General features: G+C 36.3%; 5 protein-coding genes and 3 long non-coding RNA genes across 9 annotated transcripts; 4 read left to right on the plus strand and 4 right to left on the minus strand.

The window, feature by feature from the left end:
* Positions 1-646: 646 nt before the first annotated feature.
* On the plus strand, positions 647-1,967 carry LOC135947014 (uncharacterized). The gene is made up of 4 exons (XM_065495571.1): positions 647-669; positions 748-880; positions 925-1,037; positions 1,200-1,967. The coding sequence occupies exons 1-4, from the start codon at positions 654-656 to the stop codon at positions 1,613-1,615; spliced, it is 678 nt and encodes a 225-aa protein (XP_065351643.1). The 5' UTR covers positions 647-653; the 3' UTR covers positions 1,616-1,967.
* A 9,944-nt stretch (positions 1,968-11,911) lies between these two features.
* LOC135944879 (uncharacterized) lies at positions 11,912-12,996 on the minus strand. Its single transcript, XR_010575378.1, has 4 exons — positions 12,785-12,996; positions 12,636-12,726; positions 12,182-12,306; positions 11,912-12,129 (listed from the first exon to the last, which is right to left on the minus strand). It is a non-coding gene; the product is annotated as an uncharacterized LOC135944879 (long non-coding RNA).
* A 994-nt stretch (positions 12,997-13,990) lies between these two features.
* On the plus strand, positions 13,991-14,587 carry LOC135945167 (uncharacterized). The gene is made up of 4 exons (XR_010575411.1): positions 13,991-14,068; positions 14,120-14,264; positions 14,313-14,403; positions 14,454-14,587. It is a non-coding gene; the product is annotated as an uncharacterized LOC135945167 (long non-coding RNA).
* A 34-nt stretch (positions 14,588-14,621) lies between these two features.
* LOC135947417 (uncharacterized) lies at positions 14,622-15,869 on the plus strand. 2 transcript variants are annotated; one of them, XR_010575627.1, is made up of 5 exons: positions 14,622-14,699; positions 15,160-15,299; positions 15,349-15,484; positions 15,534-15,646; positions 15,703-15,869. It is a non-coding gene; the product is annotated as an uncharacterized LOC135947417 (long non-coding RNA). The 2 variants fall into 2 exon arrangements; XR_010575626.1 differs by having other exon boundaries at positions 15,534-15,869.
* Positions 15,870-19,965: 4,096 nt separating this feature from the next.
* LOC135946735 (probable chitinase 10) lies at positions 19,966-22,453 on the plus strand. Its single transcript, XM_065495089.1, has 10 exons — positions 19,966-20,303; positions 20,352-20,442; positions 20,496-20,620; positions 20,666-20,735; positions 21,188-21,326; positions 21,378-21,513; positions 21,565-21,677; positions 21,736-21,906; positions 21,961-22,080; positions 22,140-22,453. Exons 1-10 carry the CDS (start codon positions 20,189-20,191, stop codon positions 22,299-22,301), a joined length of 1,242 nt encoding a protein of 413 aa, XP_065351161.1. The 5' UTR covers positions 19,966-20,188; the 3' UTR covers positions 22,302-22,453.
* A 2,682-nt stretch (positions 22,454-25,135) lies between these two features.
* LOC135946396 (probable chitinase 10) lies at positions 25,136-26,940 on the minus strand. Its single transcript, XM_065494606.1, has 9 exons — positions 26,842-26,940; positions 26,646-26,787; positions 26,380-26,580; positions 26,110-26,333; positions 25,922-26,057; positions 25,750-25,865; positions 25,524-25,691; positions 25,356-25,475; positions 25,136-25,297 (listed from the first exon to the last, which is right to left on the minus strand). The coding sequence occupies exons 1-9, from the start codon at positions 26,938-26,940 to the stop codon at positions 25,136-25,138; spliced, it is 1,368 nt and encodes a 455-aa protein (XP_065350678.1).
* Positions 26,941-27,857: 917 nt separating this feature from the next.
* On the minus strand, positions 27,858-29,930 carry LOC135946397 (probable chitinase 10). Its single transcript, XM_065494607.1, has 9 exons — positions 29,907-29,930; positions 29,724-29,853; positions 29,443-29,643; positions 29,172-29,395; positions 28,972-29,107; positions 28,503-28,615; positions 28,275-28,445; positions 28,102-28,221; positions 27,858-28,051 (listed from the first exon to the last, which is right to left on the minus strand). The coding sequence occupies exons 1-9, from the start codon at positions 29,928-29,930 to the stop codon at positions 27,890-27,892; spliced, it is 1,281 nt and encodes a 426-aa protein (XP_065350679.1). The 3' UTR covers positions 27,858-27,889.
* A 3,210-nt stretch (positions 29,931-33,140) lies between these two features.
* LOC135946923 (probable chitinase 10) lies at positions 33,141-35,225 on the minus strand. Its single transcript, XM_065495411.1, has 10 exons — positions 35,126-35,225; positions 34,935-35,070; positions 34,793-34,883; positions 34,614-34,738; positions 34,336-34,559; positions 34,146-34,281; positions 33,988-34,100; positions 33,755-33,925; positions 33,584-33,703; positions 33,141-33,531 (listed from the first exon to the last, which is right to left on the minus strand). The coding sequence occupies exons 1-10, from the start codon at positions 35,162-35,164 to the stop codon at positions 33,370-33,372; spliced, it is 1,317 nt and encodes a 438-aa protein (XP_065351483.1). The 5' UTR covers positions 35,165-35,225; the 3' UTR covers positions 33,141-33,369.
* Between the last annotated feature and the right edge of the window lie 35,604 nt (positions 35,226-70,829).

Raw genomic sequence — 70,829 nt, forward strand, 5'->3', positions numbered from 1 at the left:
CGAAGTTGAGCGAGACCAGTTTGACGCCGGGCTTGCGGGACTGCGTTCACGACGTCAAGATTGAAACCTGAAACGTCCCTTTGTGGTGCCGGCTGCTGGTATGAGAGTCCAGTCGCCTGCAAACGCACCTACCAAAAACAAAGGTCAGTACTGATTTTTCTTTTCTATCTGCACTTAACCTTTAAATTACTGCTAGATATTTGTAATGCTGTTCTTTGTATGTAATTTAGGGTTTTTCTGATTCGGTGCACATTTAAAAAAGATTAAAATTAAATTTAAATGAGAAAGACAATGCCCTTCGCTTAATTATGTTTTATATTTGGGGACTGATCAATTTTCTCAGACACTTTCTTTACATTAGCATGAATTAGAACCTTCTATTTCTATCCAAATTGGTATTTCACCCGTCAATTTAATGACGAAATAAAATTGAATGCCTTGAATTCCTGAAATATTTCCAGAGCAGTGAATGCAGAACAAAATTGTTGGTTGTGTAATGCTTTAATTGTTGAAATTCTTCTCTGCTTCCAAATATTTCGTTTGGTGCACGAAAATCAATCGCGCTGTCTCATTTCTTTGTTTGTTGCAAGAAATTCTTTAAGTAGGCTAAAACCATTTTCATTAGTTCATTTTTTAGCCTCTGAATCGAAGAGATGTTTCATCAGTATCGTGAGTATTTTTTAATTTAAATTAAAACTACCTCTGGAATTGTCTGTAGCCTTATATAACTTTTTGAACGCCACACAGCCATAACTGAATGTTTCTTCTGTGGAAAGCCGGCGCTCGGCAAAGAATACGGAAAGATTGTTGAGAAGATAAATGCTGAGACCTCTACCAAAATCCGAGCTGCCTTATGCATATCCTGCTCACAGAAAAAGGAGTAAGACTTTCCTCTAGTTAAAATCTTATTTAGTATTTTCCTAGATTTAAATTTACGATGGCTGATTTATGCGAAGTGTCTGACGTCCCTTTTGAGGAATTGAAAAACTACGCTTGCATCGCTAATCCCTTGAGGGCCTTTCCTGAAAATATTCCTGGTATATATTCTCTAATATTATTATTTTAAACCTGCTTGAAATTTCTTAAAAAATTATTTAAGTGGATCAATGCTATTACCTATTACAATTATTTTTTTAATGAATCAACCGCAATTTAAATATTTAAGTTATATCTTTATTTAATACCGAAAATTTATTTAGATTCTCAGATAAAAGAAATCGTGATCGGAATCTCGGACAGATATCAGTGCCAGATCTGTTTGGATTTCATCGAATTGAGAAAAAGAGTGGAGGATCACCACACCGAAAGCCACCCCGAAATACCGATGTTCAGGTGCAATTCTGGATGCAACTTGTGCTACTGCCTAAGTAGCAGGAAAAGCCACAAAGCTCATTGCGGCATTGTGTGCCCAGTTTGCAAGCAAAAGTTCGCAGTAGACACTGGACACTTTTTAAGAGTGGACCCTTGCGTCAAATGTCCAGTCAGTGGATGCACCACCGCTTTCCAGATTAAGAAGAATGAACTTGGAGAGGATGAGAACGGAATCAATGAGTTTTTGATGCACATCATGACTACACACGTGTGGGAAATTCTAAAATTTGCTGAAACCGGTTGAAATCATTGTAATGAGGAGACGACGGATCAAAGTAAAAATCTTTTTTCCATTTATTTTCGAATTAAAATTCGAACGAAATTTTAGCAGCCTTTTTAATTTAATCAAGCAGAGTGTAGTTTAGATTTAGAATACAAATTCAGTAATCATTTTCTTGTATTCGCTTAACAGTTCTTCCGTAACTCTGCTGCAAATTTTACTCAAAAATTACTGTAATTTAAATTACCAAATAATTAGAAGAGCAAAAGTGCTCAGGACTAATTTAAATCCGTGTCAGGGTCCTGCTGTTTTGAATCCTTTTTGCAGATTTTGTATCGAAATAAGAAAAATGTATATTCAGAAATAAAGTTTTACAAACAAAACTAGATGGTTTTTATTAATTTTTGTTTAAAACTTTCGTCTTTTATTCATCAATCTTGTACTATTTTAATAGAAATATTATTTTAAATATTTTTTTAATGCGTCTGAATCAGGTACTTCCCTAAATTTTATTTGGCAACATATTTTTATAAATAGTTATTCCATTCCTCAACTGAACATATTGATTATATTCAAATTTTTAGTGCACAAATGTTTTTTGCTGTTTCGAGGTTTAGAAGTAGAGCCATATTTGCCTTCTTTCCCTGCTTTCGAATAAACTCCGTTCAGACAAACTGCTTTCTTTCCCTATTACAAATTTTTCCAAGAAAGCAATCGTTTATTGATTTAAAAATTTATTTCCAACAAACCGTTTAATTTAAAAAAATTTCCATGAGCCTCTTACGGTCTTAAACAATAAAAATTTAATAAAAATTAAAACAAATTGCTTATGTTTGATTTTCATTAGAATTTGGCGCCATTTCACTCATTTTTATATAATTTAAATGCTGGTAATAAATCAGCTTTTAGAACGAGCCTGCCGCCGTTTCAGTCAGATGGAGCTGCGATGTTGTTGCAGGGGTGAGCACCGCCGGCCGGCGAGGGGTAGTTCCACGCACCCTCCGCGCATCGCGCGTATGTGCATCTTTCTATCTGCGAGAGTGCATTTATATATTCATTTCTCTCGCGTTTCAGCATTCCAGACGAAAGGGAAACACCGGCCAGGGGGTGCGTGGGGGTGCGAGCAGCCAACTTTGCAAACAGCCGCTGGGTGAATTCCCGAATATACATATATGCATGAATTGGGAAGGCACACACGAGGCCGCCGCCGCCACCGCAGCAGCAGCTGATGGCATTTAACTCGGATATTTTACAATCTGCCGCCGCCGCGCGCGCGTGGGCGTTCGTGTCAATAACACCCGGCTGATTTCATCAAAAATTTGCACACGTGCTGCTTAAAAAGGGGTTCATCCCGGATGATGCTCCTATCTCTATCGGTATTTTAAACCAATTGTTTTTTTCTAATTTTAAATAGAATATATTCCCAAAAAAATAAATAATAAATTTGGTAAATTCACGAGTCAGATTTAGCCAAAAAAATAGCAAATTAACTAGTTTTTGCTATAAAATGTAAGTGGATCGAAACATTTGAAAATTGTTTCCGGGAAAATTAAAGCTCCGCCTTTCCAATTTTTAGATATATTTTTTAAATCGATGATTTTTCAGAAATTTAAGGCGCTGAATTATTCGGTAACGGGGGCATAAATCAGACTCAGACTTGAAAAGAACTTTTAGAGGATTTTAAAATATGTTTGGTAAAGAAATTAAAATAATTTAACAAATTTTCAACATTTATTCATTACTAAAAATTGCTAGAATTCAATTAAAGTGGATCGATTTAGGGCGACCATTGAAAAATATTTTAATTATTGGTTGCATTTAGCAGTTAATCGATTGTTAATTAACATAAATTATTTTTATCTAGTAGAAATCCAAAATTTTTCCAATTTTCTCCAAAATTTGCAGCGCTTGCCCACATTTTCTTGGCAAATTTCGATACCTCTGGTCGAAATCTGTCCAACAGCGCATGAAACCTTTTTATTGCGAAATAAAATAGGATTTCAAATAAGAGACACTTTTCTCAAAAATTTACGCTGTGACTTAGCACCATTTCGACTTCAACTGATTTTTTTTTAATTTTTAGATCTTAGCTTAACAAACAAAATTAATTAAATTCCAGTATATTCCCAGAAATATGATTCTATTATAAATTAAATATGCATCGTGCCAAAGAGCAGATCAATTTCAAACAGCGCTCTTTAGTTCCTTTTCTTCACGTAACAAACGGAGCAGCGCGCGGCCGTTGGAAATTCAAATGATTTGTGTTCTCGTGAACGGAATGTTTGATATGCAAATTGCAGCGGCGACGCACATAAGTCTCACGTGCGCCATCAATTACTGCAACTGCACCTGATGCGCAATATTTCACGGTGAATGAGCCTCTCTCCAGCACCAGCACGATTACTATTATACAGGTGCTGAAATGAATGGCCGCCATTTCTCAATCAGATATACTGCTCCACAGCAAATATTTCTACGTGTTGCTAAGTTTTCTGTATTAATAGACACATTAAAATTATTTAAAGAGGAATGATGGGTATTTTGATTTTTCAAAAATAAAATATTAAAGGTTCTCTAACGGCCAGCTGCAATTTTCAGACAAATTTTGTGCGAAAATGGTAAATTCGGAAAAATATGCTCAATAGGAAAACACTGGAAATTTAATCAGCTTTCTGAATATTGGCAGTTTTTGACGCTATTTGAAACTGCTGAATTTTAATCAGGCTAAACACACACCCCTTTCAAAAATCTGCAATTTTTGAAAAAAAAAAATAACAAATAGCTTTCAAGACTCAAAAGAACTAAGTTTATCTTCTCACAATTTAATTTTCATAATTTTCCTCACCCCTGAAGCAATTTAATTTCCGTTGTTCAAAGAGAGGGTGAAACCGTTAACATTAATAAAAACTTAGTTTGAGAATATATTTGTTTAAATATATATAAAAATTAACTTTTTATAAACTAATATTTATTAGAATATAAAAAATGTATTTATATATTTATTTTAATATTAATTTTATTTTTATTTTTGTAATTTTAAATTAAATAATGTTTTAAGGTTATGAAATAGATTTATCTTGTTCACATTTGTATTAAGTTTAAATTTATCTTTTATAAAAATAATTTTAAAAAAATTATAAATATAACAGTTTGCTAATAAATCTTCGAAATTCATTAATTAAAATTAGATGGAATTATGGTTCTACTGGGGAAACTGCTTGATACTCATCATAATTGAGATACAATCCGAAGAAACCCAAAATTTTGACTCTCTTTCTTCAAATTCTGGGACGTAAATGGTTAAATTAGAAAAAATATTAGTTTTAGGGTTATATATAAAAATCAATTTCATTCCAATTATAATTTCAATTCTAAAGAAATCAATATGTTTCTATTTTCGATTAATAATTTTGATCATTCAACCTCTATCCCTTTCCATTTACTTCGTAATATTTATTTTAAAACTTAGTCTTAAGTGATAAATTATTATTTAAATTCGAATTTTATTACTTTGTAAATTAAAAGAATTAAATAAACGTTTAGTTTTTTATTTGTTCCTAATATTTATAACAATGTTCAAACGGAAACACTCACTTGAGTGCTATCAAAGCAGCAAAATACCCCAAAAAAATTAACCCAACCGGGGGCATAACGGCGTGCATTCATTCGGCGACTTCAAAGCCACTTTCTGCGCTTTCTCTCTCTCGTTAGAGGCAATTACGGCGAGGCAGTGACCCCTCAAAAGCTTATTGTAAAATCTGGGCCGAGAAAACACACTGACAAAAGCTCTCTTTAGTGACGTTAATCCGTTCCTAAGGAATGTTATATATTGCATCTCGCTCGCGCGCGTGTGTGTGTGTAACCCAAGCCCGGAGCCGACAACCCTTATAGCAAGGGGGCGCATTCCTGGCCTTCAACGCGGGGACTGCTGGTTGCTGGTTGCTGACGAATCTAATGGGAAATCTGACAACTAATGAACACCATTCCCGGCATTTTTAACAACACAAAGACGCGCGTGTGCAAATGAACGCTGCCGCACAGATTCCTCAAGCTGTGATTTAATTGAATTTCTCTGCCGGGCTGTCACGCCAGCCGCCGAAAAGCCGAATTGCCACCGTGTGTGCGTCTTTTCTTGCGTGTGTTAGCAACACCGACGTGTCAGCAGCGACTCTTGTTGCTTAATATGGCGTGTTTGACGCGTAATGAAAACCCAGCAGTGTCACGCCACCACACCGTCGAAAAATCACTGTCGACACCGACCCCAATAAACGCAAGAGACATTATGCTGTCTGATGATAAAAGGCAGTTTATTTTATTTTATTGGATACTAAAACGATCATCAGATAAAGAGTTATCTTTATCTAATTTAATAAATTATTTAACAAACATTTTATAAACTTTTTATGGAATAAAACCCTGATAAAAAGCAAAATTTAGCATCTCAAAAATTCAAATGGCGCCACTACCTAGGAAATTTAATATTTTTGGTATTTTATATCAAATTAAAAGGGATTTTTTCACAAATTTTCTAGAAACCTATATTTTAATTGGAGCAAAACACGCTGTATTTTTAAAATGTCCAAACCAAACAATCAACTCGATGCAGTGTTCGCTTCAACCAACAATTATTCAAACCTTTGATTGTTGTCCCAATCATTTCAATTGAACTGTTTTAACCAATTTTAAATTGGTAAACCCGTCATCAATATTGAGGAAACGCAATAATTCTTGTTGATTTCTTTTGAGTTATATTAAAAAAAATTATCAGATTTTACAGAAGAAATTTTTGTGAATTTTTCTTTCGGATAATTCGATTATTCAGGCTACTGCTAGAGCTATTTTACGATTTTCTGCAAATTCAAGTCCCTTCCAGGCTTGCAGAAGTGTGATTCGGAGCTGAAATAAATTTGTAACACTCACGCCGTCGATCACACCCTTCAGCCTCGACTTTCTTCAGTTCAAACTGGACCAATTTCGCTTACCTGAAACAAAAGAGACGAGATTTGTTAATGAAAAGGTCCGGAAAATATTTTAAAATCACAAGAGGACATGAATGCTACAAGGAACGAAGGATAATTATGCAACCTGTGCAACAGATGTGCTCAGAAAATTGCCTAAAAGTCGCTTTCACAGAACTGTTGAATTCTGTTTGTATTTAATTTAAATCGAATTACTTTCTAAATATTCGGGAAGGCCTAAAATTTTCACACTTTCTATAAAATCGGCACCGAAATTTGCATTCTAATTAGGCGACAAGCACAAATGTTCCACTTATCATAAAATCTAAACTTATTTTACAATTTAGGGAGTTTATTTTATTCAAAATTGGCACACCACAATCAAAAGGGGGATTGAAAATCTCATGGACAAACTGTCCCTTGTTCCTGATTACTTGGGGACAACAATTAAAAATATTCTTAGCTGATTAAATGTAATAATCAATACAAATAAAACAAAATTTATATATTTTATTTTAAAATGGATTGTTAAGGGCAAGTTTCATACGTTTTCTTTTAATTTTTTAAAAATGAAAAATGAAAAATTAATAAAAATCAGAGTTGTGAATAAGCACAAATTTTATTACTTTTTATGTATTTTTAGATTTTACCGGTTTAAATATACATGAAAACAAAAAGAATTTATATTTCCTTCTATTTACGAATTAAATTCTATTTTTTAAATTAAAAACCTCTGCTATGACTAAGTATTTTAATGTAAAAGCTTTACATTTTATCCGGAGATTTCCTCTTTTTCAAGCGTAAATAGTGTAACAAAAATAAAAATTAAACAGAATTGAGCATAAAATAACCAAACGACACGCGGAGAGAACCGTAACTTCGGTGGTGATGAATAAATTACGAGCAAAACAACAAGCATAAAAAGGGGGCAAGCTCGTTTATTCGCCACACGCATTTCAGCGCAGAGAGAGAGAGAGAGAGAGAGAGAGAGAGAGAGAGAGAGAGAGAGAGAGAGAGAGAGAGAGAGAGAGAAATGCAAAGCGGCTGCTGGCAGCATAAGTAAGAATTAGGGAATCTGCGCGCTGCTTGTTTTCTCAGGCGGCAGTCGGCTTAATTCCTCATTAATTTCCAAGCCTTATAGAAGCGAGAAGAGCGAACCGTGTCATTTTTTTAATTAAATTTCCCCTGCGAAAGATCTCGCGAGAAACAAAACTGGCAGCAACACAAACGAACCAACGAACGCATGTGCTCACATACAAAACGAGCGTGTATAATAAAAGTTTTACGATTCAGCTGCGAGAGAGGGGGTGGGCGGGCAAAGAGGGGGTTGTTTGAATATCATCACCGACTGCAAGAGTATGCAAATAAGACTCGCCTTCTCTCTCTCTCTCAATTTTTATTTACTCGCTGGCGTGCGGAAAGGGAAAGGGGGAGATTTTGCTTCGCGTCGGCTGCTTGCTCAATCCATTATGATTATTATGACGTGCGACGAGCATAATTTGAGAGGCTTGCTTTTCTTTGGGGACCCTTCATTAATGGCCGCTGCGGCGAGACACGGGGGTGACTTTCGCTGCAGACCACGCGGCCGAGGTGTCTGTCACAATTTGGGCCATTTGCATGTCAAATTGTGCAGTGGAAACAATGCGAGTGAGCGCGTGCCTCGTTAAGCATTTAAATCTAATTTGCTCGGTGAGCCTCATCTCGTTATTATCATTATGTTTCTATTACACGAATTATTTTCCGCTTTTACAATTACATTTTGAGTTAGATTTTTAGGGGGGATAATTTAAAAATAAAAATAAAAATGCAGTGCAGAGGTAAAAAGTGTTTTTTCTTGAAAACAACCTCAGTTTTCAATAATTTTCTAATTATTTGCTCATGAACTTGACTTGAAAATTTGTCAGAGATAATACTTTGGAGAAATTGAGGCTGCAAATGGCAATTTAAAAGAAAAATTCTGCACAGTAGAGGAATTTTGATCAATCCGACTGCGAATTTTAGATTTTTACAAGGGAAAAATGGACTAAATTCAATTTATGCACAAGAAATTGGTAAAAATTTAGCAATAAAAACTGTGGCGTAAAAAACCGGGTGGTAAGCAAACGATGCTAAGTATTTTTACGTCCCACCCGAAAATTCAATTCAGTTTACAAAAAAAAAAAATTAGTTGGTTCAATTTTCCGACTGTTGCTACAAGTCTAAATTTAAGAAAGAACTCTTGATACGTATTTTAAATGGATAATGGGCTATATTAAATTTTTTTGATTTGTATTGATTCACACATATAACACAATAAAAAAACTTTGAAATTCATTTATTACCATATTGTAGAGATTTACGAGTCCAAGATATAATTATACCAATTTTGGTCTATAATTACAACAAAAAAATGAGAAAACACTATAAAATTTTTATCTACATTCAAAGAATAACTATTTTAAATTGTAAAAAATATTAAAATAAATTGTTTCAATATAATATAAATAAATAATTATTCTATTTTTTATAGAACAATAATTAAAGTTAAACTACTTAGTGTTAATTTTTAGAAAAAGGCTGCAAAATGTTGAGGACTGTCTCCATACTTAAAATCCTAATTTATTTCCCAACAAAGAGTTCCCTAAAAGGTTTCACACGCTGTTGGACAGATCTCGACGGCGAGGAATCGAAATTTGCGAAGAAAATGTGGTCAGGCGCTGCAAATTTCGGAGAAAATTTGACAATTTTGAATTTTTATTGTATACCAAAAGGTCCATTATTTTTAATTTATAAAAATTGTTCATTGCATCCAACAATTAAAATAATTTTCAATTTTCGTCTTCCTTTTGGCTAAAACAGATCTTAATAATCGAACGAATTCATCAACCCTGCTTCTAATTAAGAGAGAGCCAATGATATTGCTCTGAACCAACATCATTAATAATAATAGCAGAGTGGTGAAAAACAAAGCACCTGCATAATGCATAATTCGGGGCACATTTACACACACGCGCGCGCGTGTGTTCCTTCATGCATCGGCCGCGTAGCTCGTCTCTTGCTTAACCATAATTATGTATATAGAGAAGGGTAAACAGAAGAGATAATCACGCGTGTTTGCCGAGCGGCGTGGAATTATTTTAATAACAATGCCAAAGCAGCCAACCCCGCATCTGCAACAATATCAATTAAGGCGGCAGACGTTAAACACGGCGCGAAATGAGTTGCGGCGCATGTTGGAACAGCATGATGAGCCCTCGAATAATATAACACACACGCAAACACCTATTATACATTATCTGAAATGCGCGCCGTGCAAATGTGTGTCATCAGCGCGCGCGCGCCTCTGCCTCCAACCTAAGTGGTTAATTTGCCAAAATAACCAACTTCATTTGTAGGCAATCAAGATGCTCCGTATCGAAATTAATGCATGGCTCGGATATTCGGAGAAGGGCAATTTCTAGACAATCGCTGCTCCCTTCCAAATGAACAAAAATCAGTTGAGGAAAGGCAAGGTGGAAAATTGTTCTGCTGCTTAAAGAGGAATGATACTGGAAAAGCCTGGAAAATTCTTGTAGGCAATGCATAAACTCGTCCCTTAGGATTAAGTTAAAGCCTAAATTTATTTAAGAAGCACTGTAATTTTTTGAGAAATTGGCTGGAAAGTTAGCGTGCTTTTCAAATGGTAAGGGCTGTCTCCTTACTTGAAATCCGATTTAATTTCAAAACCAAGAGTTTCCCCAATAAGTGGCATAAACCGTTGGACAGATCTCCACGAGAGGAATCGGATTAGGCCAAGAAAATATGTTCGAGCACTCAAAATTTTGGAGAAAATTGGTAAAATTTGAATTTTTACTGTAGGAATGTTCTTTTTTATTATTGCAATTTGTTGAACAAATTGTTTATCGATCAATTGTTTATGGCATCCAACAATTCAAATAATTTTCAATTGTTGCCCTGTATCATTCCACATTAAAAAGGATTTTTATTGCAATTTTAATTGTTGGATGAAGCAAAAAAGTTGCAAACATAAAAAATGGGCTATGCTGCAGTAAAAATTCAATTTTTTTCTGAAATTTTCTGCGCTTTACCCCATTTTCTTGGCGTGTGAAACCTTTTCGGTTGTTTTAGTTTGTAATGTCTGTAATTGATATTTTAGCTCCCTTTAATTTACATCCAACGATGGTACAATTCTGAGATAGATTCATTAAAATTCATTCCGAAGAATGCAACATGGTTTTTATTAATTTTACACTACAAATTAAACAAAATTCAGTCTGTAAATTTAAAATTTCCTTGTCTTCACTGAAAAATGCATATTTTGGTTATTTTGCTCATTTTCCGAGCTTTCCAAATTTGACCCGAAAACAGATCTTGTTATTTTGAGCCACTATTCAAATTACACGTTGCCAAGAAATAAAAAAATAATGTTATAAGCACTGTTTAATAAGGCAGCCTCTTCCGTGCAGAATTTCAGAGGCGATTCTCAAAATGGGCATGAGCCCGCATCCGCATTTGTTTTCGACGTCGTCGTCCCGAGAGCGTGCGTACATCAGTCCACCCATTCCAATTGACTGGAAAAATCCAATCTGGTGTAAAATCTGGTTTTTATTCCGTTTATAAGACGTTTTATTTAATTTAACCTTTTCTTTTAGAGAATTGTAGTCTTCGTAAGCGTAGACGTGCGTCTTGTTGTGAGCAAAGTTTCCGTCATTGTCGTTTAAAATAAATTTCCCCTTTTGACTGATTCACACACCTGGAGAATTTTTTAAGTGATTTTTGCATTATGAAATTTATTCGACATACTTCTACGATGCTGGTGTAGGAGGAAATATAGCTCTCATCCTTGTATTTGGGTTTGGGGTTCGGTTTCGCCAAGGTGTAAAGCGTGGAAACAGAGGAAAATCCGGCAAGAAACTTTTTCATCTTGGCCAAACCTAGATTTTTTCTTATTGTGGCCATGGAAAGCCGCTGAATTGATAAAATTACTTTATTAAACATACAAAACCTTAATGTTAACACTACCATTTTGTTCAAGGATGAAGGGTATCCAAGGAAATCATTAAAAATGCCTTCGTAGAGGTAAGAGTGGAAGAAAAAGAAGTCGACTAGATTCCATAAATTTGGCAAATCGTATCCTGCATTTTTTTAAATTTATTAAATTTATTTTTGGTTAGTTTCAACGCACCTTGGGCTAGGGGTAAATCGACATGCGGCAACAATAAAAACAGCAGCTTCCCGCGAGGCTTGGTGACATTGTACAGCTCTCTCATTAGCGTCACCAGGTTTTCTTTATCTTTTCTATTTCCCGCCGAGCAGTCAGACTGCAAATTATAATTAGAAAATATTCCAAGCCTCCCTCTAACTCCGTATTTTATACGTTTGGGCAGACGCTGTAGTGCCAAAAGACACTGATGCCGTCGAATTTGTTCACGTCCATGATTTCAACCATCTGGGTGATTATTTTTTTCCTCGAATCCACATCCGCAGCCACAATTGACCAGTTTCCAGCGTCCATTCCATTTTCTGCCTCCTGACTGCCGAAAGTAAGGATTGTTTTCACTCCCCGCACCTTTGAATATTCCTTCGCGGGCAGTTGTTTCTCTATATTTACAAAGATTTAGACGTGAAGAGATGTTGTTTCTAATTATTTTACTCATCACGCTGCGGATTGGATCGAATTTGATTTGTTCCGAGTTGTAAACGTGCCACGGACCAAACGCGACGTGCGTGCAAAGGTTGTGCTCCACGGCTGTCATTATGTTCGCGCCAAAATCTATGCTGAGTGAGGCAAAATTAAATTTGGAAATAATTTTAATTAATTAACATTACTGGCAGGTTTGAAATAAATTATTTTTATCCTAATTTATAAAATTCCCTTTTTAACTGTAGAGATATAAATTAAAAACATTTTAATTCAATTTGAAAATGAGATCTTCTTCTGAAACTCCTATTATTAATATATTTTTTCAAGGTATAGCTTTTAAATAGGTAATCAAGAAGAAATAAATATTATGTGTTTTTCCCAAAGGTTCGTAATTTCCAACAAAATTTAAGTTGTATGATTTTTTTCGATTATTTAAAATTTCCTGACTCGCGTTCAGATATACTTGGGATTAAAATCGCAAAGCATGACTTTCTGGTCTGATGAAATCAACGTTGGATGAAACGAATTATACGCGGTGCAATCCTCGTCAATAACTGGAAAAAATTAACTCCTGTATTGTAAGTAATTAAATTTTAAATTTGAATTATGTACATCCTCCAGTTTTGTAATTTGCGGTGCAAGATTTATTACTGAAGTGTAGGCCGATGCAATCCGAAATGCAGCTCGCCACATATTCGTCGAACGTCCTTTGCGTCGGTTCTACAGCAAAGGATAGCCTTTCTAGACGAAGAACCTAATTGAAAACCTCTCAAACTGAATATTTTAAACAATTTTAATATAATTATTACCAGAAGTATGGCCAGGGTTTTCACTCTGCTGTCCATCGCTAGTATAATGCAATTATTCAGCGCTCTGCAGATGATTTTTATATTATTTTATGAATTTTCAGAACATCCTGTCGCCGCTCTCTCGCTCACGAGGGTCCGCACAAATGTTCGAGGAATTTTTTCCTCTATTGAGGCCAGTTGGTGAGCACAGAATACAGTATTTTGCAGGAATAAAAATTATGGGAATCATTTTTTTGTCAAGAAGATTTGTTTTAGCTGCCTAATCCTTTATATTTGTTAAATACATTTTTACAAGAGATGGCGAACTATTTAAATATTTTTAAAATATTATTTCCTGTTGGCCTTTTTTGTAATAAAATGACTTAATTTGTTGCATTTCGTTTAGTAAATAATTGATTCTTGATCAGAGTGCGGGTAAATGAGTACCATCTGGACACAAATGTGTGCTTGAAGAAATTATACTAGCCGCACTGAAGGGCTGAAATGCGGCACAGCTTCTTACTTCTTCAAAGCACACTACGTAATAACGAGGTTGTTATTGCTTTTCAAGCACTGTATCCTTATTGAAAATAAATATCTCACCGTTGGATAGGTCGCAACGAGAGGAATATTAAAAGTCAATCGCCAACCAATTAATTTTAAGGCAGGTTTCACTAGATTGTGATATTTGTCCACTTCAATCAATACGATTGATATGCAAATTTTGCATTGAATTTAAACTGAACAGAAATAATATATCCAAAATTTAAAAATGAATTTAAATAAAGTAAAAGAAAAAATGTTTTAAAATAATAAATAAAAAATTAAAAAAATGACGTCTTTATAATACACACAGCACTGCAGCTGCAATTTTGTTAAAATTCTCTAACAGATCTCTAAATGTTATTGAAGCTAAAATCTGGAAATTCCCAGTAATCATTTCTGTTTCAATTGGCATCAAACTGTCGTAAAACTGCGCAAACTCACATCAAGCAGGACGTTCGGCCGGCCTAAAAATTAAAAAATATCACTCCGCTCCACAAATGAATGTAGCAATTTGTTGTGCTGAAAAAGGCAAAGCGAGATGAAATTTATCGCAATTCTACTGGTAAACCTTTTTTATGATATTTAAATGTATTTTTTAAATTTTCAGTTATAGATTCTTCCTGTGCAAGGGTTGTCCCCGTGCATGGCACAACAGTCCTTCCAAGAAGCGTTGACGGGATATGTGAGGAGCTGCCTTGCGAACTGCCTCGGCTTGAAAAGTGGAAAAGTTTGTAACGTGGATTACAAAACTGGAGGAAGTATTTACGTAAAATCTTATTTTGGGCAAAATAACCTTTGAACTAAAGGCCCGGACGAGGATTGTGCTGTGACGAGGCCATTTCAACAGACCTTTCGCGTCTCAGACCAGAAAATCATGCTTTGCAGTTTACACAGAGAGTTCGTAAACTTAAACATATCCGAAGAAAAATTCTTAATTTGCTTTGCAGCCCTAATGAGTACCTCAGAATCAGGACGATGGTGGATTTGAACTTGTGCACGCATTTTACTTTCGGATCCTGGCATTGGTACAGCTCAAAAGAAATTAAGTTTTATCCGAACAGAAACGTTATAAGTTACAAATATTTTTTTTTTGTTTGAATTAATTAAATAATTCAAAAATTAGTAAGGGAAAGGCCGGGGAAGGAGTACGCACAACAACGCCGCGGCATAAAATGCATCATGATTTGTGGCAGGTCTGTATAATCAAATTAATTCAATCAACCCTGCTTTTAATAAGAGATTTACCCCTAAACCAACATCAGAGTGCGAATGCAAAGCGAGTGTGTGTCCTAAAAAACAAATAAGCACAAAATTTTGACTGGCTGCTTAAATTAAAAACATTTTAAACATTCGCCAAGAGATTTTCATGAAAAATATAAAAAATAAAATCCACCAACATTTGACATATTCTGATCCGACGTATTTAAATTAAGAAAAAATATTAAACATTTATTTACACCGAATTTATGTAGACTATTTGCTACTCAATTGCCGAGCATAATAATCGAATATTTTTACACATCCCTAACTATTAAATCTCAAGTGTGTTTTCAACGCCCAAAACACGAACCAAAAAAAAATCAGGAATGGATTTCCTATCGTAGAATCTCCCTTGTCTTTTTTGTTCTTATTTTAAATTGTCTTTTTATGAAGCCTGAGTTCTGATGAATGGTCCAAGGCGGCTGCGGATCAAAATTCAAGGAAGCAATTACTAGACCAAATGATCCAGATAATCGAGGAGGAAAATTTTGATGGATTGGGCATTGGTTGGCAGTACAGGTGCCTGCCCAGATGTAAATTATTTTATTCATGAAGAAACTCGTTAAACAATTTTAAAATAAGGGTGACTGTTCCAAAGGCAACAGAAAAGACAAGGAAAACTTAGTAACCCTGATGAAAGAACTTTACAAAATGACAAAGGAACGAGGGAAGTTGTTACTTTTGTTGCTGCCAAGTCCTGATGAGATCTTAGACGCAGGTGTGTCCTAATTTTATTTTTAATTTTAATCAATTAAATCTGATTTTAGGATACGATTTAAAGGCATTGTGGAATTCTGTCGACTACTTTTACATCTACACCTTTTTCTACGCCGGACTGTGGAACAATTATTTCGACTACCCAACGACTCTGTACAGAATTGTGCTCGGTTATCAACATATAAAAATGCATATTACTCATCTTATGATCATTTGAAGGGTGGAACCATCAATTCATTAAAAGGAAAAATCGGGCTCGCAAAAATGAGAAAGGTTCTCGGTGGGTTTGCTCCGCAAGCTGTCCTTTACGCTTTGGAACAACCAAATCCGAAGCCAGCATTTAGAAATCCTACTAAGAAAGATCTATCGTATTATTCAAACATGTCGGAAGTACGAATATTATTTTGAAAGGGAATTCCAATTATTCCTCGTCCTTAGGTGTGTCAAAAGGTTCAATCAGAAAATTACAAGATAGTGCTGGACGATTTAAAAAATAACTGCGCTCACAACACGACTCACACTTACGTTTATGAAGACTACAACACTCTCAAAGAAAAGGTTCGGTCCGTATTTAAATAAATCACTCTCTAAAAGCCTGAATTTCTGTCTTTATTTAGATTAATCTTTTCAAAGTCAACGGAGTCGGTGGATTGGTTGTCGGAGAGTTGCTGGCAGATGATGAAATAAATAAATGTGGACGCGGTCCCATGCCGATACTTCGAATCTCCTCTGAACTTTTGCATGGCACTTCATGTATTATTAAACAATGTGTAAACTGATTTACACGTTAAAATAAAAAAAAAATAAAAACTTTCAGCAACAGGGTTGCATTTGCTTACCACCTTGTTTTTCCACCACTGTTTTTTAGCGACTTCTTGAGCAAGATTTTCAAGAAATGAATTTTTTCATTCATATTTCCCCGGTGAAAATCTCAAATTTGCGGTCGGAGTGGTCAAAATTTGCTCTCCTGTGTCCTGTGTGCAGATTTTTTTTCTTTTAAATTACCGTTTTGGTGCATAAGTTTATCCAAAAAATTCTCTCTCACACATTTTCAAGTCAATGTCGTGAGCTAATGAAAACTGAGGTACAAGAAACTAATTTAAATTAAAAAAAAATGCTTTTTACCATACTGCACTGAATTGAAAAAAAAAATGGATTTTTGCAACCCTGTTCAACATTTAATTTGATTTACCGCAACCCCACAATACAAATATTTGTAGAAATTTATGAAAATATTTTGTACTTTATTTTTCAAAATTAAAAAACAATCCTGAAGAATTCATCATGGCTTTTACTACAGTTACTCAACAAATTAAAGGATGGATGCCTGACGGAACTCCAATATTGACATTCACTCTTCTTTATTTTAATTATATGACATCCCTTTCAGTTTCAATTTCTTTGACAGGTACTTAATTGTTCAATATTTGTTGCGGATATAGAAATGATTTTTTTATTCAAATTAGATTTTTTTAGATGTATTACGGTGAATTTTGTGGTCTGTGTGCTTCTTATGTATTATTTATTTCCGCACAGCTTTATGAAAATTTATCGAAACGCTCTTAGCTTGTAACGTGCTAAAATCTGGCAATTCCAGCAGCGTTCGGCATTAAATTGGGGAACAACAACTGCGCAAACTCGCTCGCATCAAGCAGGATGTTTGGCCGGTCTAAAAATTAAAAAAATATCGAAATCTGCTCCGTCGTTTCAGATGTTAACAATTTGTACTGCCGAAAAGGCAAACCGAGATGAAATTTATCGCCATTCTGCTTATTGTAAACCGTTGTTAAAAATTAAAATTTATATTCTAAATTTCAGTCAGATTCTTCCTGTACAAGGGTTGTCCCCGTGCATGCCAAGAAAATCGTCCCAAGAAGATTTAACGGGATCTGTGAAGAGCTGCTTTGCGAACTGCCTCGGCTTGAAAAGTGGAAAAATCTGTAACGTGGATTACAAAACTGGAGGAAGTACGTCAAATCTTATTTTGGGCAAAATAACCTTTGAACTAAAGGCCCGGACGAGGATTGTGCAGTGACGAGGCCATTTCAACAGACGTCTCAGCTCTCAGACCAGAAAATCATGCTTTGTACTTTACACAGAGAGTTTGTAAATTTATTCAAATGCAAAGAAAAATTCTTAATTTAATTTACAGCCCTAATGAGTACCGAAGAATCAGGACGATGGTGGATTTGAACTTGTGCACGCATTTTACTTTTGGATCCTGGTATTCGTACAACTCAACGGAAAATAAACTATATCCAAAGAGATCCGTTATAAGTATCAAATAATATTTTTCGACTAGATTTTATAAGTCAAAATCAGTAAGGGAAAGGCCGGGGAAGGAGTACGCACAACAACGCCGCGGCATAAAATCCATCATGGTTTTTGGCAGGTAATCAAACTAATTCTAATTTTAATTAAGAGAGTGCCAATGATTTTCCCCTAAAACAACATGTGGGAAACGTCGAATTAACAAAAATCAGTTGAGAAATTTGCTATACGGCTTAAAAAGGATTTTTTTATTGTAAAAAACTCTAAAATGCAATTAACAATTTTTTTGACAACTCGCAATAATCAAAAGTATAAAAATTAATTTTTTTTTAAATTTACTCCTAAATTTGCAGCACTTGACCAAATTTTTATGGCATATTTTGATTCCTATGGTCAAGATCTGTCCAACATGCAGGGAAATAAAATAGAATTTCAAGAAAGGAGACGTGTGAAAAGCATGCTTCCAACTTTTCTAGGGTTTGGAACTAAATTTTTCTCTTTGCTGCTATTTAAGACTTTGTGGCACAATTTTATCCTGTGACAAAAACTCTCTTTGTTTGAATATTACTATTTTTAAATTTTCTATCGTAGAATCTCCCAACAGTTCTTTTTTTCTAATTTTAAACTGTCTAAAATTGCTACACTTTTTATGAAGCCTGAATTCTGGTGAATGGTCCAAGGCGGCTGCGGATCCGAATTCCAGGATGAAATTAATAGATCAAATGATCCAGATAATGGAGGAGGAAAAATTCGATGGCTTGGGCGTTGGTTGGCAGTACAGTGCCTGCCCAGATGTAAATATTTTTTTGTTTTGCTCCTGATGAACTCGTGTTAAACAATTTGACTATAAGGGTGACTGTTCCAAAGGCAACAGAAAAGACAAGGAGAATTTAGTAAGCGTGATGAGACAACTTTTCCCAATGACAAAGAAACGAGGCAAGTTGTTAATTTTGTTGCTGCCAAGTCCTGATAAGTTCTTAGACGCAGGTTTGTCCTTTTAAACTTAGTGATTTTTAAAAATTAAATCTGATTTTAGGATACGATTTAAACGCATTGTTGAATTCTGTCGACTACTTTTACCTCTACACCTATCGCTACACAGGACTCTGGGAAAATTATTTCAACCACCCAACGACTCTGAACTACATTGTGCTTGGTTATCAGCGTATAAAAAAGCGTATTATGCTCATGTCATAATCATTTCAAGGGTGGCACCATCAATTCATTGAAAGCAAGAATCGGGCTGGCAAAGATGAGAAAGGTGCTCGGCGGGTTTGCTCCGCAAGCTATCCTTTTTGCGTTGGAAAAACCAAATCCGAAGCCAGCGTTTAGAAATTCTATCAAGAAAGACCTATCATATAATGCGAACATGTCGGAAGTACGAATATTATTTTGAAAGCAAATTCCAATAATTCCTCATCCTTACCAGGTGTGTCAAAAGGTTGAAACAGAAAATTACAAGGTTGTGCTGGACGATTTCCAAAATAACTGCGCTCACAACACGACTCACGCTTACGTTTTTGAAGACTTCAACACTCTCAAACAAAAGGTCTGGTCTTAATTTAAATAAAGCACTCTCTAAAAGCCTGAATTCATGTCTTTTATTTTTAGATTAATTTTTTCAAAGCCAACGGAGTCGGTGGATTAATTGTCGGAGAAGTGCTGGCAGATGACGAAGAAAATAAATGTGGACGCGGTCCCATGCCGATACTTCGAATCGCCTCGGAACTTCTGCATGGCACTGCATGCATTATTAAACAAATTTTAAACTGATAGAAAGTGTTATGAGTGTCTGTAAAATACACCTATAACTGCTTCCACCTGCTATCTAACGAGAGGAATTAAAAAGGAGCTAAAATATCAATCACCACCAATCAAACATAATTTTAAAGTTATACACTTAGAAAATTACAGTTTTTTTTATTAGAATCATTATAATTTATATGCAAATTTTGTTTTCAATTTTTGTTTGTCGGAAATAGTTAATTTTGAGTTTTTAAATAAATTTTAATATACATAAAATAAGGGGTGCTCTTTCATAAAATAATGGAAAAATAGAATCACTTTAAATCATTATATGTACACCGCAGCTGCGATTTTGTTAGAATTTTTCATGAAGAATCTAAACGCTCTGTACTTCTTGTTACTTACAAAAATCTGGCAATAATTGTTCCCAATTCCCACCATTCATTTCTGTTTCGGCATCAAATTGCGGTACAACTGCGCAAACTCGCATCAAGCAGGATGTTCGGCCGGTCTAAAAAAACCCTCAAACTCCACTCCCTCGTTTCAGATGTAGCAATTTGTAGTGCTGAAAAGGCAAAGCGAGATGGAATTTATCGCCATTCTGCTTATTGTAAACCATTTTTAAAATTTTAAATCTATTTTCTAAATTTTCAGTCAGATTCTTCCTGCGCAAGGGTTGTCCCCGTGCATGCCAAGAAAATCGTCCCAAGAAGAATTGACGGGATCTGTGAAGAGCTGCTTTGCGAACTGCCTCGGCTTGAAAAGTGGACAAATTTGTAACGTGGATTACAAAACTGGAGGAAGTATTTACGTAAAATCTTATTTTGGGCAAAATAACCTTTGAACTAAAGGCCCGGACGAGGATTGTGCTGTGACGAGGCCATTTCAACAGACCTTTCGTGTCTCGGACCAGAAAATCATGCTTTGTACTTTACACAAAAAGTTTGTATATTTAAACATATTATCCAAAGAAAAATTCTTAATTTGATTTGCAGCTCTAATGAGTACCGAAGAATCAGGACGATGGTGGATTTGAACTTGTGCACGCATTTTACTTTCGGATCCTGGTATTCGTACAACTCAACGGAAAATAAACTATATCCAAAGAGAAACTTTATAAGTATCAAATAATATTTTTCGACTAAATTTTATAACTCAAAATCAGTAAGGGAAAGGCCGGGGAAGGAGTACGCACAACAACGCCGCGGCATAAAATCAATCATGGTTTTTGGCAGGTCTTAATATAATCAAATTAATTCATCAACCCTCAGTTAAGACAGTTCGAGCTGGAAATTTATTCTGCGGCTTGAAAATGATTTTTATTGCATAAGACTCTAAAGGCAGATTCATACAGAGCGACAATTAAAAATTATTTGAATTGTTGGATGCGATAAACAATTTTTTATAAATTAAAATGGACCTTGCTAGAGTAAAAATTCAAATTATCTCAAATTTTCTTTAAAATTTCCAGCGCTTGACCAAATTTGCTTAGCCGATAAAAAAAATTAATGAAAAATTTTGTAAATATTAATTAATTTTTTGTGGTTCGTTTCCATCTCGGTTTGTTTTCAACAACACAAACCAAAAAATCAGGAAGGTGCTAAATTAATTTTCTATCGTGGAATCTCCCAAGAGTTTTTATTTTTCTTATTTTAAATTGTCTAAAATTACTATAATTTTTATGAAGCCTGAAATCTGATGAATGGTCCAACGTTGCTGCGGATCCGAATTCGAGGATGAAATTAATAGACCAAATGATCCAGATAATGGAGGAGGAAAAATTTGATGGTTTGGGCGTTGATTGGCGGTTCAGTGCGTGCCCAGATGTAATTTTTGTTTGCTCCCGATGAACTCCTGTTAAACAATTTTAAAATAAGAGTGACTGTTCCAAAGGCAAGAGAAGAGACAAGGAAAATTTAGTAACTCTGATGAGAGAGCTTTTCCCAATGACAAAGGAACGAGGGAAGTTGTTGCTTTTATTGCTACCAAGTCCTGACAAGATCTTGGACGCAGGTGTGTCCTAATTTTTTTGTTTTAATATTAATAAATTAAATCTGATTTTAGGATACGATTTAAAGGCATTGTGGAATTCTGTCGACTACTTTTACATCTACACCCATGGCTACACAGGACTGTGGAACAATTATTTCGACTATCCAACAACTCAATACTACATTGTGCTTGGTTATCAACTTTTAAAAGTGCATATTATGCTCATCTGATAATAATTTCAAGGGTGGCACCGTCAATTCATTGAAAGGAAGAATTGGGCTCGCAAAGATGAGGAAAGTGCTCGGCGGGTTTGCTCCCCAAGTTATCCTTTATGCTTTGGAAAAACCAAATCCGAAGCCAGCATTTAGAGATTCTATTAAGAAAGACCGATCATATTATGCAAACATGTCGGAAGTACGAACTTTATATTGAAACGAAATTCCAATAATTATTCCTCTTCCTTTCCAGTTGTGTCAAAAGGTCCAATCAGAAAATTACAAAATAGTTCTGGATGATTTAAAAAATAACTGCGCTCACAACACGACTCACGCTTACGTTTATGAAGACTACAACACTCTCAAAGAAAAGGTTCGGTCCTAATTTAAATTAATAACTCTCTTAAAGCCTGAATTCATGTTTTTATTCAGATTAATCTTTTCAAAGCAAGTGGAGTCGGTGGATTGGTTGTCGGAGAGTTGCTGGCAGACGATGAAATAAATAAATGTGGACGTGGTCCCATGCCGATACTCCGAATCGCCTCGGAACTTTTTCATGGCACTTCATGTATTATTAAACAATGTGTAAATTGATAGAAAAGTGCGCTTCCGTCTTCTCTAACGACACAATAAATTACCAAAGAATTAAATAATTTTATAGTACTTTTCACATTTTTAGTGTGTATAATCGCTATTTAATTTTTTTAAATAGCATTAATTTAAAAATAAAAAAAGGTTGCAATATTTGCTTACCACCTGTTTTTTTCAGCACTGAATTTTTACCAACTTCTCACGCAAGAATGGCAAGAAATGAATTTATTCCATTTTTCGCAGGTGAAAATATAAAATGTGGTCAAAATTTCCTCCACTGGGCAGTTTTTTTTTTTTCTTTTAAATTGCAATAATTTGCTGCCTCAATTTCTCAAAAATAAAATGTTTGAAAACTGATGTGCAAACATTTACAGCAAGCTTTGATTTATTTGTCTTACATTTAAAATAATTAAATTCTTGAAGAATTAATTCTACTTGGTTTTTATTCCTGTCTATCAATTTCATATTTCCTTGTCTACGTGGGAAATTCGTAGAAAACCAGCTGCAATAAAACACTGCCATATTTTCCGAATTTGAACTTGATTTGAGCCAAAGAATTCCTCAGATAGCCAAGAAATAAATTAATTTACTTCAAGCACTGCTTAATAAGGCAGCCCCTTCCGTGCAGAATTTCAGAGGCGATTCTCAAAATGGGCATGGGCCCGCATCCGCATTTGTTTCCGACGTCGTCGTCCCGAGAGCGTGCGTACAACAGTCCACCGAGTCCATTTTTTTGGAAATATTCAATCTGGTGTATAAAAACTAGATTTTAATTCCGTTTATATACAAGACAATTTTAAATTTAACCTTTAGTTTTAAAGAATTGTAGTCTTCGTAAGTGTAGACGTGCGTCGTGTTGTGAGCAAAGTTTCCGTCATTGTCGTTTAGAATAAATGTGAAATTTCCCCTTTTGACTGATTCACACATCTGGGGAATTGTAATCTTAGCAGATTAGCATAATTAAATTAATTCTATACTTCTGTCATGCTGGTGCAGTTGGAAAAAGAGGTGTCATCCTTGTATTTGGGTTTGGGGTCAGGTTTCGCCAATTTGTAAAGTGTGGACGAAGGGATTATTCCAGCAAGAACCTTTCTCATTTTTGCCAAGCCTAGGGAAGTTCTTATCACGGCTATGAAAAGCCTCTAATTTGATTTATAAAATTTATTTTTGATTGTATATAAAACGTTTGACTCTACTAATTGGCTCAAGGATGACGTGTGTCCTACGTAATCATAATTTGTGCCTTCGTAGAAGTAAGAGTTGAGGTAAAAGAAGTCGACTACATTCCATAAACTAACCAAATCGTATCCTGCATTTAATTATATTTAAATAACACTTATTTTTTATTAGTTTAGACGCACCCTGGGCTAGGAGAACATCAGAATCCGGCAACAATAAAAAAAGCAGCTTCCCGCGAGGCTTGGTGACATTGTAAAGTTCTCTCATTAACGTCACTAGGTTTTCTTTATCTTTTCTATTTCCCGCTGAGCATTCAGACTGCAAATTATAATTAGAAAATATTCCAAAACTTCCTCTAACTCTCCGAATAATACGTTTGGGCAGACGCTGAACTGCCAAAAGACACTGATGCCGTCGAATTTGTTCACGTCCATGATTTCAACCATCTGGGCGATTATTTTTTTCCTCCACTCCGCATTCGCAGCCACAATTGACCATTTCGCAGCTTCTATTCCATTTTCCGCATACTCACTGCCGAAAGTAAGAATTGTTTTCACTCCGCGCTGCTTTAAATATTCCTTGGCAGGGGATTGTTCCTCTAATTTACACAGGTTTAGACGCAAATAATGATTTTAAAATTATTTTATACTTATCACGCCGGGGAGTGGATCGAATTTGACTTGGTTTGAGTTGTAAACATGCCATGGACCAAATGTCACGTGCGTGCAGAGGTTGTAATCCACGGCTTTCATTATGTCTGCACCGATATCTATGCTGATTGTGAGGGGAAATTAAATTTGGAATTATCAAATGACAGAGATGCATTTTTAATTTTCAGGAGTAAATCAATTATCAGATTAAAATTATTTACATACGTGGGATTAAAATCGCAAAGCATGACTTTCTGGTCTGCGGAAAGCATTGTTGGTTGGAATGTATTATTCACGTTGCAATCCTCGTTAATAACTAGAAAAATACTTTTGTATATTATTATATTAAATATGATTTTCAACAGAATTACATCCGCCAGTTTTGTAGTTAAACATGCAAGTTTTATTACTCTGGCCGAGGCCGATGCATTTCATAATGCAGCTCGCTACATATTCGTCGAACGCTCTTTGCGTCGGTTTCGGTCCTGAGCAAGAGGATAATAGCCCCTGCACACGAAAAACCTAATTCAAAATCAACTTAAAACCAATATTTGAAAATATTTTGGTAATACCAGCAAAATGGCCAGTGTTTTCACTCTGCTGCTCATCGTTGGTGTGCTGTAAAGCGCTCGAACTAAGCTCTCTGTATGGGATTTTCATATATTTCCAATTTTCATAACTTCCTGTCTCCGCTCTCTCGCTCACTAAGGCCTCTATTGCACAAATTTTCGACGGATTTTTACTCTATTGAGGTCAGTTGATGTGCATAGATCGAATACGCTTCTACAGAAGATCTGTGCTGAAGCGGTGGAACTTTTGGAAGAAATTGGAAAAAATTGAATTTGTCTGTAGCACGATCCTTTTTTAATAATTATGCAGACTGTATAGCAAATTGTTTATCTGTATCGATCAACTGCATATTAAATTGAATCGAGTGGTTATAATAATTTCCAATTGTTGCACAACAATCTCATATTTTAAATACTTTTATTTGATGCCAAATAGTTGTCAACTCAAACACTGTTTCACGTCACAGCCTCCGCCGTGCAAAAGCTCCGAGGCAATTCTCAAAATCGGCATCGGCCCGCATTTACATTCGTTTGAAACGTCATCTTCAACAATTCCGTCAAAGTACATTCCAGCCATTCCGGTCGATTTGACAAATTCAACCTTGAACAAAACTCTACATATTTTTCTCATATAAAAAACAAACTGCACCAATATTAACCTTCAATTTCAGAGAATTGTAGTCTTCGTAGGCGTAGACGTGCGTCGTGTTGTGCGCAAAGTTTCCGTTCGTGTCGTCCAGCAACAAGGTAAAATTTTCCTCACGAACGTATTTGCACATCTGGATTTGAATGTTTTTAGATGAAACTTGATGTTATAAATAATTTACTGTTTTATATTTCTGGCTGGAAAAATCCACAACGCTGTCTTTCAATTTAGGCTTGAGGTTTGGCTTGGACAACTTGTACAAAACTGTGTTGGAAGTGAAGCCAACGAGAACCTTTTTCATTCTCGTCGGATCTGCTAAGTACTGCCTTACATAAGCCAAGTTATATTTCTGAAAAATAAATTATTTGCAATTGCAAAATATTATTTTTCTATTTCATTCAACGAACGATTCTGTTTAAGGGTGCTATGTAATCCAAATAACAAGTTCCGTCTTCATTATTGTAATGAAAGGTCTCGAGGAAAAAGTAGTCGACTTGGCTCCATAATTTTACAAGATCGTATCCTTGATATTTTTTCTTGATTGAAATATTTTTTTTTTTTAATTCGAAAGAGACAAACCTTTGCTCAGGTACACTTCCCAATTTGGTAACAGCAAAAACAGCAGCTTTCCTCGTTCCTTTACGGCAGCGTAAAGTGCTTTCATCAACAGAACCAAATTTTCTTTGTCATTTTTGTTTCCCGCGACACAGTTGTTCTGCAAATAAATTTATTGTGAACCCTATTTTTTGAGTCTAAAAAATTGTTACATTTGGGCACCCACTGTAATGCCAATGCACTTTAATTCCGTCAAACTGGTTTTCGTCCATCAATTTGATTAACTGCCCAGTTAATCTCGTCCTAGAATCCGGACTCGCCGCCAGAATGGACCAGTTAGCAGCATTCAATCCTCCTTCGGGAGTCCTGCTGCCAAAAGTGAGAACCGTCTTCACACCACGTTGCTGCGCGATTTCTTTCCATTTAATTTGACGACCTGATTTTTAATTATTATATGAAGCAAATTAATACAAAAATTAAACCTATGACGTCTTGCATTGGTTCAAAATCAGTTTTCACAGAATTGAACGTGAACCAGGGTCCGAAAGCTGCGTGAGTGCACAGGTTTAATTTTGAGGCCGTGTTAATATTCTCGTTTGCAGCATTGCAAAACATAATTTTCTGTTCCGACACTTGGAAGGTTGGTTCAAACGACCTGTTGACATTGCAAACCTGGTTGACGACTGAAATTTAGCGAATAATTTATTTTTACGCGGAATAAATATTTAAAAAATGCGCTTGCATCCACCAGTTTTGTAATTGACGTTGCAAATATTTCCGCTTCTTAAGCCGAGACAGTCCGCGATGCAGTTTGCTACGACACTTTTTAAGTTTCCCCGTGACGAATTAATTGGCGATTCGCAAATGGACAAGGCCCGCAGAGGAAGAACCTGTTTTTCAAAAATTAATTTAAATGAATAGAAGGAATTTTCTGAAAGCATTACTAGAAAAATGATGAAGCACAAACTCATTTTGCTGCTCTTGAAAGCCCGCCGAGATCCATACTTTTGAGCTCTGAATGTTGATTCCCCCAATTCAAACATCCTGCTTCCGTCTTTTGCAGGCAGAGTGGGGGAATGCATGCGAATTCCCCACAAAATTCATTCAAAGCGTAGATTCAAAAATTCTCTGAATTTCTAATTAATTTAAGATTGCTGAGCTCTAAAACTACTGTGTTCGCCAATTTTGCACTGCGCAAAAATTTCAAATTTTCCGTTCTGTTGGTGAAACCGGTGGCTTTAATACGGTTTGTGTGAAATCCCTATTTTTTGTCTTCCATAAAAATGCATGTGTTCCGGAAAAATGCGCCAAATTGCAAAAAAAAAAAAAAAAAAAATTCGCCTTGCAAAGAACGGGGTTTTGCGAAATATTTTTTTCATCAAATTTAAAATCCATATGCTAAGACTGATTTTAATCAGGTCTGTTGATTGGCATGTGAATTTTTTGCAGTTAGTTTCTCCCGTTTTTTTCAGATATTAATTTTTGCTTTTTTAACAATTTTGCCAATTTTTTAAGGCAAAAGTTTAACACAAACCTTTTGGGATAATTTTTAATTTACAAAAAATCATGTGATCCCCAGATTTTCTAATACAGTTTAACACATATGTCCAGATCACCGCACAGGCATTTAGAAGTGACGCCTCCTATAAGTTTTTAAAATTTTAATTATCCTCTGAACTTAAATTACTCCACCACAACAGAAATAAAAGTCTCGATTTGGTTATTGTTTTTTCCTGACGCCTTTAGATGTGGTTCTATATGATTCAAAATGCTGAACCATCCCTTAACGATTTGAATATACAATTGTCTAGAATTAAAAGTTTGGTATATATTTATTTTTAATTGTTCTTATCCGTAACATGAACTGTCACCATTTTATTTTAAATGGGAATAAATTGCGTTCAACTTAAGATTTGTTCAAAGAACCGGGTTTGAAAGGAAATTAATTTTAAAATTTAAATTTACTTTTAATATCCTACATAAAGCAGTTTGTCAATTCAAACACTGTTTCACGACACAGCCTCCGCCGTGTAAAAGTTCTGAGGCAATTCTCAAAAGCGGCATCGGCCCGCATCCACATTCGTTTGAAACGTCATCTTGAACAATTCCGTCAAAGTACATTCCAGCCATTCCGGTCGATTTGACAAATTCAACCTTGAATAAAAATTTTTCTCATTTAAAAAACAAGCTGCACCAATAATAACCTTCATTTTCAGAGAATTGTAGTCTTCGTAAACGTAGACGTGCGTCGTGTTGTGCGCAAAATTGCCGTTCGTGTCATCGAGCAACAATTTAAAATTTTCCTGACGCACACTTTTGCACACCTGGACATTAACGGTATACGTATATTTGATGAAAATTGAGAACGTTTGCAAACTTTTTTAAAATGCAGCTGGGAAGAAATGCTCACGCTGCTGTCTTTCAATTTAGGCGCCGGAGTCGACTTGGACAATTTGTACAGAACTACGTCGGAAGTGAAGCCAGTGAGGACCTTTTTCATTTTGGTTGGACCTGTTAAGTACTGCTGTACTGGGAGCATGAAATATTTCTAAAAACATTATTTTAGATAAATCACAATTATTTCAATTAATTGAATTCAACGAACGACTCTGAGTGAGGATGCTGTGTAATCCAAATAAGGATTCGCGTCGTCATTCAAATGAAAGGTCTCGAGGAAAAAGTAGTCGACTTGGCTCCATAAATTCACCAGATCGTATCCTTTTTAGCTTAGTTAATATTGGTTTTATTTTTAGTTTGCCACGCATACCCTCCGAATTCAATTCCAATTTTTTATTTACATGAATTGTTCGAATTTTAGAAAAATAAATCAGAAGAAAAGATTTGCCGGCATTTTCATTCTTATAAATATCATCATGAGTTGACACAATTTTTAATTCGAAAGATATGCCCTTTTAAAGTGGAATAATAGTGATTTTTTTATTTTGAAAAATTAAATTTCTTGGTTGGGTAACCCTAACCAACCTATTATTTACATGTGTACTTCTGACCAAAATCCATTTTCTTTTAATTTTATAGGCTGTGGTTACGCCCTTTTTTTAGAACAAATTATATACCTGTGCTCAGGTACACGTCCCCCATTGGTAACAGCAAAAACAGCAGCTTTCCTCGTTCTTTTACGGCAGCGAAAAGTGATTTCATCAACAATACCAAATTTTCTTTGTCCTTTCTGTTTCCCGCGGAACAGACTTCCTGCAAATTTAATTTTTTCCTAATACAGTGAACATTTTTATAAACGTTAAAAAAGCTTCGTCACATTTGGGCAGCCACTGTACCGCCAATTCACGTTAATTCCGTCAAACTTGTTATCGTCCATCAACTTGACCAACAGTCCTGTTAAAATTTTCCTCGAATCCGGATTCGCGGCCAGAATGGACCAGTTTGCAGGATTCAATCCTCCCTCGGGAGTTAAACTGCCTATAGAGAGGATCGCCTTGACACCCCGTTGCTGCGCAGTTTCTTTCCATTTTAATTGCTGGCCTGATTTTAAATTAATATAAAAAGCAAAATAAAACAACAAATCAGACCTATGACGTTTCGCATTGGCTCAAAATCAGTTTTGGCCCAATTGAACGTGAACCAAGGTCCGAAAGCTGCGTGGGTGCACAGCTTGTGTTTCGAGGCAGTGTTAATATTCTCGTTTGAAACATTGCAAAACATAATTTTCTGATTCGAAGCTTCCAAGGTTTGTTCAAATGTCCTATTTACAGGACATTTCTCGCCGAGGACTGAAATTTAACAAATTATTTGCGTGCAGGAGTTGAAATGAAATTTGGTTTACATCCACCGGTGCTGTAGTTAATTGTACAATCGTTACCCGCCCTGTCCAAGCCGAGACAGTCGGCGATGCAGCCTGCTACGAATTGGTCGAGCAACCCTTTGGAAATTTTCACCTGCTCTCCCGGTGAGCAGCTGGACAGAATTTGCAGAGGAAACGCCTGTTTTCAAAGTAAAAGTTAATTTAGAAAAAGTGGTTAGTTGCCAATATTACTATGAAAATGATGAATATTGTCATTTTGCTTCTCGCTTTGCAGTCACTTTTGAAGTGGAGACTGGAGAGAACCAAACTTTTTGCCTGCGTCAGTCAAACATCCTGCGCTGGCAGCACAACGGAAATTCACTATTCCGAAAACTTCATTTATCAAAATCAAACGTACGTAAACTGAAAATTTGAGTTGAAAAATTGAAAGTTAAATAACTTATCTTTTTAACACAATAAGATTATTTACTTTTTAATTACCCCGGAGTAAAATGCATCATGATCGATTGCTGTAAGTGAAAATTATTTGTTTTCCTTGTAGATTTTGAAATTTATCTAGTAAAATTGTCCCTTATCAGCTCAATGGGAACAAATGCCAGATCATTGAATTTACAATCACGGTAAATTCAGTAAATCAGAATTAATATTTTGTAAATCAGTTAATTATTTGTAGCGGTGTCACCTTCCGGTCCTCGGATATTTGCTTCACAAATCATATTGACAAATCTAAATTCTCTAATTAAGCTATTAAATTATTTAATTTATGAAAGTGCCAAGTCCCGATGTCCCTTTTTATTATGAAAAACAAATTAATTCCAGGTTGACGTATCAGCTAATTCAGTCAGATTTATTTGTAAATTAATTAAAAAAAAACAAATATACTAACAATAAACCAATCACTTTTGTCCAAAGGCACCGCTTGTAAAAAATTGTTATTTTCCGTGTTTATTTAGTTTATGCGTTATTTGGCCTTTAATAAATAAATAAAGCAATCAATATTTTGTTTACGAAAAATAGTGAGATACTCGTTCAGCCCGGAGTTGCTGAATGAAATTTGTTCGTCTTATGTAACTGATTGTATATTATGTAGCTGAAAGAGCTGGTTTAAGTAACACATTAACAGGAAGTCCCGCTAAAATTCCTTTTTCATTTGGCGGCCATCATGAATTGGGACGTCAGTGATTTCATCACAACCGCTTTATTGCATAATAGCACCAGCAGTGGTTCCACCGTCAACTCCCATATTCATGCGGCAAGTATCTAGATTATAATTCATATTTGAATTTAAGCCTTAAAAAAGGAAATGTATAAGTTAGCAAATTATTTAAAAATTTCTGCTTTGTAATATAGCATCATTACAAAAAATATTTCTAGATATTTTCGGTTGATCGCAGATTTCTAACAACTTTCTTTCCAAAAACCGAAAAGTAAATTCTATATGACTGGTGGGGAGAGACGTAAGTAAAATTGTTTCTAGATAAATTATAGCCACCTGAAATTTTTTTTACTCAAAAGTTAGCCCCCAATGTGGTCATCTTTTCGCTTCTCTGCACCAAGTTAGTTGGTTGAAACACCACACATTTGTCCCTTTAAATTTCATATAAGAATTGAAGTCTTAAAAAGAAAGGATTTGACAGTTTTTAGATTAAATAAAAATATTACAAGCTATTTTTTCGGTTGATTGCGGATTTGGAAGGACTTTATTTGAAAAAAATGAAAAGGAAATTCTAAATCACTGAGTGGAAACAATGTTTAAGCTGTAAAATTGATTTTAAAATATTACTAACCCAATTTTCTGCATTTCTTAAATTAATTTGTCCTGTCCGTCAGTGATTCTTTAGTGGTACAAGATCAATTTTATTATATCCAACACCTAACTGTCTTCTTTTTAAATTGTTTCACAAAGCAATCTGTGAAAAAGGAGGAGCGCGTTTCTCTACATCGGCATTGGACCGTGTGAAGGGAAATTTAGAAGACGCACCGAATTAAGGAATTTAATCTGACGAGAACGCATTCATATTTGATTTCTCCGTCAACATATTCACAACCCTCGGATATAGAATATTCGATTTAAAAATAAAAATTTATGTTCACCTTGGATTTCCGATTGCATTTTTTACTTATTTGTAATCAAAAATTGCTCCGCAATAGAATTATTCATAATTTGTACAGTAATCAGTAATAAATCATGTAACGCAAGTGTTTTAAATAAATAAAAAATACACTCATAGGTTTAATCAAAAATTCTGCTAAAGTTAATTTGATATTTTTTTTATTTTAAATTGAAAATATTAAAAATCTATCTTGTATTGATAAAATTAAAACTTTAACGTACAACTGTGCAAATATTGAAATAATTAATCGACTGTTTTAACCTAGTAAACACACAGAAATAATTTTTCTGTTCAAAATAATAAAACTTTCTACAATCAGGAGAAAATCGCCCACTGTACGCTTACATCAGAAATTTAGAATCAACTTAAACACTTTAACAATGGCATGCGAAATTTCAGAGGCGTAGCGCCGCATCCACAGCTGTTGGCAGCAGCATCGTCATCAATTTCACTCGTTTTGACCTTAAACTTTGAATCAAAATTGTTTTATAGAGGAGAGAGCACATCAAAACTACCGCATGAAGGGGAAATGACGCTGGATTGTTCGATGCTCCATTTCTAAAATTTCATGATTAGAGGGGCAAATTTCACTGCGCTTACAAAAATTTATTTTCCACTCTTATTGGCATAGTTTAATTCTTTTGAGAGAAGTTGTCTTCATAAACATAAACGCGTGCGTCTCATTGTGGGCGAAATTGCCATCCAAAGAAATCGTAAAATTTCCCCTTGCGTTGAAAATAAATATTTTCTCACTGTATTTAAATCCGAGGCACTCCGCGACGCAACCTCTAATATAAATTAATCCTTGAATCTATTTAAAATTAAATTTAGAAGAGGCGAAACTGTAATATTTACATGCAAAATAGTGAACGTTACCACTGTGCCTCTAATTAATCGTGATTTTTACTGTATTAGTGTTTGGAAATCCCTTTTTGATTTCATTTTTCCATTCACAAACGTCCTGGTGCCGCGTTCGAGCTGCGTATTGGCCAAACCACTGAAGCACAATTTTGCCAGGAAGCTTAGCCGACTTTCACGCAATTCGTGCATGCAGTTCAGCTACAAATTGCGGGCAAAAATCTGGGTTTTAACAAATTGGTTGTTCAATTACTAACTTAAATTGGATTGAAAAATGATCACAAAATGAGGTATACAATTTTAAATTTTAATAAAGAGGGGTGTTTTTTTAGGACATTATTTCCAAACATATTCTACAAGAAAAAAATTTGAAGAGATAGTGACGGAAATAAAGGCCAAAATATAAAATAATTTTTTTGTTTATTTAAAAACCAAGACTTATCTTGTGAATTCTACAATATTATGAAATAATTAATTTATTGATTGAACCGCTTGGTCTTCCAGTATATAAAAATACAGTAATTTTATTTACCAGTAACAATACAAAATTAAAAGTCACATTTATAAAAATAACTTAAATTTCTAATAATTTGTTTTAACGTGGCACATTTTTAAAATAATCAACCAAATTTGCTGCGTTGTTTAGCCAAAATTAAAATTTTTTGCTATTTTTAATTTGTTAATTGACAGTTATTTCAATACCAATTTTTAAGTCTGAAAATTCAATTCAAACACTGTTTCAAAGAGCAGCCTCCGCCGTGCAAAAGTTCAGAGGCGATTCTCAGCATCGGCATCACACCACAGCCGCATTTGTTTTCGTCGTCGTCCGACGTAACGCCGGAGTAAATCATTCCTCCCAATCCATTCGATTTGAAATAATTAACCTGAGATTTTAGAATTTAAACTTCTATTCGGCAGTAACTGAATAAGAAAAACCTTTTCTTTCAGAGTATTGAAGTCTTCAAAAACGTAAACGTGCGTGGTGTTGTGAGCAAGGTTGTTATTTATATCTTCCAAAATGACAGAGTAATTTTCCCTTTGGACCTTTTCACAGAGCTAGACAAGAATTAATTAATTAATTGACAATAATTATAAAATTATACGAACGTTTAACATGCTGGTGTAATACGAAAGGGCGGGAAACACTGGGTCCCTGTATTTCGGCTTAGTTTTCATTTTGACCAAAGCGTAAAGCGTGACACTCGAAGTAAATCCAGCAATCACCTTTCTCATCTTGGCGGCGCCCAGTTTGTCTTTTATATAACCTATTGACATTTTCTGGAGTTTTTTAATAATCATTAAAATTTTGAATCGTTTTTAATTTTAACAATTTAACATACGACGTTTAATAAATTTGTCGAGTAGCCTAAATAGTCGTTCCAAGTTCCTTCGTAGGTGTACGTGTTGACGTAAAAATAGTCCACGTTATTCCACAATGCGTTCATATCATATCCTGCATTATTTAATTAAATAATTTCTAAAATTTCAGGACCAATACCTTGGATTAAAATTCCGTCAGAGGTCGGAAGGATTAAAAATAACAACTTTCCGCGTTCCTTAATTGCTTTGTAAAGTTCCTTCATCAAAGAAACTAAATTTTCTTTATCCTTTTTGTTGCCTTTTGTACATTCTTGCTGAAAATTAATTAATAATTCATTTCTACTCTTTATGAAAGAAATTAAACTCACATTCGGGCATCCACTATACCACCAATAAATACTTAAAGCGTCAAATTCGTTTTCTTCCATCAATTCAACCATTTGGTTAATTAATTTTCCTCTAGTTGCAGCATCTGCAGCCGCTATGGACCAATTGCCAGGGGAAATTCCAGTAGATTGACTGATGCTTCCGAAATTTAAAATCGTCTTTGCTCCGTGTTCCTGTGCGTGTTCCTTCGCCAGTAATTGATCGGCTGAATTTTTGTTTAAACTGGTAAGAATTATCTCTAAAAAATAAAAAATCTTACGAATAATATTCGTCCGAGGCTCAAACGTTTTCGTTAGCGAATTGTAAAAATACCACGAGCCGAACATGAAGTGCGTACACAAGTTCATGTCCGCGACTTTCTCTACTTTTTGATACGCATTATTGCTGGAGAAAAATTAAATTAAATTCGTTTGAATTTTCCTCAGGAATTATGCAAACTTTGGATTTATGTCGCAAATCATGATTTTTTGATTAGCCAACAGCGGAGTTTGTTCGAATGGCTTGTTCATGGCGCATTTTTCTCCCAAAACTGTGTTTTTTAATTAGATTATTACCATTTTAAAATTAAATTCCGACTTACGGGTTCCAGTATCGAAGTCCAAGGTGCAATTCTTTTTGTTTGAACTCAATTCGAGACATTCCGCGATGCACGCCGTCATGTACTCCCTTTTCGGATCGGCGGGACAATTTTGAAGAGAACCTCGAAGCATGAAAATCTGCAATTATTTATAATTAACCGAAATTGATCGAAATAAGTCATCAATTTCGCACTAGTAAAATGGCAAATAATGTGCTCTCTCTGGCCGTCATAATTTGCAGTTTGATATGCTCACCCGCGATGCCTCAGTTCTGCGAACATCCTGCCTCGGCGCTTGCGCTTTTCGAAACAGCAGGGAAATCACATAAAGCAAAAAATTGAACTGGAAACACTATCCCGCGGGCAATATCAGTGTTTGGATGAAACACAGGATATGAAGCAAATCGCGGTCAGCGGCGTTTCGCGTGTGCACCGACTGCACAGACAAAAGGATGAGCTCAAACTCAGAAATTGATTGAAGAGGAAAAGATGTGCGTGCTGGCTCTTCCATTCCTCAGAATAAGGTACACACCGTTTATTTTTAGTGGCAGAAGTTGCGAATATATTCCAACAATTGCGGAAATACAAACTAAAATAGATTTTTCATGTTATAAAATTCCCTGAATATTTTAAATACCATGAAAAATGATCGGGGCTAGAGCAATTCATGAATAATTGAGTTTGAAATTAATTTTTACCCCAAATGGTCATGCAGTGAAATAAGCCATCAAATTTATTTTTGTCTACAAAAATAAATAATGGGATCTTTTCATTGCTGATTTTAGTAAATGGTTCATTCTTTAAATTTAAGTGACAGTCAACCTCTACAAGGATTTCAAATTTATTTATAATTTAGATTTTGACAAATTTATTTAATAGTTAGACGATTAATTTGTCAATGTTTTTCTACTTGATGTCGATCCTTCATCCGTCTCGTCGCGATCTATCAAATGATGTGCGAATTAAGAGTTGAATTTCCCTTCAGAAACATGAAATTAAATGAGAAGAAAGGGCTCACCGCTTGATTAGCCGATTTTCTCAAATATTTAAAATTTGAAATAAAAGTGAAAATTAAGCATTCCAGTTTCCTGGGCAAGGAGTTTATGATATAAAGATTTGACCAGAAGTAAAAATTGTGGAAAAATAAATTTCTTTCATAATTCCAAATTGCACGGTCTGCATTAAAATATTTAAATAAAAACGGCGACGCTGAAAGGGTAATTTAGACCGAAAAGACAAATTGATTTTCTGCCCTAAAATAAAAAAGTAATATGCGCTATTAAAAATTTTCCACAATTCGTATTTTAAAAACTGTCAACTTATTAAAAATAATTAATAGAATAGAAAGTTAACAAGTAATAAGACTCTTACATTTTTTCTTTTAAAATAATTCACTTTAAACACTGCTTCAAAATACAACCTCCGCCATGCAGAAGCTCAGCGGCAATTCTAAGAATCGGAAAGACGCCACACCCACAAATTAATTCATCATCGTCCATGTGGAGGCTAGCGTAAAACATTCCTCCCAAGCCATTCGCTTTGAAATAGTTGACCTGCAAATTATAATTAATAATTCCCTCCTATTAAATTTTTAACTAAAACCTTTTCTCTCAGCGTATTTAGATCTTCATAAACGTAAACATGCGTTTTGTTGTGCGCAAAGTTATTGTTGGCGTCGTCCAAAATGACGCTGAAATTTTCTGATTTGACCAATTCGCAGACCTGGCCAATAGGAAATTAAAATACTGTAAAATTTAATGCCGATAATTACGTACTGTAAAAATTCCTGCGTAGGAAGATTGCGAAGAAGCGGTGAAAACAGGATCCATGTATTTCGGCCTGGGATTTTGTTTCACCAAGGAATACTGAGCCACGGTCGAGGTGATCCCTCCGATCACTTTATTCATCCTTGCGTGGCCCAGTTTTTCCCTTATTGCAAATATAGATATTTTCTGCAATATTATTTTGTTATAAAAAAAGAGTTATTGATTCCTTTTGGAACTTGCAATATTGTACACGTTTGCTACGTAGCCTAAATAATTGTTCCAAATTCCCTCGTACAGATAGGTCGGAACGTTGAAGTAGTCGACGTAATTCCACAGTTCGTTCATATCGTAGCCTGATGTATTAAAAAATTAATAATAAATTTAACCTCTTCACAACGCACCTAGGTTCAAGACTCTTTCAGACGCTGGTGTAATTAAAAACAGCGAAATTCCTTTCTCTTTCGTTTCTGAATGAATTTCCCTCATCAAATACACTAAATTTTCCTTGTCCTTTTTGTTTCCCCTTGCGCAGTTATTCTAAAAGGAATAAAATTATAATTAAAAGTTTAATAAAATCCTGGATTTACTTCTGGGCACGCGCTGTACCTCCAATAAATATTTATAGCGTCAAATTTGAATTCTTCCGTCTCATTGATGATTTGGTCAATTAATTTTCTCCTGGAGTCCACGTTCGCTGTCAAAATGGACCAGTTACCAGGAGAAACTCCAAATCTGTATTCAACGTGGCCAAAACTCAAAATCGTCTTGAATCCGCGATTCTGGACATATTCCTTGAACGGCCATTGATTTTCTAAAAATTTTCTGTTATTTAAAGTCATTATCACGAAAATTAATTTGAATTTTACGAATATTGTCCGTCCTTTGTTCTAAATTTTTACTAATTGGATTATAAAGATGCCAAGGACCAAAGTGAAAGTGCGTGCACAGGTTAAAATCCGTGATTTTCGGCAGTTTGAGGTACGCGTCATTGCTGTAGGAAAGAATTTAGTTCAAATTCGATTTTAAATCAGTGAGAATACTTGGGAGGAACCTCGCAAACCATGATTTTTTGATCCGTGACCTCTAGGGTTTTTTGGAACGGCCTGTTCACGACACAGTTTTCGTCGATGACTACAAATGCAAATAAATAATTCCCAACGAAATTAATTAAATTGTAAACTTGCATCCGCCAGTTGTGTAGTTAACGGTGCAGATCTTTTTGATATTCAAATTGAGACATTGTGCAATGCAGGCCATCATGTAGTCCCTTTTCGGCTCGGGACAAGCTTGGAAAACCCCTTGACGAATGAGAACCTGGAGAAATGTTAATAATTTGGTAAACAGTAATAAATTTCACCAATATTATGGCGAATTGTTCCACTGTGACCGTCATTGTTTGCAGTTGCCGAGCAATTGAAGCGAAATGGCCGTAGTAATGATGTCTCAGTATTCTGCGAACATCCTGTTACAGACGAGCTTGCGCTTTAATTGACAGACAGAAATTCAAGCGCAAATTAAAATTGAAAATTTTTACTGGTCAGTTACTGCACAACAATTGTTAATAATTTTTAAAATTTTGTTAGCCAGTGGTTAATTTCATTTAATTATTGTACCTTTTGTATTCATGATTTAATCAAAATTCCATCTTTTTTCATACTCACAGCATTAGCAATATTAAGATCGATGTTATTTTAACGCTGATTTGGCAAAAATTATATATTTTTTTCTAAAATGATTAGAAAAATTAAACTTTAAAGAGCTTTGATTGCTTTATTCCATTAAAAATCACGTTTTAAAATTGAAAACGTAAATCCTTGTAGCTTTTAATTTAAACTGTTGTACTCATACATTTTTAATTATTAATTTTAACCTTTTTAATTCAAAAAAATATCAGTAATCCAAACTACAAACTGATTTTTATTTTTCATAATCTGTGCTCATCACATCCCGTGGGATGAGCTCCCAATATCAGCGCCGAGTGAATAAAATGCAAGCAGAGGAGCTTTGGGCCGAATGTGGCAATCTTTTCGCCTCCTCGTACGCCAGAAATTTGTCCCCAAAAATAGGCCCTTAAGCTAATAGAGAATTTAGAGTGACTAAAATAAAATAATTTAATTTCTTTTGAACATTCATTTTAAACACTGTTTCACAATGCATCCTGCTCCGTGCAGGAGTTCAGAGGCGGCTCTGAGAATTGGGAAGGCACCACACCCACATATTTGCTCACTATCGTCCGCGTGAAGGGGCGCGTAAAATATTCCACCCATCCTATTCGATTTGAAATAGTTGATCTGAAAATTATTATTTATGTTCTAATTCACTCCTATTACATTTTTCATCCCAACCTTTTCTCTCAGAGTGTTTAGATCTTCAAAAACGTAAACACGCATGGTGTCGTGGGCAAAGTTATTGTTGACGTCGTCTAGAATAACTTTATATTTTTCAAACTGAATCTTTTCGCAGACCTGGACAAAGATAATTAGAAAAATTGTATAATTTGTGAATTTTTCACTTTAAAAATGCCGGTGTTGGAAGATTGCGACGCTGCGCCAAAGGTAATATCCTTGAATTTAGGCTTTGCATTTGGAATTATCAAGGTATACTGCGCGACGGTGGAGGTGATCCCTCCGATCACTTTATGCATCCTTTCTATGCCCAGAATTTCCCTTATTGCAACAATGGACACTTTCTGCAATAAATTTTAATTGATTTTAATTCATTCTATTTGAAGTGGAATGATACTGGGCAACAATTGAAATTGATTTAAATTGTTGGATGCCTTAAACATTTGACCGATAAACAATTTGTTCAACAATTTGCAATAATAAAAAATGACCTTCCTACAGTAAAAATTCAAATTTTGCCAATTTTCTCCAAAATTTACAGCTTTCGAACATATTTTCTTGGCATATTCCGATTCCTCTCGTCGAGATCTGTCCAATTGTGTGTCCCACTAATTGGGGAAACTCTTGGTTTTGAAATTAAATCGGATTTCAAGTAAGGAGACAGCCATTACCATTTGAAAAGCACGCTAACTTTCCAGCCAATTTTCTCAAAAAATTACAGCGCTCCTTAGGTCAATTTAGACTTTAACTGAATCCTAAGGGATGAGTTTTTGCATTGGCAACAAGCATTTTCCAGGCTTTTCCAGTATCATTCCTCTTTAATTAATACCTACAATATTGTAAATGTTTGCTGTGTAGCCTAAATAATTATTCCAAATTCCATCGTACAAGTAGGTGAGCACGTAAAAGTAGTCCACATAATCCCACAATTCGTGCAAATCATAGCCTTTAATTAAATTTTTTCTTAATGCACTAAATATTAGAATTTTTTCACTACGCACCTTTATTTAAGACTGCTTTCGAAGCAGGTAAAATTAAAAATAGCGACTTCCCTCTCGCTTTGATTGCTTTATAAAGTTCTCTCATCAGAGAAACCAAATTTTCCTTGTCCTTGCTGTTTCCCTTTGCGCAGTTATTCTAAATTTAATCGAATAAAATTAAAAATATCCCAGGTTTAAAAATCAAATGCTGAATTTACGTCCGGGCACGAGCTGTACCACCAATAAATGCTGATGGCATCAAATTCGAGTTCTTCCGTCTTGAGAATCATTTGTTCTATCAGTTTCGCTCTAGTGACTGCGTCGGCGGCCAGAATGGACCAATTGCCGGGGGAGAGTCCGAATTCAGAGTTGCTGTGGCCGAAACTCAAAATTGTCTTTGCACCACGTTGCTGCGCGTATTCCTTCACTGGCCATTGCTTCGCTAAAATGGTAATTCTTTGCATTAGACATTAGACGGTGGTGTCTTTTAATTTAAATTAGAAAAAATGGAAAAAATGTAAATGGGGATTTTCAAATTATTTATAAATTAATTATTTAAATAATTTAAATTTGGTATGAACAGTGGACCTTCTTTGCGAAGATAAAATCGACCCAAATAAGTAGTTTTTTAAATACTCACCGCAAACTTAATAGCTTTCTAACGCACATTTTTTAGTATTATTTTTTATAAATTGACAACGTAATATTGCCTTATTAATATATACATATATTTTAATTAACAATATTTTTGTCTTAAATTTTAATTATTTTAATATTTATAATAAAAAAACTAAGAGCATTATTTTTAACTAAAAATATAAATACAATTTATTCTATTTTAAATTAAAAAAATATATATTTTCTGGTTAAAGATATTCCAAACAGATATTATCAGCAAATAATGTTGTTTAAAATATTGATTATTTAAAAATTGCTTATATCAAGAAAATCTAAATATTAAATTCAGTTACGATTGATCATAAAATTAGATTTAATTTATTTCTCAAACTTTAAATGCCAGAAATGTGAATTTAATAAGAGGCGGTATTTTTTGAGGCTGGAAGAAAATAAAAATCTCACGAATATTGTCGGTCCTCGGTTCAAACGTTTTGTCAACTGGATTGTACAAGTGCCACGAACCAAAGTGAAAATGCGTGCACATGTTGTAATCCGAGATTTTCTTTCCTTTGAGGTACGCGTCATTGCTGTTAATCAAGATTTTAATAAGTTACAAATATTCTCGTTCAAAATAAATTCAATACGAACTTTGGATGGACCTCGCAAACCACGATCTTTTGGTCACTGACCTCCAAGGTTTTTTGGAATGGCCTGTTTATTTCACAGTTTTCTTCAGCGACTTTGTGTAATTCAGAAATTAAAAAGAAAATTTATCTTTTAATAAATACATACAGCCGCCAGTTGTGTAGTTGACCGAGCAGATTTTTTTGCTCTCTAAATTGAGACATTGGGCAATGCAAGTCTTCATGATGTTGTCCTTCAATTCCGGTCCGTGACATTTCTCAGACAGCACGCGAAGAATTAAAACCTACGTGATATAATTTTGATTTGGCCGAAAAATGAATCAAGTTTTACTAATATGATGGCGAATTGTTCCACTCTGACGGTCATAATTTGCAGTTGACGAGCGATTGAAGCGCACGCCAATATAATTATTTCTCAATTCTGTTTTATTACATCCGGTTTGCAGCGCTTGCGCGTCTATTGCGACATTGACACGGAGCCAGAGGAATTCAAGATCAAATTCAATTTGAAACTCTTTCAGCCGTCCCATTGCGTAACAGATTCACAAATTAATTTTAATAATTTCTAGCCCTCTTATATTTTGTTTTTTTTTTTTAATTTAAATATGTATTTACTTGAAAATTAAATTTACCCTGCTGGCTCATAAAAATAAACAAGTTTGGGATAAATTTTGAACCCCAGATTGCTTTAAAAAATTTTATTTTTAATTATGTTGACAAGAAAATTGAAGATTGATATAGGGCGACAAGTTGAAATTATTATTTTTACAGGATTGCCATGAATATATGGTTAATCGTATTTTAAATTAAAATAATTTGTTCTAAAATGCGCAATAATGGAGAGAGGAAACTCTACTACAGTGAAAAATACGCTTTGCCAATTTCCATCGCTGGAACAAATTTTCTTGGCGGATTTTGATTCATCTCGACTTGAAATTAATTAATTTTTTATTTTTCAACAAGGATTTCCGCGATTCCACTGTTAAATTGAATGAATGCGTTTCTTTTAAGGGTGAAATTTTATTTTTAAAACTGAAATTCAATTTCTCGGCGTTGATTTTAAACACTGTTTCACGACACAGCCTCCGCCGTGCAGAACTTCAGCTGCAATTCGAAGAACCGGCATGAATCCGCATCCACATTTGCTTTCGTCGTCGTCTGACAGAATACTTGAATAAAACAATCCTCCCAAACCGTACAATTTGAAAAATTCAATCTGAAATTTATAGTAAAAAACATGTTATTATATAATTAAAACGTCAAAACCTTTTTTCTCAGAGTGTTAACGTCTTCATAAACGTAAACGTGCGTTGTGTTGTGAGCTAGGTTACAGTTTTCGCCGTCTAATATGACGGAGTAATTCTCTATTTGAACCGCTTGGCAGGCCTATTAAACAGTAAATAGGGGAGGAATAATAATTTTATTGCAAATATACTCGTAAAATATTGGTGGAGTGGGAAAGCGAAGATGCGGTGTAAACTGGATCCTTGTATCTGGGCCTAGACTTTGGAATCGCCAAAGCAAAAAGCGTGACAGTCGAGGTGAACCCTCCAATCACTTTGTTCATCCGTGCAACGCCTAGTTTTCCTTTTATTGCATCCATGGATATTTTCTGGAATTTATTAAAATTGGGAATTTCATGGAAATATGATTTGGAGAGAAAAAAATCAGACAAGGTAATGTAAATTTGCCGAGTAGCCTAGATAATTGTTCCAAGTCCCCTCGTAATTATAGGTACACACGTAAAAGTAGTCGACGTAATTCGACAGCTCAGGCATGTTATAACCTTAAATATTTTTTATTTAAATTATATTGATAATGCTTTTCAACTGACCCAGGCTTAAAGTCCTTTCAGAAGACGGAATGATTAAAAACAAATTTTTCCTTCTCTCTTTAGTGGCGTTGGACAGTTCCCTCATCAATAAAACTAAATTTTCCTTGTCCTTCTTGACTCCCTTTCCGCAATTATTCTATTCTCAAATTAATTATTTGCCAGTCAAATTTAAGACCTAGAAATTCACATCTGGGCATCCGCTGTACCACCAATAAATTGCCAAAGCGTCGAATTTGAGTTCGTCCGTCTGGTTGATAATTTGGTCCACTAATTTCCTCCTGGCGTCCCCGTCCGCGGCCAAAATGGACCAATTTCCAGGGGAAACTCCGTGTTTGTAATTGCTGCTGCCCACACTCAAAATCGTCTTCACCCCGCGTCGCTGGGCGTATTCCTTAAAAGGCAGTTGCTTGGCTAAAAATGTCCATGATAAGTCTTTTTTAAATCAGGAAATTAAAATCTTACGAATGTTATCTGTTCTTTGTTCTAAATTTTTACTGACTGGATTGTAAACATGCCATGGACCGAAATGGAAGTGCGTGCAAAGGTTGTAGTCAGAGATTTTCATCACTCGAAGGTAATCATCATTGCTAATAATAAAAATTAATTAAAAATTTTAAATTTCTGAGATACTAACTTGGGAAGCACGTCGCAAACCATGATTTTTTGGTCAGAAATTAAAGAGGTTTTATCGAATGGCCTGTTTCCAACACAGTTTTCGTCGATGACTGAGTTTCAAAGTTTAAATTAATTTTAAATTTATAGCAAATTTGCAAACTTACACCCGCCGGTTGTGTAATTGACAGTGCAGATTTTCTCGTTGCTCAAATTTAAACATTCGGCGATGCAGGCCAGCATGTAGTCCCTTTTCGGCTCGGGACACATCTCAGACAGTCCACGTAGAATGAGAATCTAATTATTTTAAAGAATGCTCCAAAAAGGAAAAAGTTGATTTGAATTCGCACCGATAGTATGGCGATGAGGAATTCCACTCTGACAGTCATAATTCGCAATTATTCCCGTTCAATTGAAATGCCTGGCTAGACTTGATTTGTGTCAACATCCTCTGTTTCAGCGCTTGCGCCTTTATTGCATAAGCCAGACACTTTAGCAAAAATCAATTTAAATTTTTTAACTAACGAAGAGCAAGAAATACTGATTTTTATTCAGAAATGTCTTATTTATTTTAATTAGCTATCAAATGTCTCAGTTAATTTAAATAAAGTTTTTTTCAGTCGGAGCGTGCAGCTGTGGAATATTTGACCTGATTTATTTAAAATTAATTTACCGCGAAACTTGCTGCAAAGTTGGCTTGTGACGCAAATGTGAGGCACTCTACGCGAGGCATAAAATGCGACAGTTATTAAACTGCTCGCATGGCACGGCGTACTGTCAACTGCTCTAACAAATAAAAAAACGCAGATATAGAAAAAAAATAATACGAGCCCCAATCAAACCTTCTGGGCACAATTAATTTAACAATATGGAAACGAGAATGTGCGTCATTTGAGGTGAAACTAACAATAAGCCGAGCTTAATAATTCCACTGCACATATTTTTTATTGAACATTTTGTCTTCCTCTTTTTACAATATATTTTATTTGTTACTAGAAATAAATTGCAGCGAAAATAAATTGAAGCTTTTTAGTTTAGTAAAGAATTTGCGTGCTTTTCAAATTTTAATTTATTTCGCAAGAAAGAGCTGGAAAATTTCATCAAGAAAAATATAAATATATACAACAATTAATCTATACAATGTACAAAATGAAATCATGGCTCATAGGCGAATTATGACAGTAAAATTTATGATTAAATTTCTCGTACAGTAGTTAAGGATTTTTTAATTTTTCCCTTTGATTCTTTAATTCCTGTCGTCGTGATCAAGCTAAATCATATTTTTATTGTTCTTACCACTTGATTAAAATTTAATCTTGAAAATATACGTGATGAATTAACCATTTTTTCTCAAAATTTAGCTTTATCCACTTTAAAAGCTACGGGTGTTTGCCTTTTCTAAATTCGCAGGATTGCGACACAAATCAATAATTAAGAAGCAAAACTGCGACAAATTTTTGCCTGCACGCGCGGCAAATAGTTCTTTTCGCAATTAAATATGCGCATCGTGGTCCGTCGCAAAATAGTGCCGTTGGGGAGAGAAGAAGCAACTACTAACAAAACAGAATAATGTATCACCGCGCGCGTAATAGAGCGAGCGAGCGAGAGAGCCGGCGCATCAAAATTTCAATAGCGGCCGCAGGGGCTGGATTTTAGCTAATACATAAATGGGCCCCGTCATGCACGTGCTGCTGCAGGGTGGGGGCGGGGGTAATTGCCCTCCCTGGGGGTCATCAGGCGCAGACGGTTCAAAGGAAAATATACGCTGCTAAGTGCCCATCAGTTGAGCAAGCCAAACAAGCAAGCCCTTTGCGGCTCGGCTACAGTGCGTAATTTTTATTTTTATTGATTGTTCGAAGGAAAAATTTATTTACCATATGCTGGAATAAATATTTCATTTAGCTGCAAAGATTTTTAAGAATTCTAAGCAATTTACCAAAAATTAATTACAAATTTCAGAGATTAAATGTTTTTTATCGGCTGCCAAAACGAGGAATAAATATATCTGTCGGAATCATCTCGAGTTAAAAATTTTATTTCATGAGCTGAAGCTGAAAATATTCTCTTCCAGTTACAAGACCGCAGATACTCTGTAGCTTTCATTCAAATAATAGTATATTCCTTGCTAACATTTCGGCTTTAAATATTATTTTTTAGATCAATATTAAAATTATTTAAATTAATAATATCAAAATTAATCTGTTTTAAAAACTACAAAAGCATTTTGAATAAATAAAAAAGTAATGTTATTCATTATTTTGATTTTTAATAACAAAACAATAATTTTAAAAAATTGTACGAAAATTAAAAATTATTACACAGTCAACCGCAATACAATCATATTTTGGCAACACATTCCTCATTTCAGAGGTAAACTCTCCTTCCAAAGCTGCAGAGTATTTTGAACCAGCGATCGTGATATAAATTTTTGCGTTTAAAGTTGAATGCTATTGTTCTTTTCTTAATTTAAAAAAAAGCATGAAAATTTAACCCTAGTCGACCATTTTTTTCACATAAATTCTGACCAAAAGTGCCCCAAAAACCAATTTTTTAACTTAACCGGTTACGCCCTCTTTTTTGAGAAAAGAAAAATAATTAATTGCTTCCGAGGTGCGAAAAATTATGAGAATTTAATAGCGAGAAGATACAAAATAGTACTTTTGAGTCTTGAAAGTTTTTTTAACTTTTTCAAAAATTGCAGATTTTCGAAAGGGGTGTGTGTTTGGCCTGATTAAAATTCAGCAGTTGGTAGTAGCGTCAAAAACTGCCAATATTCAGACAGCTGATTAAATTGCCAGTGTTTTTCCTATTGAGCAAATTTTTCTCAAATTTACTGTTTTCGCAAAAACTTCGCCTGAAATTTTCAACTGGCCGCTAAAGAACCTTCAAATTCTTTTGGGGAAAATCAAAATTCCCAAAATTAAGTTACTTTATTCAGGAATCATCTCAGAAAAAAATTCATTTTAAAAATTTCTATCATTTTCAGAGACTCTGCATAGCAAAGAAAAATTTTATTGATTTAGAACTGCTTACCACGTTTGAAAGTTTCAAAATTTTCTCTTAAATATTTTCCTTCTAATTTTACCGAAAAACTGCAACCCGCCCTTCGAACAATAAAGGGAGGGGTGAACGAGACCCTTTTTGACCTTTTTAAGTGTACACACTCTGCAATAATGTGGCAAAAAGCAGCAGCGATTGTTAAGAGTGCAGCGCACGCCGCATCCATAAAAGGATTATGCAAACGAGGCTCGCTTGAGAGCAAGGCCAAGCATCAAAATAAAAAGGGACTAAGGCAATTACAGCTTGGTTGAGTCACTGCAGGCCGACGCAGAGAAATTCAATTCTAGCCTTTCTTGATCCTCTTTTCGGCTGCCGAATGCGCGCGCGGCTTCAAAGCAGCCGCCGCCGCCGCCATCAAGAGTGGTTACATCAACATTTAATCATGTTTACACACAGAAGGGTTCTCCCCCCGAGAGGTGAACGCGTAACGTGTGTACGTACGCAGCCGACCTGCTTTTATGCTCTCGCAACGAAAAATACACACACACACACACACATCATCAAACTGGATTGCGCGTGCCGGTGGACTGGCGCGAAAATAATATAACTGTGCAAATTCTAAAATAAATATTTGTGGGGTTTTTGATAAGGTTTAATGTGTGTTATTTTTCAATTTAAACCCGAATTTTACTAAAAGATTGGAATATAACACATGTTTTTAATTTTAATAATTTGAAAAGTTCCCAGTCAATATTTTTTCCTAAGAAAATATGTTTTAATTTTTATTTATTGAACTAATTATTTTTTGTAATGGAAATAAATTAAACCAGGCTTACTCTAGGGCAGGCATAATATAAAAATTTAATCAATTTTTGTGTAGCATGTTCCCTTTTTTATAATGCAGAAAGTACTGTACATTTTTCATCATTCTCAAAAGATTTTATTTAATTATCAAGTAGTTCATTATCCCACGAGGAAACTCATCAACAACTTGAATTTATAATTTGGTTATAACGATATTAGGTATTTATTTCCTAAAATGATGCAAACGTTTCAAAATAACTCGTATTTTTCCAGTAATTTCACACCTTAAATTTAGTGAAATAATTTCTTAGGATTTTCTAATTTATTAACTTATTGTTAAATACATCTTTGACGAAGATTTTGAGCCCACCAATCGATTCCTGAGGCTCGAATTAGGTAAAATGGATATTTTTACTGACCAAAAAGGTCCAGCGCAACGTGAAAACTTTTTTCCCGCCAAAACAATATGAATGCGAGAGCTGCGCATGCGTCAGAGCTGGCTGAATGTGACAAAGAAGTCATTCGTACAGCTGCGGTCTCGTCTGCAAGTGCTCAAACCAGTTCTCACGCATGCGCACTACTCGCATTCAAATTGTTTTGGCGGGAAAAAAATTCGTACGTCGCGCTGGGCCTTTTTGGTCGGCAAAAATATCCATTTTACCTAATTCGAGCCTCAGGAATCGATTGGTGGTTCGTCAGAGGCGTTTTTAAAATAATTTTTTAGGATATTGTCTTTATTTTGTAATTTATTTCGGCTGAAAATGTTCAAAAACTCACTGTTTACACGCTCAACGTGTACGTTGCATCAACTTTGGCTTACCTGTAACAAAAGAAATAGCAAACATTTAATTAAAACTATTTATGAAAAATGTAGAACGTGTCTTCATTCATCATTAAAAAAAACTACTCATATTTTATTCTCTGTATATTGTGTCCCTCCTTCATAAATATTTAAATCAGATTAAAGCCATTGCGGACTCCTCGCTTCAGACGAAACTGCATATAATGTCGTCAGTGCAGCAGGCGTCTAATGAATTTATTTCTATCGCTCTCTCTCTCCCTGCAGAGCACCCTCGAGACACGAGGGATCTAACTGCATTACAATGCCGCTGCAAGACGTCACAGAGCCATTTGCGGTTAAGTATTTGACATTGCCATTGCTGCACGGTTAGAGGAGACAGCGCAACGAGTCGCGACGACTCTCGCTCCACTCGACTAATATTTGTTCAGACTACACGCGCTAAGGGTAACGGGTAAGGGGCCTTCTGCTTTAAATTCAACCTGCAAAATCCTCGGCGTGTTTGGTTAGGCTTACGTAACTGTCGACTGCACAGTGGTTACGTAATAAAGCGCATTTCATTTCCTTCAAATTATAAATATAAATGCCTTGGAGATGATTTAATGAGCTGAATAATTGAATATAATTTTTGCCAATATTTTCATGGACAAATCGCAGTTTTGAGCCATCAGATTTACAAAAATTACCCATCAACACAATTTTTGCCTTTATTTCTTTAGTAAAAATTATTAAAAATGCAATGAAATAATATCTGGATCTGAAAACTATAGATATTTCAGCTTTCCACTCTAAATAAGGGAAAGAGGGTAGTTTATTGGGGTGAATTTTTACCATTTTAAGAGTTTTGATGAGTAAATAATTTTGCTGAAATCGATTTTTATCGTTTTTTAATTGCACTGGGTGGAAGGGGATGAGGATTGAAAACCCCTAAAACCATTTGGCTATCTAGGGGAGGTTAAGACGAGTCGAACGGTATGTAGCTTTTACAATTCTGACAGTTAGAACTCAAGATTAGGTGATTACAATATTGGCAAAAAAATAAAATTTTCGATTTTTGCACATACTGTCATCGCTTAATCTCGGGTTCTGACGGTCAGAATTATTGCACAAACTGCATACCATTCGACTCGTCTCAACCTCCCCTAGGTAGCCAAGGGGTTTAGGGGATGATTGGTGATCACCCAGCAGCCCCATTTTCCTCTATCTCCGGGGTAAAAATTTATTAGTAAAAATTCGATGAAATAATTTCTGGTTCTGATAATTAGATCGTTGTCTTAATCCCTTCCAACCTCTATAGTAGATGAAAGAGGGTAGTTTCTTGGGGTGGATTTTTACTAATTGAAGAGTTTTGATGAGTAAATAATTTTGCTAAAATCGATTTTTATCGTTATTGAATTGCACGGGGTGGAAGGGGATGAGGATTGAAAACCCCTAAAACCATTTGGCAATCTAGGGGAGGTCAAGACGAGTCAAACGGTGTGCAGTTTTGGCAATTTTGACAGTTAGAACCTGAGATTTAGTCCTCAAAATATTGACAAAAATGGAGCAACTCACATAATTATTCGCGTATATTTTAAAATAATTTCTAGGCGTTCAATTAGTTTAAAATCTTGTCTAGACCGAGATCTTGACCAAAATCAAACCTTATTATATATTTTTAATGAGAAACACACGCTATAAGATAAGTTAGAATCCAAACTAAACAATTTGAGCGGTTTTAACCGCTTCTAAACAATTCAAGTGTGGTTAATTAAACTTAAAAATGCATGATTCATATTCATTCAAATCGCTTATGTATACCGATAATGATTAAGCATTAGCCTTAAAATAACTGCCCTTGAAAAGCGATTTGTAAATATTTAAAATAATTTAGTACGTATTTTTAACAAATTTAATACTCTAATTCCTTCAATTGATTTGAAGAGCATCTAAATAAATTTTATTGTAAAATAGCATTAATTTTAAAATAAAATAAAGACAATTTTAAATATTTCTTATTAAACAGTTTTCACGAAATAAAGTGCGTGTCTACGTCAGAAAAGCACCTGCGATTCAGTTCAAGCCGCGCGCACTTTGCGTCTTTGCCGCAAAAAGAAGCAGCAGCAGAATTTTACGACTGTTGGGCCCGCAGGGAATAAATATTAGGAAAAAAGCAGCGTTGCCCGCTGCGATTTACCTTTATATTTTATTTTTGATTGACCGCGTTAGAGTGCGCGCCATGAAAAGAGAGCGCGCTGGGGCAGTTTCTTTTCGTTACACTGTCGAAAATCTCCATCCCTCAGCAGCAGCAGAGCAACAGCTTCTTTTGTGCCAGAAACGAATATAAATGCGGCCACGCGAAAAGAAAATAGTAGGCACGAAAATTTCGTGGCTGGAAAATGGCTTTGCATGCATATTTATGAGCTCTCGTCGGCTGTTGTCTCTCCTTTGTCGCCAAATTAGCTAGACGCGCGCGCACAGCACTAATGGCAATTTCCAGCTCGTACAAACCGCGAGTTGCTCAAACTGAAAAGGACGAGCATAATATTATGAACTGTTGCGATCTCAGCCACCTGTGTCAACACGCACTCTGCCCAACTTAACATTCATGAGGTAAATTCAAAATTGAGATCTTGCCGCGCGTATATATTTGGAAACAGCCGGTGCGCGCGTTTTTCCGCATCTGTGATCTCGCAACACAGACAATGTTGGGACAGGCACATGAATCGAATTGCAAATTAGGATGCGCATGTACGGTGTAGAATACACTTTGCTTTTCAATTTCAAATCCATGAACAAGGGTTGCTATTTACTTTTATCTTAAAATTGGTAATACTAGGGGCCATGAATGAATATTTTTTGTTGTTATTTCTTTAAAAACAGCTGATTAGCCCGGTAGTTGACGAATCGACCGTTAGATGGCACATCAGGCTAATGGAAAAGTAACAAAATACGCGGGAATGAAATAATTAGAGCGGCACGCCCCTTTTTCGACGCTTCTGATTGGACGCTCGACTGTCTCCTGATTGGCCACCATTATTTCGACGCCATATTCACTTCTGACCGGTGGGAACCAATCACAGATCGCAACCTGGCCCCCGGTGGGAATTACGACTGCGCAGAAGGTTTTGATTTGGGTCACGCATGCGCAGTGATGAGTTTCAGTCTCCCTGTGAGATGAAGAAGCGATCTGAACCTACTGCGCATGCTTCAGATGCGCACAAGTTTACTGCGCAGCTTCTAAATGGGCGAATATTCAAACAATTATAAATTTCGACGCCATATTGACTTCTGACCGGCGGGAACCAACACAGATCGTAACCAGGCCCCAAAGAAATCCTCCAGTTTTGCTAGGAAAATTCTGAATTATGTATCAAATTAGTTTACAACCTTAAATAGAACTTAAATTAAACTCCCGAGCTTTGTTATTAAAATCTGTGGAAATTCAAAACCAAAATTTAATTATACTGTATACCGCACAGCTTATACGAAATGGAGATATTCAATAACTGCGAGCTTTTGAGCCTAGATAAGAGCTTTCCCTGCCTCTCGAAGAGGTCAAAGGCTCGAGTTAACCCTCCGGTCGAGAGCAGGGGTGTAAGTGCAGTGTCGCACGTAGCATTTTGATTGGTCAATATTCGGCTGGGCAGCGTGTTTCACCGTTTCAATTGCACGACGCCCCGAGCGCATTTCCGTCTCGGGCAAGTCGTTACAGCAGCAGCAGCAGCAGCAGCAGCGCAAAGTGCAAAGCCTTCTCGGCGTGCATGAAAAATTCATGCTCCACTACGCTCCGTGTAGCGAAGATAAACACACGGGGGTGCAAGGAATATATATAGCGAGAAGACACAGAGTTTCTCGGTGCCGGAACAAATGCAATATCGAAGGTAATAACGCGCGGTGAGATGATAACACACGCTGTGCAGCAGGATTGCATTTCAGGAGCGAGCGGCGTGCACGTCATGCATCATGATAATGGCGACGACGCTCTTGCATGTAAATAGAGTGACGCCGCCGCCGCCGCATGCACTTCCCCTGCTCCAAAGTGAAATACTGCAGAGGGACATTAAAATTATTTTCAACGCCGCAGCGTGTGTGTTTGTTTTCACGAAGGCGTTTTCCGCAAATTTATCTCGTGGCGAGTGCTGCGGCTGGTGTTCCCCTTCTAGTATTTCCCGCCGCTTAATTCAGAGTTATTGTTTTACACGTGCAGTGCAGATGAGTATGTTCACGTCGCGAGAGAAACATCCCCGCGGGGACGCACTATTCCTCCAGGAAAAGGTCTGTTTATTGGATTAAAGGCACTGCTCGCCGTTTTTTACTAGAAACTTGTCCGAAAGACGTCAAAAAGACGTTTAAGAAAGTTGCAAAATTTAATTTCTAGAGGTTATTAGGACTGTCTCCTTTTAATCCAGTCTAAATGCTCTTAAAATCGCTTGTGAATCTAAAACTTCCCCTAAAAAACTTGTTTACTTGTCGAAAACCCGCCTGAAGGGAGGAAACAAATAGTAAACTACTTAGTCTGCGGTGTCACGTGTAGAGCTGCGGGCGCTACACAATTGATCACGCGGCGAAGGGCCAAGACAAATTGAGAGTTGGGTCGCCGCTTTGTTTCGCAGACAGCGTGGTGGCGGCGGAGGAAGCAGCAGCAGAGCAGGTAAATTGATTTGGCCCACTGCCGCCACGCCGCGTGCATAATTTCAAAATTCGCCTCGAACAACGAGCCAAATCCAATTAGGCGTTAATGGAAATTGATTATTATCTCGTCTCCTCAAACAAATTACTTTCCTCTCCACCTTTCTCACCGAAAAGACGTTAAAACGGAGGATTTCTGGTCTCTGCACCAATAATTCAGCTTTGTTACGAAAATTTGAGATGTGTTAAATTTAATTTTTAAAATTGAAAGCAAAATTTTCCTGAAATTTGAAATTTTGCAATTTCGCAGGAATTGAAGACCCCAGAATATTATTTAAAATTATTACCAGCGGGGTCCAGATGTGCGATAAAATTGGTTCCCCACTGCGCAGATCTAAGATGGCGTCTGAATGTGGGAAGCAAAAAGCTCTCGTTTGGATTGCCGTACGAGTGTCAAGAGTTTGTTTTTACGATCCAAAAGACACAATTAGTTAACAGTAATGCAAATTATTGACCAAAACTTGCTTCTTTTCGCGCATTTTCGCGTGCGACCGTTTTATCGCGTTGCACGAATCTGGCCCCCGCTGATTAATATACTAATTCAGAGAATTTAAAAAAGCTCTATGGTGGTCGTCTTTCACGCTGCACCAGTCTCAAAAAATAGAGTACAATATTGACAGTTTAAATTATTTTTTTAACTTTTTGAATTATGTGTATAAGTAAGAAAGCCTTAATTATTTTCAATATAATAATATTTAACTTATTTGTTTTTTCATATTTTTTTTAAAATTTAACTTTCAAAATATTTGTTTTATACCGATATAATCCAAGCTAGTTAAAAATAAAATAGAATTATAAAAATCAAAACCTTTCATCAAATTGTTTTTTTATTTAATAAAACTTCAGGCGAGCAATCAGAAACAATTCTTACAATTCTGAAACTCTCATCTTGATATTTTGTAATTATAAAATTGCAACAAATAAATTAATTCAATAAATGTTATTCAAAAGAAAAAAGTTTTTAAAAAATAATTTATTTTTATGGCATTTTTTAGTGCTATTTTTCGCTATTTTTATAATTTTTAAGCAATTTTGGCTAATTAAAAATTGAATAGAATTAAAAAAATTTTTTTTGAACATCCACGCGTGCTCCCACAGCTCACAGAAACGAATTCATTCAATTCTTTAACACATACAACTTCCATGACGTTTTGGATGATTCATTTTTAATTATACGATGGCAGCACGAATATTATTTTCCAAACCTGAATTTACGACGGGAATAAGTCGTAAAAATTTTAGTATCGCAAGTACAATTCGGCTCGGTGTCTGCAAGAATGGCTGCGAACTCGCGCGCATATTAAAACACGTTTACCCTTTTGCTGCTCGCGCGATATAAAAGAGAGCGGGGGTGCACTCCCCCTCGGACAAATCTTTACGGTCGGAATGAATTATGCGTCGCAAAGCCGAGTAAACAATGAAAGCCGGCGACTTTTACAGCCCACTCCACGCGTCCAATCTCGGCAACCGCCGGCCGTTGCTGCTGCTGCGTGTATCTCGTTTTCAACTAGGAGTTGTTATCGCTCATTGCGAGAACTGGAAGCGCATCCAAATAAGCAAATAGCCTCCTATCTCACATCTACGACCGCGAAAAGCAATTTAATTTGCTGGCCAGTAGACACAGACACAGACCAAAAGCAGAGAATTCTGGGTGAAAACAACAAGGAAATAAATATGGCAATTTAGTCTGAAAATGAGAAAGGGACGAAAGCGAGAGAAAGAGAGAGGCTATCAAAAAATTGCTCAAGCGGGAATTAGATGTGTGCAGTTTCTCCTTTTTTCTTATCGTTGTCGTAAGGGACTGAAAGCATATGGAGCTGAATAAGCGCCGCCTGTAAAAAGAATTGTGTATAAATTCGAGTGTTATTACGAAATAAATGGGCAAAAAATTTGCTCAGTAGGAAAAAAACTATAAATTTAATCAGCTTTCTGAAATAAGGCAGTTTTTGGCGCTACTATCAACTGCTGAATTTTAATCAGGTCAAACACACGCACCTTTCGAAAATCAGTAATTTTTGAAAAATGAAAAATAACTTTCAAGACTCAAAAGTACTTTTTTTATCTTCTCACGATTAAATTTTCATAATTTTTCTCACCCCGGAAGCGCTCAATTAATTTCCATTGCTCAAAAAAAGAAGGCGTAACCGGTAAAATTCAAAAAGTGGATTTTGGGGCACTTTTGGTCAGAAGAATATGAAATAAAATCTGTCGGTTAAGGGTTAATTTTTAATTTAATTTAATTTTTTTAAATTAAAAATCACAATCATTAAACTTCAAGTAAAATTCACTTAAAATTATTAATACAGCGGCGTTCCAAAACTCAACGACCACTGTTTCTGGGACTCTGGGCCCCAAGGTCCCGTCCAAAAAAAGTCCAACAGTGGAAAGAACTTTGGCTGTGGGGGAAGAGAACCCTAATTATTGAGATCTTCCCTCCTCTGTCGAAAAATGCGAGGGAAAACGCAGGTAAAATTTTTCAAAGACACAAAACTCACGTTTTTCGATCGTTCAAACAGGTTTTCAGGGAAAAATTTCACGGGGAATTCGAATCTGGTGTTCTTTTTTAAATTTGCAATGCTTAATTCTTCCGGAGAGTTAAATTTTGAATTTTAAATCAGCCAAAATTACCTTTTTTGCCTAATTTTATTAGAAAACGTGACGCACCATACGAAAATTTTCCGGGAAATCCAATGGTGGTGTGAAAAAAATTATATTTCATGACAACCAGCCTGTCGGGAAGCTCAGTTCGAGGGAAATTATTTTTCAATCAGACAGGTTCTTGAATGTATTTTTATCTTATGTTTGCTTAAAAACGGTCCACGTGTGTCCACGAATCTGTCTGCGCCGTGTGTGCAGGAGGCGAGAGAGACAAAATCAGCTCACACACGAGCGCATGTATGGAGCAAAATAAACAAAAGCCTCTGCACTGCTATTGAGCCGGCGCTGTATGTACGAATATATATATACAAATATTCTGCGAAACGAGCGTACAGTGTGTGGTGTGTGTGTGTGTACCCTTTTTGCCGCAAAGTTTATCAATAATTCAGGAGCGAAACTGCTCGTGGCACTATTATCGAGTCGAATACAACCTAAGGACGCTGGCAATTTTCTCCATTTTTTCGTCTTTGCGTTGCGGTCGTAAATTTTTGGGTCCAAAAGCGAAACAAAGGCCGCGCGCGCGCTAAGGGATGAAACTTTCTCGTCCGTCCGTTTGTCCGCTTGTCCGTTCGCACGATAATGGATGGTGGACAAGATTTGTGATGCAGCCGGTGATGACGGGCCGGTGATTTCGAAACAATGCACCCCCAGCCAAAAGGGGTTGCTCCCCCGGCCCGGAAGGCGGAAACACGTGCGAGTGCGTTGCATTAAAGTTGCGTTACGGCTGCACTTTCCGCTTCGCAAATGAAGCTGGACCAGGACGCACGGAGGGCAATAAATGGGGCTCAAAGTGAGGATTACGCCTTAATAACCAATTTCGGGCCGACCCTCTCCGCATTGCAGATTAGGCCTTTTCATCCACGAGAAGTAATATTTTAATTATACATACTCGATAGACTTTGCGAGATCTTTTTATTCAGAGCAGATGCTAACTTTGATATTAATTTTCGATCAGATTTTTTGGAGATAAAAGATTTTAATTTTAGTCTGGAACAATTGAAAAGAAAAAGTTTTAAGGTGATTGACAAAGGAAGACAATAGAAATTAATTTCAGTTTATTTTTGCCGAATTTTTAAAGTTTGTCTATGATTTCTTACTTGATTTTGATTCCTCTCACCGCGATTTATCGCAAACGGTGCGAAAATTATAAGGAGAATGTTCCCTCTGGTGATTATTCAATAAAAAGACAAATTTTGAAGCCAATTTTCACAGAAATTTAAATAGTAACCTGGAAATTTTATATTCTTTTCCAATTTTCAACAAATATTTTATGCATGTGCACGTTTTGCAGTACATTAAGCGATCAAAATTGAATTTTTATTTTAAATAAACAGACAATCATTTAGAATTAGAAAACTTTTGAGTTTTATTCTATCACATAAATTCTACAAAGAAAAATATTGGTCTCCTGTAAAACTTTGATTTTCTGAAAAAAAACAAATATTTTTTTACCAGATTAAAATTTTTTTAAATGAAATTATTTTATTTAAAAGGTAAAATCTGATTGAAATAATATTTTACAAAATCAATATTTTATTATACCCTTTTCAATAAATATTCTAAGCGGTACTCTCCATTAATACGTATAAATCATATTTCTTTTCTCTGGAATATCAAACTTGTATAATTAACTGCGCAATTCTCAATATAATTTGGAGAAGAAAAATTAAAATAAAGCATCTTCATTGCTAACGGTCCTGATTTTCAAGGCTGAACAGGTACAGCAGAGTCCATAAAAACCCGCACATATCTAGAAAAAAAATCACTTCATTGCCAAAATTTGTGCACATTTCGCATTAGATTTTCTAACTACATGAATTGGAATAGCAGATAATTTATTTTAGTTTCTATAGGCTTTTCTGCTTGTAAATAAAAGATCACATTTGAATTTTTAGATAAAGGAAAAGACAATCCTTTAAATATATTATATAATTTGCAAGTATTATTTTACACAAGAATTATTTTTTGCTGAATTTTTATGGGTTTTTTTAATATTAATGATATTTTTCACTTGGTTTTCACGAACTGTGTGTTCACTCTGGAGATGTAATATCATGATTTTTCAATAAAAGACAAACTTAAAGAACTGATTTCCGGGAAAATTTTTGTTCATCCCAAATTTTCACAACTTTGCAGTTCAACAAGATGTTCCTGTGACGTTTGAAAACGTAGAAAAAATATTCAACCTCACAACCAAATAATTTTTGACGCACTTTTATCACGATTTTAAATATAAATCCTCTCAGCAGGTCATGAAATTAGAAGAAAACATATAATCAACGAAGGTAAAATGCTGAGATTTTATTATTTCATAAAATTTTTTATTTTAAATTGCCTTTTGTGCACAAACCAGACATTCCCCAGCATGGCTTAAGAACGGGTCGATTTCTTAATACCCTCACCATGAGAGAATATGTTTGAAAAGTTTGAAATATAAAAGCAGGGAGCTGCTGTTGCTCGTCGTCGTCATCTCGAGAGAGAGAGACGCAAGCAAGGAAATCCCCCGAAATTGATACCGAATTTGAGCGTCCATTGGAGAAAAATCTGGCAGGCCTGTTAGTACACGAGGATTTGGCGCGGGCTCTCGACGTTGTTCCACCCACTTTACGTGCTCCAAATTGGTTCTAAATTACCACCCCCACCCCTCCCGAGAGGCAGCAGCAAAGAGAGCCCCGAGTAAAAGGGTTCAATAGCTTTTTGCGATAGCTTTGCCGGTGATAGGCCTTTCTCTCTCTCCCTCTCTGTATGACAAAAACATGACTTTGGAGCGAGCGAGTGCCGAGTGAGTGTCTTGATCGTTTCCATTGCCGCAACGTCTATTTGGCAGCCGGCAGCCCGCTTTTTTTCCCTTAAGCACTCGCGTCCACCCAACGCCGCTTTGTCTACATTTTCCTGCTCTTCCTGCGCTATTCACCTCGTCGCTTGAGCACTGGTAATAAAGATCTCTCTCGCCCTTGTCAAGAATTTCGCCATTTCAATTTCCACTCACTTCAGTCAAGAGCTAGGCTACGCGGGCACTGCTTCTTCGACTTTATTTCTTTTATTCTTTCCTGATCGACGACAAGAGAGAATGGAAAACGGCGTCAATGAGACAGTGAATCAGTGACGTCAGTGCGGCTAGATGACCGCTACAAAAATATTTCATTTCATTTTATGTATTTAACAGTTTCGATTAAATTCCTCATAAAATTTAATTAGTTGAATTCTGAATCCAGATCAAGAGTAATTCTATTGTGCAGGATTTAAAAAACTTTGAAATGTTATGGATCGAGGGACAGGATTCATCAATGTTATATAAACTGTCAACATGTAAAGCTTGCAAGACACCTAAATATCTTTATAAGAGCAGGAGAGAAATGTGTAAAACTTGGATTGCGATCTGTGTTTTTCCCGCCGGTCAGAAGTCAATATGGCGTCGAAATTTATAATTATTTGAATATTTCCCCGTTTTGAAGCTGCGCAGTAAACTTGTGCGCATGTTAAGCATGCGCAGTATGTTCAGATCGCTTCTTAATCTCACAGGGAAGCTTAAAGTTATCACTGCGCACGCGTGAACCAAATTAAAATCTTCTGCGCAGTCGAAATTCCCACCGGGGGGCCTGGTGGCGACCTGTGTTGGTTTCCCGCCGGTCTGAAGTCAAAATGGCGTCGAAATAATGGAGGCCAATCAAGAGACAGTCCAGCGGGCAATCAGAAGAGCCGTAAAAGAGGCGTGCCGACCTAATAATTTCATTCCCGCGTATTTTTTCAAATTTCCATTAGCCTGATGTGCCATCTAACGTTCGATTCGCCAATTACCGCGCTAATCAGCTGTTAATAAAGAAATAACAACAAAAATATTCTTTGTGCTGAAGCTACTTTCGTGATATATTTTTCAAGCCGATTTCATTTTATGTTTTGCCGTACTCTATACAATTAATCCTTTCCCACCATGTTTATTCCACTTTCAGACGATTTCTCTTTCCAGAAGATCTACAGCAGATTGTGCAGTGAACAGTTTGTCTGGCAAAAGGGCTTGAGAAAAGCAGCAGAGAGACAGCATTCACGGTGAAGGCTGGTAATGAACAAAATAAAGCAGTCTGCGCGCCACCTCAGGCAAACAACGGGTGAGAAGAATCGAAATAAAAGACGCTGAGAGCGAGCGAGCAAGCAGGCAAAAGTTTTGCACCAGAGAGAGAGAAACAGCAGCAGGCAGGCGGTGTCACCCAAGCGTGTGCGCACCCTTCAAAAGAGCAACACCAGCTCTGTGTGCAAAAAGGGACAAACGGGCACGATTACAACACACACTGCTGTTTTTCCGGCTCGGCCTGCGTGAAGAATGAGTAATCCAACAGCGAGAGTAGCGCAGAATGCAGAGAAAATAGCATTATGCCCGGTGGAAGAGCGAAAAAGTGGCTTTTGCCGGCGGTTTTACTACAAAGTTTAATTAATGTTGGATTTTTAGGGGAATAAACTTATTATTTTCAGAATTTCCATTCAAAGTAGCACTGCAATTTTATTTCTGATGGTCAAATTAGGTTCGCTTGGTCAATAAATCGATATAATGGGTTAAAAATCAAAGGAAACTTTTAAAATCCGTTAATTTGGCGGTTTCTTGGTTTAAAACTAAAACAAAAGAACGCTGGCGACCAATAAGAAGAGGGGAGCAGTTCTCCAATTGGCTCGGTGACGCATACTGCAGCGCCGCAGCGGAAGGTATTCAAGTTTCTGACGCTGTGGCGCTGCTGTCTCGATCTTAGGGCAGCGCCAATCAGAGAGAACCGCACCCTTCTCTGAAAAATAGTTTTTTGGCGCGAAATCTCTACTTTAAAATCGATTTTTTTCTTTTATAATTTTTTACTTCCAAGGCAGAGAGGAGCAGACTGCAGAGAAAATGGTATTACAGGCTGCTGCCAAGTGAAAAAGTGGCTTTTACCGGCGGTTTCCTCTGGCAAGGCAGTTTTATTGCAAAGTTTAATTAGCGTCGGCTTTCAAGGCAGGCAGCCCTCGGCCGCAAGACCCCCGAGATGCGCAACAACAGCACCCTGTCGATTCGCACCTGTTTTGAATGAACAGCAAGCGCCCACGGCCATGAGGAGCATTCTCACTTTGCATCCCCCGCAGCCGAAGCAGCTATAGGGCGCCGACCGCAACAGATAGAGCCTTAAGGGTTAAGGGTGCAGGTGCGCGGCCACTACACAGACTGGTCGGTGGTGTCTGGAGCTTTTCTTTTCGCAACTTAAACGATAGAAGGGAGGGAGATCGGATTTTCAGTCTCTTTGGAGCTTTTTTTCATTGTTAAATAGGTTTAAAATTTAAATAATGCAATTTTTAATCCCGATTTATCAACGATTTATGCTATTTTAAACGTGAATTCCTAAAAAAGAGATAAAAGCCAAATTTATTTGGAGAAGAAACAGCTTTATAAATTGGGAACCAATTATTTATGTTTTAATTGGTAAGATTGTAATCTTAACTCAAACAAATCATGTTTGGGGGTTAGAAAATAAGAAACGTAAATAAAAATCCTCATTATTTATTAAATATTTTAGAATAATTTAAATAAATTTAAAAATTAAAATAATTGAATGCTGAGAGTAAAGTTTTTATATATTTTTAATTAGAAATTATGCCTGTTAAGTCAAAGAAACAGTTAAAGATCAAGATTAATTACGGGTTTTACTTAATTTAATTAAAACTAAGCTTTAAAGAAGAAAAAGCAGCTGCTCATCTAAATTTCACGGTCTGAAAATCAGAGCGGCTAAGCTATTAAAGGAAAAAATATGAGTTTGTTTACCTCTTTACGGCTTCCGAGAAAAGCAACTCTTTACAGCAGCCATAAACGACGCACGGCCAAAGTGCACTACTTTATACATATTAAAAAAAGTAAATATGTGTAGTGGATTTTACACGATGCACACAGCGGATAAAAATAACGGCGTGGCGGGAGACTTTTGTTTCCATATAAAAACGCGCAACATTTGGCTTGGAGTGTGTATTAGGAAACAATTTCCCGGGAGAGGCAATCATCCGCGCGCTTCTCACTCTTTTTCCAACACTTTGGATATTGATTACGCCTAAACTTTCGTGCTGCCAGCAATATTTTCCTCTTGCCAAATAGCTTTTCCGATACGTATATACCGCCAGCCACTTTCCGATTTGCTACAATTTTCCGTTTCCCGCTTGTTTCCGGATTTATTATTGGGCTCGCAAATTTAGATGATCGAGCTGACTGAGCTCAATTGTTGCGCAAAAAAATAAACATTTAAATTACAAGAATTGGATGAAAAGCCTTTTGTTTTTGGTTCTTTTAATTTCCTTGTGTATTTTACTGCGGATTTTCTCCCTGAAAACTGTTTTTGTTCTGTATTGAGTCAAAAATACTGATTAAAAAATATAAATTTACAATTAGTGCAAATATATTTAGATATATAAGCCAAATTGTTTATGACATTTAAAGAAATCTATTGTTTATACATAAATTCACACGCCTTCATATTCCCGACTTATTTTAATAAATCTCTTATCGACAATTAGAGACTTTCCATAATCTTAAATTATTTTTTTTTAATTTATTATAGCAATAAAAATTTCTAGAAAAATAATAAATAGGTTTAACTCTTTGAAAATTAATAAAATTATTTTAACTTTTGAATTATAATTTTTTTAACATTCCTAAATCCTTTATAACAGAATAAAAAATATATTTTTTCCGGAAATTTTGTATTGCATGCAGAGTTTTTCTGTAAAAATCAACTTGGTTTCCATTTTAAACAAAAAATAACAAGAATTTTCCCGAAATAAAACATCATCTGAAAATCGCAGCCCAACGGATTACAATTTAATGCGTGGGAAGCTGCGATGTCAGAGATATCTTGCATGAAACACAACAAATATTTGGCCCTTCCTGCACTCTTTTTTTGGCCGGTGGCCGGGGATTAGGGCAAAAAGAGGACGCGTAAGCTGCTTATCCGTGTGTGTTGCTGTGTTGAAAGTGGCGCGCAGGACACGCACGCTGCTGCCGACGAGCAAAAAGCATATACACAGAAGCGCCGGCAAAACTTATTGGAATTGCAATCTGATACAAGCTGGTGGGCCAAAAGGCTCTCTCGGCAGTCTCGCCACCCCGTATGAGTGCTTTCTGCCTTCTGCCGGACAATGGCTTTGCATATACGGCCATTTGCGACGGTTTAATATAATAATTTCCGCATTCAATGGACTCTATTGTTATGTGGGAAGTGATATTAAATTATCTTTTATCTCAAGTTGTTATCTCTCGAATATTTGTGTGTAAAATGATTAAATTATTTTTATTGCTAAATTTCGTCTGGGTTGTGGGACCAAACTTTGTTTATAATAAGAAAAAAATTATTAAAATTAACACAATTTTAGAATTTTCAATTTAAATTTGGGTAATCATGCAGGTAAATTTACTTAGATCAGTATGAAATATTTTTCATAAATAAATTAATAATTTAAATTAAAAAAAATTGCCCAGAACATTAAAAATATTTTAAGAATGAAATTAAAATAGACGTTTATTCAGCGGGGTCCAGGTGTGCGATAAAATTGGTTCGCACTGCGCAGATCCAAGAAGACTGATCGTCTTTAATCAATTTGCAGTCTATTTCAGCGTGAGTGAGAAATGGCAAAGATAGCGGCTGGTTGAATCGTCAAACGTGCCGGTTATGGTCCTTTCGGAAGGCGCTGCTCGACGGTAACATTTTTTACTCGCGGCGTAAATAACCCTAGCATGACACTATCTGGAACTGCGTGTGCAGCCACCGGAGTATTGTAACTCCTCGAGCACACTGCCACCGCAAACCACCGCGCGTTCAAGACGCCAAGGTACACTCTATACACATTCGCCGGTCTGCAGCATGTACACCTTTTCTCGTTGCCCAACGAGGTCGTTAACACACAACCCTTTCACCAGGAGGGCAGTGTCTTATAGGAATTGGAATTCTTGGATCTGATTTTTAAGAAAAAAGGGTTCTAAAAAGTCACCAAACCTTCTGATAAGCAGAAAACCGATTGTTTGGTGTCTACTTGCAGTTAAAGAGCTGGTCTATCGATTCAATCTCGTGGAAACACAATGAATTTTGATTTAAATCAATTTAAATGTGAATTAAATCATGTTAATCGGAGAAAGCAGTCAAAATTCTTTGCTGGAAGAATCCTCGACGCTGATTGGCTGACGCAACTCGCTTTTCAACAGCTCGCGCGGTTGCCTAGCAACGGATTTCATTTGTTGTGAAATGCTTGGGAGCCAATCAGCGTCGAGGATTCTTCCAGCAAAGAATTCTTGCTGCTTTTTCCCCATATTCGTGTTCTTATTTATAATTAAATCGGTTTTAATCAACTTTTTATGTGTTTCTACGATTATAAATCAATAGATCACAGATCTTCGGATCAATTCCCATTGCAGAAGTCCATTCAAATACATATTTAAACCAACTAAATTGAGATTGAAAACAAGGAAATCAGAGACAGCAGCTATGCTGGGAGAATCCTCGACGCTGATTGGCTGACGCAACACGCTTGTCAACAGCTCCCGCGGTTGCCTAGCAACGGCTTTCTTGGATTGTTAATTTCGTTGCAGCTGCTGACATTGAATTTGCGTCAGCCAATCAGCGTTCAGGATTATTTAAGCAAAGAATTTAAACTGCTTCTTGAACTTCTTTGAGCAGGAATTTAGCATCGTGCGACACTGCCCTAATTTTAGCCTTGGCTGCGATTGTGCCGCAAGTAGAGTAACATTATGTACGTCACATGACCGCCGCCGTCGCACGACACGGCCATGTGTACGTACACATTACACGACGCCCTTTATTTTTTGACATTACTCCCCGCACAAAGATGCTCGTCTGCGCAAAGAGCTACTTGAGACGTGATGCACGACACGCCGCTAGACTCGAGAAAATCTCTACCCCTTTTTGTCTGCGTACAGTGTGCAAACTTTGTAATGTCAAAATTCACGTCCGAGAATTGTCGGACAAAAAGTTAGAGAGAGCTTTTCTCGCGAAATGAGATTTCCACTGGGAACACACACACCGCACACGCTGTTATTTGAATTACCGGCGTAAATCATGCTTCGGAGCGCTTTTTGTGCACGATCCTAATGCAAAATAACGAGTGCTGGCGCGCTCGGCAAAGGCTGATTAATTTATTAGGCGGTCGTTTTTCACGGCACGCGTCCCGGGATGAACAGGCGAACATCACGGCCCGAGCGTTCCGCTTATTGAACGGCGCGACACACCCTCAACACGGCGGGGTTTCATATTTTGTCCTAACAAAATCAAACAATAAAATGATGCCTGAAATATTCCTATAAATAGGGTTGAAAATTTAGGATTTTTAAAGAAAGTGGCGACTTTTTAAACGGTTTTTGACGTGATTTTGACGGTTCCAGAGTCAGATTTCTTGATTCAGGCAGTTTGGCAATTCAAAAAATTATAAAAATAGTTTTGCTTATTTTTGTTTTTATTTCAGGAGCTGAAAAACAAATGCTTTTAATTTATTTTAACTTAAGGACGTCTTTGATGAAGTTTCTGAGCACACCAATCGATTCCTGAGGGTCGAATTAGTTAAAGTAGATATTTTTTCCGGCCAAAAAGTGCAGCGCGACCATGCGAACTTTTTTCCCGCCAAAACAATCTGAACGTATTTGCGATAAGTGCGCATGCGTGAGAGCTGGCTGGATCTGACAAAGAAGTCATTCGTGCAGGCGGTTTCTCTGCAAGTGCTCAAACCAGCTCTCACGCATGCGCACTTCTCGCAAATACGTTCAAATTGTTTTGGCGGGAAAAAACGTTCGCACGTCCCGCTGCACTTTTTTAACGAGAAATATATCCTTTATACCTAATTCGACCCTCAGGAATCGATTGGTGAGCTCAGAAAGTTTGTAAAATAGGTCTTTAAAGTCAAAATTCGTATAAATTAAATTATTAGGACAAACCGCGGCGACCCGGCCGTTGCCGATCATTATTGCAAACGAGTCGTCGAATTATGCCGTCACGATATAATGTTGTCCTCGGCGGATGATAATGCGCTCGCGTTTTATTAGCCGGCGGTATTGTTTACACGGCAATAACGGCATAGTAAGTGAGGGATTAGGCCCGTTATTTAAACAATCAACCCTCGTCGGCCCGGTCGAACGTGCACCACCCTCTCGCGCTCGTCGGCCGTTTTATGCTAATTTCACGCTCCACGTGCGCACACTCGCCCTTTGCAAATAACGAGAAAAACTTTTTATATTGCGCTTCGGCGAAAAAGAGTCTGCTGATTACCGAGCAGGCAAATTGCACGACGTGCGTGATGAGCGCGTTGCATACTAACCATAATTTCCACGTTGCGCCACAGACACAGCCTCTATATTATGCATTGACTACTCTTGCTTTTCGCTTCTAAATGCAAAACTGAACTTTGTCAACATCCATTAATTTGCAAAATTTTTTAAATCTGATTATTAAAGAGGAGAACTGAGCTAATTTGATGCAAAATAACGTATACCTTTACACTGATTGCTCTCTAAAAAAAAATTGGAAAAACACCCGCGCAAATATGGCGTCTGGTAGTGTCCAGCGGGAAAGTTACAAACGTAAAATGAAATTTATCATGAAAATCCCGTCAGAACATGAATGAATATTTCTGTCGTTTATTTCTTTATTGTTAGTAACAGCTGATTAGACGGGTAATGGGCGGATTGACCGTTAGAAGGCACATCAGGCTAATGGAAATGCAACAAAATACGCGGAAATGAAATTTATATGTCGGCACGCCCCTTTTTCAACGCTTCTGGACGGTCTCCTGATTGGCCTCCATGTTCTCGACGCCATATTGAATTCTGACCAGCAGGAACCAAAGCAGATCGCAACCAGGACCCCGGTGAGAAAAAAGCTAAAAATTTCCCAGGCTACCGATTAAATTTTTTAAATGTCGGCTCAAAATTTCGCAAGCTAATTATGCGGCCAGTCCTTATTTGAATTGAAAATCATGATTTTTGTTGCATGAAGGGAAATTAAGCCCATAACTAGCACACCATTGGATAGATCACGACGATAGGAATTAAAATTTAATTTAAATTATTTGATTCAACCCTTTTATATTGAAAAATCAAGATCTCTTAATTCATTTTATTTTTCTAATTTAAAATATTTTAGTTTTAAAATGTTAATTTTAAATAATTTGTGCACATTGAGACCCATTTTGTATTGTTTCGATTAAACCTCAACTTTAAATTTAGAGATCTGTCTATTTATTATTATTTCTACAACCAAATGAGTTTAATTGCCGATTGTTGACTCCAGAAAATGTCCATTGTTGGTCTTGAAATGTATCAGTTGCGAACAAAGTTGTTAAAAGAGTAAATATAAACTTATCAAGCGTGTTCGCAGTTAGCAGTGCCCTTGTGTTGCGCTTGCTCTCGCTCTATTTTCCTCGTCCTTACCTAGAACAGATAAAATTAATGTAATTAGAACGTTGACTTTGCAGTTGCTTCCAGGAAGACTAACACTAACTTGCCTTGTTAATTACATTCCTACTTTTTCATCCTACAAGGAAACAGGACGCTTAAATTGATACAGTTAAATAAATCATTGAATTTGTGTGCTTTAGTTAACAATTAAATTAAGATCAAAATTGAAAAATTGTATAGCTTGTGGAGGTCGGAATCAGTGGGGTCCAGATGTGCGATAAAATTGGTTCGCACTGCGCAGATCCAAGATGGCGTGTGAATGTGGGAAAGAAAAAGCTCTCTTTGGATTGCCGTACGAGTGTCAAGAATTTGTTTTTACGATCCAAAAGTAATGCAAATTATGCGTCACAATATTGACCAAAACTCGGTTCTTTTCGCGCATTTTCACGTGAAAATATTTTCGCGCCACATCTCCATCTCCACGCCACATGAGTCTCAACCCCGCTGGCCGGATTAAAATAAAAATTCATTTTGAAAATAAATAAACAGAAGTACATTGGCTTAACAGTAAAATAATCTGATGAAATTAATAAAAAATAAATCCTCCTCGATAGCTTTTCAACCACGAAACGGATTGCTCCAGATATTCCAAGCCGCAGAGCAAATAGTAATTTGTGCACGCATGCAGTTCGATGGAGGAACGGCGAATGGCAATGGACTGTGCATTAAATAGGGGGATAAAACGCTGTTTCAGCATGCAAAGTGGAGATTCATTGATATTGTTTGTTGGCTGGCTGTGCGGCTGTTCGCATTAGACGCAGCGGCTGCTCTAATACAATATAAATGCGAGAAAGGACGATCAATCAATGCTGCGCTGATCACGCCGCAAAAAGCAGCCCTCCTTTTCCCTTTTTCCTCTTTTCTCTCTATCGCGCACTCACGCTAATTTTTCAGCTCGGGCACAATCGCCGCCGCCGTCGGATAAAATTTTAAATATATAAGACCGGTTGCAGCTTTTCCCATCGCAGCAGGGCGGCGGCGGCGCTGAAATGCAGTTAAAGTGCTTTCGCATTAAGCGCCGCCGATCCGCCGACACAAGTCAATATCCAATCAATCACACAGGAAATGGCTCTCGAGCGGTTTATTCGTCGCAGCGGCAGCCAGACTAACGAAAAGCCCGTCAGATTAATCATTCAGCGCATCTCGCGCCACCGGAAAGGTAGCGCTCGCAGGGGCCGCCTTTTTTGCACCTGCAAATTGCCAATCAATTTACGCTTAAAAACTAAAAACCGAGATTGTGTATGTCCAGGATTCAAGCTGATGTTTCTTTCAGAACTCGAATAATTTATAATATTGCTAGTGTTGAAAATTTTACAACCGAATTTAAATTAGAGAAATTTCGAGACCTTTTTTAATGTGGAGTTACAGGAGACAGTTCTAGTAAGGAGACAGCTCACTTCTTGATGAAAATTCAAATTTCTTGGCCGATTTTTTCCAGAAATTTATAATTTTAATATTTTTACCAATTCACCAGTTGCATAAACCCTAAGTGTTCGAAGCCGCCAACAGATGGCGCCACCGTAGACTTTCGATTTTAAGGCACTTCCGCTGCGATTTCAGACTCAATCTAGCGACTGTGCATTCTTCAATTAATTTGCTATTTTTTGACGTGCTGAAAACCAAAATCGGTTCAGCCAATCTCCGTAGAATCATGAAAAACTATTTTTTGAAATAAAAAAATATTTTCCAACGTTTCTACGGCGAATGGCTGAACCGATTTTGGTTTTCAGCACGTCAAAAAAAGCAAATTAATTAAAAAAAGCAAAGTAGCTAGATTGAGTCTGAAATCGCAGCCGAAATGCCTTAAAACCGCTTAAAACTAAATTTTTAAAAAAGTCTGTGGTTGCGCCATCTGTTGGCGGCTTCGAACACTAAGGGTTTATGCAACTGGTCAGTTAAAAAATCAGTTTTAATTCAAATAAAACATTGTAGACCATCTCACAGAATTCATATTACAAAATTCGACCCAGTTAATCGTGTCTGGGGCTGCCGCAAAAGCAATTTGCGCGCTGCTCCTTATTTAGCGATCCGCATCTTGTTCCAACAAAAAGCAGCAAGTTTTTTTTGTGTGTGTCTTTTACTCTGCAGGCTGCTCTTAACGACATTGGAATTAGTTTGCGAACAAAGTTTACGGGAGCGAGCCGACGACCCACGTCAAATTTGCGGACTGCGGGAGGGAGGGAGGGCGAGGGCACCGCAAAGAAATGGAACACGCCGCCGACGTGGCCGCACATTAACATTTCAATCCGCATGCAACGTCTAGCTGGCACCTGTAATTGCAATTTCCGCAATTTCCATGCATCTGCATAGCCAGCCAGCTGCAGCAAAAGCGCGCGGCATCTGCATAATTATTGCAAGGTCGCGGTGAATAAATCTCAAGAATGGGTTTTATATTTATTTTTGTCTGCTCATTTTCTTTCGAGTCACGTGAAAAAGTGTCGCGTGCCCTCATTTTCAGAGTTATATTGCGACGCTGCCGCGAAACAAGCGGTGAAATTAGTTTTTTTATTCCGTCGCGCGCACCCCTATAGCTGCCGTGGAAAGAGGGATGAGCGGATTTTCATATGCAATATAAATTATCAAGTCTAGCGGAAGAATGAATAATTTATAAATGTGATGCATCGCCCTTTCGAGTGGGAAACTGGAGATGCATTCTACTCACTCACTCGGTCTCGGTAGCAGGAAACTTTGCAACAAACTTTCCTGTTTAGAAGAGTTTGCAAAGTACCTTTTGAAGCGCGGCGGGCAAACTATACTGTTCAAGTCGAGCATCAGCTGGTTAATCTATCCAGCTTCTTGAAGTAATTGGGTACGTCACTTTTTTTCCGCATCCGATATTTTTCATTTGATCTATATATTAATGATTCTAATATTAACTAATATTAACAGCGTATATCCTTGAGTGAATGCCCAAATATACATTTTTCCCTTTAACATGGAAAACAATACAACATGAATCGATTTTAAATAAAACGTTGCGCAAACTATTAAATAAAATTAAATATCAAGAAAATATTCTAATGCGTGTCGAAGACCTTTCTCTCACATTATATATTTAAACCAACCAAATCGAGTTTATCCTATTTAAATTCGTCTCAAAGCCAATTCGATTTAAAAAAGCAAATTATTTCCGGAAATGTCTCATTCCGTCGTTTCCGTCAATTGTCTACCTACCCCTATTTCCTTTGTCTTTATTTAAAAAATTCCCAATGGAATTCCACAGACAATTGTGGGTGGAGGGAAGAGAGGAGAAAAATAAGAGTCTTTATTAAAACATTTTATCTGCGTTCGCTGCCTAACTCGCTTTTTGAATTTTTATTTTTCGGTACTCGGCGGGAAGTTTGCAGCGCAATTAAAAACTTCATAAAAGTTTCTCTCCCGTGAGAAGAGCAGAGAGAGAGAGAGAGTTACATAATTATATGGATTTCGTATACTCCGCATGTTGCCTTTGCGAAATCCTCCCCCGCCGCACCCCTGCCCACACGCGCACGCCAAATCCGCTGTGAAAGGAAATGGAGCACTCTCTCTCTCTCTCTTTCTCACTCAGTCGTCATTAAAAGCGATTGCAATAACGAGTGTCCGTTTTCACCGACAATTTGGCTGAAATATAAAAATTTAGACGCCACTTTTTTGTTTTAATCCTCCGAAAAATCGATCCGGGCGGCTTCTAATTTTCTGCTGACGACAAGAGACTCGTCAACGACTCATTGTC

This window comes from Cloeon dipterum, chromosome X (assembly GCF_949628265.1).
Source record: "Cloeon dipterum chromosome X, ieCloDipt1.1, whole genome shotgun sequence".
Classification (NCBI taxonomy): domain Eukaryota; kingdom Metazoa; phylum Arthropoda; class Insecta; order Ephemeroptera; family Baetidae; genus Cloeon; species Cloeon dipterum.

Bases quoted from the DNA above. Each gene is read 5' to 3' on its own strand.
- LOC135947014 (XM_065495571.1), top strand. The intron at 881-924 runs GTAAGACTTTCC...GTATTTTCCTAG, and splicing joins TCCTGCTCACAGAAAAAGGA to ATTTAAATTTACGATGGCTG. The intron at 1,038-1,199 runs GTATATATTCTC...AAATTTATTTAG, and splicing joins CTTTCCTGAAAATATTCCTG to ATTCTCAGATAAAAGAAATC.
- LOC135946735 (XM_065495089.1), top strand. From the start codon at position 20,189: ATGCCAAGAAAATCGTCCCAAGAAGAATTGACGGGATCTGTGAAGAGC. The intron at 20,443-20,495 runs GTTTGTATATTT...TTTGATTTGCAG, and splicing joins CTTTGTACTTTACACAAAAA to CTCTAATGAGTACCGAAGAA. The intron at 20,736-21,187 runs GTCTTAATATAA...ATTTTTATGAAG, and splicing joins TCAATCATGGTTTTTGGCAG to CCTGAAATCTGATGAATGGT.
- LOC135946396 (XM_065494606.1), bottom strand. From the start codon at position 26,940: ATGTTTGAATTGGGGGAATCAACATTCAGAGCTCAAAAGTATGGATCT. The intron at 26,334-26,379 runs GTTTAATTTTTG...ATTAAAAATCAG, and splicing joins ACCAATGCAAGACGTCATAG to GTCGTCAAATTAAATGGAAA. The intron at 26,058-26,109 runs GTAACAATTTTT...ATTTATTTGCAG, and splicing joins ATTACAGTGGGTGCCCAAAT to AACAACTGTGTCGCGGGAAA.
- LOC135946397 (XM_065494607.1), bottom strand. From the start codon at position 29,930: ATGACAATATTCATCATTTTCATA. The intron at 28,222-28,274 runs GTTTGCAAACGT...GTTAATGTCCAG, and splicing joins CCCAGCTGCATTTTAAAAAA to GTGTGCAAAAGTGTGCGTCA. The intron at 28,052-28,101 runs GTTATTATTGGT...TTTTTATTCAAG, and splicing joins ACAATTCTCTGAAAATGAAG to GTTGAATTTGTCAAATCGAC.
- LOC135946923 (XM_065495411.1), bottom strand. From the start codon at position 35,164: ATGACGGCCAGAGAGAGCACATTATTTGCCATTTTACTA. The intron at 34,739-34,792 runs GTTTGCATAATT...ATTTTTCTCCAG, and splicing joins ATTTGCGACATAAATCCAAA to CAATAATGCGTATCAAAAAG. The intron at 34,560-34,613 runs GTAAGATTTTTT...ACAAAAATTCAG, and splicing joins GCCTCGGACGAATATTATTC to CCGATCAATTACTGGCGAAG.